This window comes from Acinonyx jubatus, unplaced genomic scaffold (assembly GCF_027475565.1).
Source record: "Acinonyx jubatus isolate Ajub_Pintada_27869175 unplaced genomic scaffold, VMU_Ajub_asm_v1.0 scaffold_20, whole genome shotgun sequence".
In the NCBI taxonomy this organism is placed as follows: Eukaryota; Metazoa; Chordata; class Mammalia; order Carnivora; family Felidae; genus Acinonyx; species Acinonyx jubatus.
In genome coordinates, this window is record NW_026463939.1 from 304,800 (window position 1) to 365,747 (window position 60,948).

The window sequence follows — 60,948 nt, forward strand, 5'->3', positions numbered from 1 at the left end:
GATTCTGCCAGGGTGGGGTAGGACGTAGTGGGTGGGGCCCAGCCTTCCAAGTAAGTGGAAGAGGAATAATTCAGGGACCCCTCCCCCCACCTGCCCTCCACCTCTGGCAACTCCATCCACGCAGCCACTCTGTGCCAAAGCCATGAGTCCCCAGCTGTGTCAAGGCCACAGCACACCCCATCCCTCCTGGAGGCAGGCAGAGTCAGGCTCCCCCTGACCCTCTGGGCACTGCCCCCCCTCCGATGAGCTAAGATGGGAAGAAAAGGTGGAAATAGATTCATGAACGCACATGTCTGTCAGAGAATAGCTCACGTAGACTATTTTCACAGATAAACTCCTAGCTGAGGGCCCTGCTCCAAGATGCAGGGGCGCCTGGGTGGCTCAGTCGGTTGGGCGTCCGACTTCAGCTCAGGTCACGATTTCACAGTTCGTGGGTTCGAGCCCCACGTCGGGCTCTGTGCTGACCGCTCGGAGCCTGGGGCCTGCTTCGGATTCTGTGTCTCCCTCTCTCTCTGCCTCTCCCCTACTTATCCTCTCTCTCTCTCTCAAAAATAAATAGAAAACACACACATATATATAAAAAGTTGCAGGGACACAGAAGTCATCCTCCTTGATTTCGGGACAAACACACACACACACATGCCCACAGTTTTGTCTCAAACCTCTGGTCCCAGCCTCATGGACAAGCTTCCCATACAGATGTGCTTAGTGAGTCAGTCCCCACCCTGCCTGCCTTTGTCTCCTGTGCTCGGGCAGGTGGAGAGCACCGACCCTGGAGACACATGTGGGGCCCGGCATGGGAGCGGCATACAGGTAGTGGGAGCCGGGCTCTGGGAAAAGCCGGCGGAGAGACCCTGGGAGAAAACCTGCAAGTGCATGTGTGTTTTCTGGCCAACCAAAGCCACAACTGTCACACGCATTAGATGCACCCCTGGGGCATCGTGGCATTAACAAAAAAGCAACCATTGATCTCAACAAACTTGTACATAGCGTGGCCAGCTGGCTGCTGGCACTGCGTCAGGAGGCTGTCCCCCCAGCGAAGCTGCTCTCCTGCCCAGGCACTTCCAGGTAGGAAGTGCCTGGGACGCTCCGTCCACGGGGGTGCTGGGGCGTCCGGAAGCCACCTCATCCACACGCACGGGGGCGTGGGAAAGACTGAGCATCGTCCTGGCTCTCATCCTCTGTCTCCAGAAACCTGCCACGTGATGGGCCTCAACAGCTGGTCAAGGGCCCTCTGGGCTTCCTGGACCCCCTCCCGCTGCTGCCCCAAGTCGGCCCCTCTTAGGCTGTTGCTTCTCCCTTCAGGGACTCCAAGCTCTGGGGGGAAACGCGGACGCCCCTGGTGCAGCGATGCTGTCACATTGGGGCCTGCGGGTGGGACCCGCCAGGAAAGGGGTGACAGCTTGAGGGGGTGGCGTATTGCCCGCTAGCAGAATACCTATTACCCAGGGCCGTCCGGGGAGTCAGGAAGCCAGGACACTGTTCCCACCATCACCCTCCTCGGAGCCAACCAGCCACCCTTGGCTGCAACCCGTCTAGCTCAGTGTGGGGTGGGGGGGTTCCTTCTGGCTAAGATCTGTTCTTCCTCACCCCCGGGCACTGGCTCCACTGGGACCAGCACCAGTGGCCTTCCATACAGACAGACGGCCCCCCTTCTGTACGCCTGCCTCCGTATTCCCTGATCCTGGACCCTGGACACTCACGTGGAGCCAGCAGGCTGGGTGCTACCGCCATCACTCCGTCTAACAGAAGAGGCACAGAGAGGCTCAGTAACTCCCCAAAGGCAACACAGCCAGCCAGCAGTCGGGAGGGGATTCCCTGAGGCTCTCTCTCTCTACATATGCAAATGCCCACGTGCAGGGCAGCTGGGGGGTGGGGGGGAGGGCTGGCTCTGCGAGCCTGCGATCTGGGGCGAATCACGGAAGCCTTCAGCTTCCTTGCTTTAAAATGGGATTAGAACGTGTAGAGCGTAGATGTTAGGTCTACCTGCTGCGTGGGGTTCCCATGGGTATCGAATGAACCCGGGGTGGGGACACAGGCAGGGGTCAGCAGCTAGAGCTGTCATTATTTTCCTGTATATTTAATACCCGATCCCCAAATAAGGAAGTGCGGGGCAGAACAATGGGCATATTCACTGGCTGCCGAGCGAGCGGCCCCCAGTGCTGCCCGAAAATCGTCAGTGCCCTGTCTCTGCCCATCATGGGGTCACACGCTTCTGAGAGCGGGGTGCATAGTCTCGTGGTGGGTCTGCGTGAATGCCGGAGGCTGTGTTCGATAAAGGAGACCTTGGTCCCAACCCAAACAGAGGAGCTCAGCAGACTCCAAGGAGTCCCCGCGGTGACGGTTTGTGCCGAGAGCCTGTGCCGGCCAGGCGCAGAGCGTTTCACGTTTGATGTGGTGTCAGAATCCAGAACTTCTGAAAGAAAACACGCAGGCGCTCTCACGCGAGGGAAGTGGTGAGCAGGCCTACGCCCCCCTCGGCTTGCGGGGCTCGTCGGTCCGCAGCCGTGGCCAGGCGAGCCTCGGCTGAGACGGGCCCCGGGGACCTGAGGACGCGGCTCTTCCGCGGGACAACCCCGTGCGCACGTCCAAGGAAAACACGCTTGTTTTCGCAAGCAGACGTAGCAGAAGCAGGAGAGATTGATTTTTGAAAATATTATTCCTGAAACCTAAACTTGTGGCTGGGGTTTGCCGGCACTGTGGCTGTTTGGGCGTCTCGGGTTCCGGACACCAGCCTTCACCCTGGGGCTATTTTCTTCCACCCCAAATCTCAAAAGCCGGCTGTGGTGGCCTCCGTGCCCGTGGCCCAGGGGGTGGCCAGAGGGGCGGGGGCAGGGCAAAGGCTCCTGTGCCTCTCACACCTTCCACACCCTGTCCTGGGCCACTAAACCGTGACTCAGACGGTGCTGGATCCCCGGTTCTTCCTCAGGATTATACTCAATAAACCTGGTAACTCCTATTTATGGAAAGAAGTCCCAGTTTGTACCCAACGTGGCTGTCTCCTTTACAGTACAATTGACCTCGGCCCAGCCTGTGACCCTGGGCGCCCCTGCTGCCCGGCCCTGGGTGGGTGCTTGAGGCCAGGCTGTGAGTTCTGTCCTGCAAGGTCTCAGGAGGGGTGAGCAAGCATGGGCTCCAGGGGCAGGTCCTCTCCAGCAGGGGGGAATGGAGGCTGGAGGGGCCCAGGGGGGCTCCAGTCGGAGCCCCCTGAAACTGGTCGGGGCCAGGAACCCCACAGCCCACTGCCCTAAGGGGTCTTCTCGATAAGGGCTCAGGATGTCTCTCCCTCGCCTCCGCCTCCTCAAGTTGGGCTTTGACAACACCGGTTGGTGTTGGCTCAAATTGCCTGGGGACATCGAGGTCCAGCATGTACAGGGCAGGGAAGGAAGGGCAGTGAGGGGCCACGGGACAGGCTGTGCGGGCATTCAGCCACATGACCCGGGGCAGACCCTGCCGCCTCTCTGTGCCTGTGTTTCCCCATCTGCACAAAGGGAGGTGCAGTCCTTGCTTTCGGCTCCCCTTCGTCCCGCTTTCACTCTCGTTTGACAGACGGGAGACTGAGGCAGAGAAAATGCACATGCCTAACCACAGTCCATAAACACCACAAAAGCCTGTGTCTTGTGAGCTGTGCAGTGAGCACCCAGCAAACCCTGGTGCCGGGACACAGCGGCTGTGCTCCCAGAGACACGGTGATGTCCCTGCGAAGGACACAGACTCACACTCACCGCCTTTGGGGACAAGCGAGTCTGCTCCCAGGTGGTTCCACAGCCCAGCGCTGCTGCCCTCTGGATGTGGGGCCCTCAAGGCCTGGAGGAGGTGTCCACGGGGAGACCCCGGAGAGGGCGCAGGGAGGGACAGCGCGCAGAAACTGTGAGAGTGGCCTCGAGGGGACGAGCAGATGTGGAGTGCCCGCGCCTGCAGAGCGTGTCTGTGCGGCCCTCGTTCGGGACGGTCCTGTGCGATACGCGCTATGGGGACGAAGGCGGACCCACTGAGCCGCCCACAGGGGCCTGGCTCGTCCCCATTCCTGCCTTCCGTGTCCTCAGGAATCCAACACACACCCCAAGAGGGTAGGATCCCTGTCAGGGCCAAGGCTGGGTCGGGGAGCCTGGAAATGAGCATTCAGATGACTAAGGACCGCCCTTCCCTCTCGCTCTGCCCCTGACCTCTGACGCTTCACTAAGGAGGCCAGAGGGCCGGTGCCTGCTCCCTGACCTCTGCTGGCCCTGTGGCCCACAGTGAAATGCCTGGGTCTTTAGGGACCAGGCGGCCCCTCTTGGGTCCTCTTCTTCCAGTGGGGATGGGCTTCTTGAGAGGGCTCATCTGTGTTCGGGTGTCTCTCTCATGTGTCTGAGCAAACAGGTCTGCTCAGGCCTGGCCCAGCACAGGATGGTCCCTCGATGGGCGTGCTGCACTTGTTAGCGGGGTAGGCCTCTGTCCCACGGCCGCCCCAGGCCTGCCCAGGGACAGGAGTCTGTAGGGGGTCTCAGAGGCCTGGAAGTCCCAGGTAGCAGCAGAGGCACAGACTGTGGGGGACAGAGGCATGCCCGGGGCTGCGGGCCCCTCCCGCCTGGGCACCGACGCGGCCCCCGCGTGGAGCCGGCCCCTGCCTAGAGGCCGGGTTTAGGGCTCTGCCAGAGCCACAGGGGCAGCAGGCACAGGGCTCTCGCGTGCAGAGCTGGGCTGATGGTGAGAGGGATTCCCCCTTTCCCAAAAACAGCAGCGGGAGCCAGGCGGAGCCGTGCTGGCACACGGTGTCCTCAAGGGTGGGAGCAAGCGGGTCCTCCTCTGCCCTTCTGACGAGGGCGGCCCAGCTTCTCTGGGGGCAGGAGGGCGCCCGGCGGTGTGTGCCGGGACCTTGACTCTGTGCCCCAGGACAGTGAGTCCCCCCCAGAAGCCGTCCCGTGCCAGCCAGGTCTTGCATGAGCGACATTCCCATCTGAAAGGCTAATTTGTGTAAATGCATGCTCTCCTAGGAATGTGCCTTCCCCACCACACACGCTCTGCACATTCCTCTCTGTGAAAACTTTCCACTGTCAGGTGAGTGCTGCTGGGCCTGGGGGGAGACCGCATGCTTACTCCCCCAGGAAGCCCCCTCCCACGCCTCTGTTCCCCATGTCTTTGGGTGTGGGTAGTACCTGAAGTAGTCAGAGTCCTTGGTGGGGAGGTCAGGGACAGAGCGGCCCTGACCACAGGACCTTGGTCGATGCTCTGAGGCTCAGCGAAGCAGCAGAGGATTGGGCTGCACTCTCACAATCAGTGGGTTTCCGAACTCAGACTCTAGCCACTGATCCTGCCTGTGAAAAGCCTCAGCTCCCACCTGAGCCCCTCTGGGGCCCTGACGTGAGCTTACTGTGAAACCCCTGAAGACAGGGCCCTACAGTGGGGAGCACATGGCATGCTTCCTAAATGGGGGGGGGGTCCCATTGGTGCCAGTGACAGGCCTCCAGGGGCAGCAGTGGTAAACCAGCCATCCTACTCCTGCACTTGCCAAGGACAGTGCTCTGGGCTATGCTGCTTGGTAACGGGGTTCTGGCTTTGGCCATCACTGTTCCTGGCAGTGCACAGTGGAAGCAAAACAGGTGGAAATGAGATTCAAATGGGGCCAACGGACACGCTGCCGCTTGCCCTGCTCCTGTCCACACCATCCTTGCCTGAGCCACGGATGGCCCCAGGGCCTGCACCCCTCAGGTGCCCTTCCCTCCCAGCAGGATCTCCAGCGGCAGGAGGGGGTGGTCAGCAGGGGGCAGGTTCAAGGCAGGGACAAGTGTCCACCTTGGCTCCTCCCCTCCACGTCCCCTGGATGTCCCCAGCACCATCTGGGGTGCTCAGACCCATGGCTCACTCTGAGACCTCCTGCCCTCCACACGCCTGGGGGCTGCCGATCAGACTTCAACCTCTGCTTTCACTGAAGAACGTGACTCGAAGGACAAATGCAGGGAAACATATAAGGGACAGTTTTCAGAGCACTGTATTTATTCCCATCAACAGCTCTAAAGTTATTCCCATCAACAGCACTGCCATTCTTTGCAGAAATCTCCCCGGATTCCTTTTAGAAGAAATGCTATCAGGAGTGAGTATGTGAACAGAAGTACGTCCATCCCCATGAATAGGGGCTCATCCCAAGAGCACCCAAGGCCTCCGGCTCAGGTGTGAGCAGCAGTCTCTCAGGAACACAATGTGCATTGTCCTTCCCCCGGCGCGCAGCACCGGGCTCCGAGGCCCTGGGAGCCTCCTAAACCCTCAGCACACACCCTATCAGCCCTTAGACAAACCCCAGATGCCCCACTCACCCCTGCCTGGCTATTGTCATCAGCCTTTCGGTGTGTGTTTGCTCTGGGCCTGTCCTGATACTCACTATTGATCTCCAGGAGAGGTGGGGCTGGGGCTGGGCAGGGAGGCCAGTGGCTCGCGGGCCCCCGGGGACCTGGCCCACCTCCAGCAGCCTCAGTGAGAGCCCTGCAGGCTTCCGGTGCTGACGTGCCAGCTGTGTGTCGCTTCCATTTGGGAGGTCCGAGGAGTAGGGAACAGGTTGGCATACCTGCCCCGGGTTACCCCCGGTTTCAGGGATCGGCATTCACTGTGACGCCAGCGGGGGGTACCGATGGGTCCAGCTTGGAGCCCCGCCCACTTGTGTGCGCCACAGTGGTGGCCACTTGGGAGAAGCTGAGGCTCCTCGATATGAATAAGACGGTGCCCAAGGCAGGCGGGGGGGTCTGGGCCAGGCGGGCCCCCAGAGCTTGCTCTCCCTGATCAGGCTTCTGATCACAAACACCTGGGGGCTTCCGGGCTCTTCTGGTTCAAGTGGAAGTAGAAGTGGGAGCATCTGAGCTAGGATGGGGTGAAAACGGCGTGGTTAATCGACTCCCTCCTCCTTCAATAATGTCTACAGAGCCACAGTGAAGGGGCCTCAGAGGGCAGACCTGATGGTGACAGGGCCCAGCTCCTGCTTCCCACAGCAAAGGGCAAGAGTGCAGGAGGGTGAACTGAGCACCAGCCTGTGTTCAGAGGGCCGTCCACTCCCGGCACGCACAGCCCTGCAACCCTGGACGCACTGTCCACACCATGCCAAAGGGCATCTACACGCAGCGAGGGTGGGCCAGTCCCCAAGGCCTGCTGCACACGGGCGGTGGGGTGAAGCGGGCTCAGTGCACGCCGGCGGCAGGGTGAAGCCCTCACTCAGCTGCCTGCTCCCGCTTATGCGCCCAGCTGCTCTGCCACCCCCTGGATGTTTCCAGGGCTCCAGAGTCCTCAGCCAGCTCTCAGCCTCGGGGTCTAGCTGCAAGGACTGCTGCGCTGTCTTTAGGGGTGAATTAGCACTCGGGAGGGTGGGCTTGCAGGACTGGAAGGGGAGCCAAGAGCAAGTCTCCTGCAAAGCGGGCAAATCCAAGGATGAGGCAAGATCCAAAGGCTCTGTATGCCGCCGCACACACCTCAGAGCCCCGGGGACCCCTGGGCTTGGGCGGGGAGCCCAAGGAGAAGACCCGGGTGATCAGTCAAGTGTGAGACGCTCCAGGGACACCAGCTGCTGAACTCTGCATGAACAATGACTTCCAACGCAATGATGCAGTGGGGTGGGCACACTTGGATCTCAGGAAGGTGGGTGAGATCCAAACTGTGAGGTCGTCTGTGTCTCCAGGCTCAAGACTCGTTTCCCGGCGTTTACACACGAGGGTCCCCTTCCCACGTGTGGACCGAGCAGTTCGAAGGCACGTCTACGCTACATGCAGAACTCAGTCCAAATAAATATTTGCTGAACGGGAGTGAATGTAAAAGGAACACTTGGGGAAACTAACAAGGCCGACGAGGGAGAAGGAAACATTGGAGGACGTGGGTACAGAGCAAGCTTACTTTTCTTCGAGCAAAGTCTGGGTAAGTGTCGACACACAGGAGTCGCGTCCCTGGCAGGAGCGTTGCACCGGCCGCGGGATAGCCGTGTGCTGCTCTGGTGGAGAGCAGCAGGCCGAGGTCTATAGGCTGCAGGCCGCATGCCGGCTAGCTCAAGGCAATAGTTAAGAAAGGACGCGTGAAGACAAACCCTGTCACACTTGATGAGAAAGCAAAAAACACACTTTCAGCAGACGAATAGATTGAAAGCAAAAGAATGGAAAATGATGCACCTGTCAGGTGCTGACCGAAAGAAAACTGGGACCACTGTATGAATGTCAGCAGACATCAGGCAAGAGTCTTTGAGATAAACAGGGACATTCCATACGACAAAGAGCCAGTGCAGCCTGAAGACACAGCCATCCTGTTCACACAGCCTAAATCACAGAGAGCAAAAGCAAATACACCCGAGACAACACAGCCACCGGCACAGATGACGATTTTAACACATCTCTTCGTTACTGAAATCAGTAAGGATGTAGAAAATTCGAAGAACGCGATGAAGCAGTTTGGCCAAGTGGGCAAATATGAAACCCCAGAGCACACGTCCTCACCACGGGCACGTGGAATAGTCCCCGTGAGAGCCCAGACTCTAGGTCGCAAAGCAGGCGTGAAAAATGCAAAAGGGTTGGAGCCATGCACGTTCCCTGGCTGTGCCGGAGCGACACGGGTCTCGATGGCAGAAAGATCACAGCAGCAACCTGCGAGCATTCCAGAGGCAAATGCTGGCACGCACAGCACTTCTGAGTGACCCACGTCAAAGGGGAAATCGCAACAGAAAGTGGAAAATATTTTGAACTGAATAAGGCAAACCCAACATATTACAACCATGGGGTGCACCAAGAAGGTTGTCAGAGGAGACTTCACAGCTTCTTGGAGAAGTCATGGATTTAAGAAACACTGAAAACCAATGACCAGGACTTCCAGTTCAGGAAGCCAGAAGAACATCGAAATTAGAGCAAAGAATGAAAGGAGGGGAAAAGGCGTCTATGACACAGAGACATACAGTAGAGAGAATCAGCAAAACCCAAACCTGGTCCTGTGAACAACAACAAAACAACCATTACCAGCGTGAGGCACAAACAGGGAAGCAGCACATTACAGACACAAAAGGATATCGTGAACTTGACAAACATGAAGTTTAGGTGAAACGGGAAAATTCCTTGAAAATAAAATTCACCAAAATGAATACAGCAAGAAACAGAAAGTCTGAACGGCCGTGCATTTAATAAGGTAAATTCATAATTGAAACTCCTTCCGCCTAGAAAAGTATTCACTGGAGACTTCTCCTGTGTCTTGAATATCTTTTGTTGGATTTCTTCCCCTATGTACTTCATATTTTTGATGCTGTGTAATAGTGTTTCTAAATTAGTTTTTATTTTCTGGAAAGTTTCTTGCAGAGTATAGAAAGAGAACTGATTTCAGACCGGTTTTGAAGCCAGTGAGCTTGCCAGCCTAACTCATGAATTCCAGTAATCCGTCCCCGAGTCGCGGGTGTCGCATGTAGGAGACAACCACACGTGCATGACTGACCCTTTCCTTCATCGTGCCCGGACGCACAGTGAGGAAGGGTCCCTGACGGAGACCCCTGCGTGGCTGGGCAGCACCTGGGGGCACTACCCATGTCCGCAGGAGTTATTTACCAGTTTGCGAAGAGACTTCCTCCTTGTGTGTGTTGTGAGTGGATTTTCAATTTTACCGAAGGCTCTTTCTGCCTCCACTGGTACATCCCTGAGCTTCCTTCTTCAGTCTGTTCACAGAGGAGCTACAGGAATGGCTTTTCCAATATCAAATCCCCCTTTCTTTCCCGATGTGCTCAGCTTGCCAAGTCCCTGTTTCCTTCCCCACACCTTTCTGGGTTCAGTTGTGAATCCTTGTGTTTACGATGGCTCCAGTCTTATGCCTGAACGGGGTGGGTTTCTCGGCCTGGCTGGCAGGGCCGGGGGGGCGGGGGGGTGGACTGGTGACCAGGCTCTGGTGGTCTGAGCCTGTGACCCCCATCTGATGGGTTTTTATGGGGCCCCAGAAAGGAGCTCAGGCGGGTGGTCTGCACTGGGTCTGTGCAGGAGGCACAGGGTCCCAGGGCCGTTTGTCGGGAGGGGGCACTGTAGTCCCAAGAGAAAGTCACAGCCTAGAGACAGCACGGGGATGTTGGGATCCCTCCCAGAATGGAGGTCTTGCTTCCAGAAAGGAGAGGGGAGCCTGAGACCCTGCAGAGTAAGAGACGGGGCCCAGAGGTCGGGGCCCCCATGAAGGGGGTCACCTGTGTCCGGGGATGCCGGGATATGGCCGGAGTCCCTGTGAGGTCAGTGGTCAGAGGGGGCAGGTGGGGAACCAGGGAGTGATCAGATGTGGTTGGGGGGAAAGGCTCCTGCAAGAACGCAATGGAGTCCCCAGAGCCACTGTCATAGAGGATCCCTGGTGTCCCCAAAGGCAGGGGAAGACAGGCCAGGCTCCCCGACTTGGCCAAGCCAGTGGTGTGGAGGGGGGTGTGGAACAGCGGTGCTGATGGGGTCTCTGATGGGGGTCAGGATCCCAAGGGAGATAGGGATCTGGGGCCCTGGGGGGGGTGGGGGGGTGGCTGGGACCTTGCAGCAGTGCCCTGCCCCCAACCTGTCACCCCAGGCCCGGGAGCCTCACCACAGCTGACCCCATGGTGCACAACCCCATCAGTGGACCGGTGTCCTGGGCGCACTGCCGAGGTGGAAATGTTGGAGCTGCTGTTTGGGACGAGATCCCAGCCTGCAGTTTCCCCCGACGCTCCTTACCTGCAAGCTGGGCTCTAGGTCACAAAGACCCGAGGCTCACTCGGGGTCTCGACAGACAGGCCACAGAAGACCGGTTCCTCCCAATCTGTGAGAAACACAATTTCAATGCAGCAATCACACAAGAAACGATGAATATGCCGTTGTGACGGTTTGGGCCGGCTCCATCTAGACGGGCCCTGGCACACAGCGGGTCCTCAGCAAACAGATGAAGAGCAGTCCCCGCAGAATTACCGGCTTGGAAGGCGGTTGCACGGTGTTCCTGACCCTCTTTGGGAAGAGCTGCCGTGTGACCACTTGGGGCTGGAAAATAAGCTTTGGGGGATGAGGGGTGTGTGTGAAGCTTTGCAGTGCTTCGCCTCGTGTGTGTCGTTGGCAAAAGCATAAACAGACCCTAAGCCTTGGTTTCTTTGTGCACAAGATGTTTTCAGAAATCATACGAACGAAATGCACAACCTGAAATTACTGTGATGGGCTAGATGGGACGTTTCTCACTTCTAATTTCTTAATTTCGAAGCTCGTGTGCTCCAGAAGCTTAGGTAGAATGCAGGTGGTTTGGGGCTGGCTACTTGCATTATTTTAATTGTTTCGAGCATGTTGTGTGGCCATGGCCCTTCCGTGGGTGCCATGGACTGAACTGTGTCCCCCCCCCCCAAATTCATAAGTTAAAGCACCCACTGTGATGGTATTTGGAGATGGGTCTTCGGGAGGTAATAGGGTTAAATGAAGTCATACGGGTGGGGCCTAATCAAATAGGGTTGGTGGCCTTATAAGAAGAGGATGAGAGAGACCTTCCCCTCTCTCCCTCCCCTCCTGTGCTCTGGGGAAAGACCTGTGAGGACACAGCCCTCCGCAAGCCAGGAAGAGGCTGTCACCAGAACTGGAACTCGGGCAGAACCTTGTTCTTGGACTTACAGCCTCCGGAAGTGTGAGAAAAATAGATTCCTGTTGTTTAAGGTCCCCGTTCCGCGGCGCTCTGTCCTGGCGGCCCAAGCAAACGAAGACAGTGCAGGTGCGGGCAAGCCCGCAGGGGACCCAGGCCGCCGGGAGGGTGGGGGCAGGGCGGCCACCGCACGCAGGCCTGCCCCGTGGCCATGGTGCGTAAGGTGGCTATCAGAACGTCAGACGCAGGCAAGTTCCTGAGGACACTGCCCCAGACACCTTGCCACTCCCCGCGACCCAGGGCCCCAGGCTCATTCGGCCTTGCTGTTGTGTGCGTTGTGCACGGCACAACTCTGACAGGCGCACTCACGATTCTGCCCGCTGTGGGTGGCAGCCTAGCGTGCCGCAGCCCCGTCTGACACCACACCTCAGTCAGAGGCAGAGAGGTCGTGGGGGCACCTGAGGGGGGGCACCGATGGACACGTGGTGTCCTCACCATCCTCAGGCACAGGCACCGCTGCCCCAGAGCCTTTTGGGAAACTGAAGCACAGGTCTGTTCACCCTCTAGCACCCACAGATCCCGCCACGCAGCCCTGTCAGGTCGCACCATTTCCGGGGCTTGCTTCCTTCTGACCGGGCCTCTCCTGCCCTTGTCCTTGGGCATCCTGTGGCCACCTCTGCAGCATACCATCTGAGGGACAGTCCCCAGCGCCGGCACTCACACCGGACCCATGAGTCCACACGATAATGCTCAGCTACCCTGCCCTTTGAAGCGCTTCCTGGATCTCAGAAGCAGCACCCTCCCCCCGCCACCCCACCCCAGGAGAATTGCCTTGAGCTCTTAGGACAGGCTCTCGGTGAAAACCCCGGAGGGTGGAGTGGCCAGAGGGTCATCAGGCATCATAGCACATGCTGTTCTGGTGGGAATTTGGCCTTCCTGTGGAATGCAAGGGCACCATCTTCAAAGAGGACATTCTCCCTAAGGGTTTCGCTCAAGAACCAGGAGAAAAGAACAGGGAAGGGTGTCTGGGCTAGGGGTGGCCCCAATCTTGTCCAGCTGGCACTATCTCTGGGACAGGAGGCTTGGGACTCCTGGGGAGAGAAACAGACACGGGTGAGCTGGGAACAGCTCTCCAGCTCTCCTCAGCCCCCTGCACAAGGCCACCCTAGCAGCTAGTCACGTGCTCCCATCACAGATGAAGTGCTCAGCTCCGTCGGTTCCCCCTGCCCCTTGACCCTGGCCCTCCTCCCCTACCAAGGGTCCCTGGGCTACTGCAGAGGACCTTACAGCTGGAAAGTCTTCAAAGGACACCCAGTGAAGACCGAAGCCCTCTGCTGTATCTTCCCAAACAGTCACCCACCCATTTTGTGCTCAGCAGTCCAGCCAATTCACCCTGTTGGGCAGGATTTGAATGCACTTTCTCTCTACCACACTACTGATGACCACTCCCATCAGCCAGAAACCGGGGAGAGGACCCAAGGAATAAAGCCACCCAGCTCAGCACTGTCCAGCTCAAGCCTCCGGGCACCCGGACATATATTCTGGTATTAGAAGATGCATGCATCTGTCCATCTGCCTATCAGCCCACCCATCTGTCCACCCACCCACCCGACTTCTCCTGAGTGCTCCTGTATGACAGGTACTATTTCAGGAAGGGGGGTTGCAGCCATGAGCCTTGTGGGCTTTGTGGAGCCCCTCACCCATGGAACAGACACTCCACGGATGGGCAATCAGCAAACAGACTGAGTGGATGATGTCGGAAGGCATAGAGGAACACGACCGGGAGGGAGGGGAGTTGGGATGTCACAACCGTGAGCTGAGAGATCAGCTATGGGAAAAGGAGAAGGTGACATTGCAGCAAAGACGTTGGGAAGCAGAGGGGGTGTGCCAGGGGAGGTGCCCAAGAGGGCAGCTTGGAGGTCAGAGAGAGGCCTGAGTCCTGGGAGGACTGGGCCTTCCCGCTTAACTGCAGGCTCCAAAGGAGAGCAGGACAGAGCAAGTGGGGGGGGGGGGCGCACAGGCAAGCGTGGGGGGGTGCAGGAAATTGGGGGGGCGCAGGTAAGTGGCAGGGTGAAGGCAAGTGGGGGGCACAGGCAAGTGGCAGGGTGAAGGCAAGTGGGGGTGCAGGCAAGTGGGGGGGTGCAGGCAGGTGGAGGGCACAGGCAAGTGGGGGGATGCAGGCAGGTGGGGGGTGCAGGCACGTGGGGGGGCACAGGCAGGTGGGGGGGTGCAGGCAAGTGGCGGGGTGAAGGCAAGTGGGGGGCGCAGGCAAGTGGCGGGGTGAAGGCAAGTGGGGGTGCAGGCAGGTGGGGGGGTGCAGGCAAGAGGAGGGGGTGCAGGCAAGAGGAGGGTGCACAGGCAAGAGGCCTTTGCAGCAGCCGGGTAGCGGCTGGACCTGCTTGCTGAGCAGTGGCTGGGCTTCCTTTGTATTTTGAAGGCAGGGCCCACAGGTGTACTGAGAGACTGAAGGAGTCAGGCCTGCGTCCTGGGTCTGGGGCAGGACAGCAGGAAGAAGGGGCCGCCCAGCGCTGAGGCCGCAGGGTGGGCTGGGGAAGGGAAGAAGGGGAGCATTCGCCTGGTCAAGTCTGAGGTGCCCATATAAGCCATCACGGATTACTGCTCAGGCGGGGGGGGGGGGGGGGGCTGTGGCTAGTTGCCACTGGAGGCCAAGCCCTCAGGTAGAAAGGGCATTGGGGTCTGAGCCTCCCAGCTGGGCTCTGAGGGCCGGGGTGGAGGGTCCCTCGGGGAAGGAACAGGGCCACCATGCAGGGGGCAGGGCAGAACCACTTGGATCGGGCACCACCCCAGGTTTGGTGGGAGAGGACCTGATTTCGGACGACTTGTTCCAACTGTTAGGAAATGCAGGTGCATATTGAAGACATAGCTCAAGGCTTGTGCCTGGCCCCCTTCTGGACCCTGGGGCCTCCAGTGGGGTCCACAAGCCCCAGGCCCTGCATCTCTGGATAAGCTTGGGGCCAATGTGCCCGCAGCTGCCCCAGGCAACTCGGGAGCGGAGCTAACGCCACTGAGGGGCGCCCGAGACACCTGGAGCCCACCAATCCCCCGGCCAAGCCCGCAGGGACCGGTCGCTGCCGCGATCCCCACCTCACCCCGCTCCGGGGAGGCGGCTGCTCCGAGTCGCGCGCCTGGACCTCCCGGCCCGCGCCCTCCAGCCCCTGGACAGGGACAGGGTGGAACGGGGAGGCGCGCGGGCCATAGAGGAGGGAAATAGAGGGGCCCCGCGCGCGGGAGTTCGGAGAGGAGGTTAGGGAGACCAGTCGGCCCCGGGTGGGCGTGTGCAGGCTGGGCTGGCGTGCCAGGAGCGTGCGACGGTGTCCGCGCTCGCGTGCGCGCAGCGGGGGCGGGAAGGCCCCGCCCCGGGGCGGGAGGGGGCTGCTGGATTAAAGGCCACCGTGGCGGGCGGGGACCGGGACAGGAGCCCGCACCCGGCGAGCGCTTGGCTCCGCGCCGCCCTGAGAGAGTCCCTGGAGGGGGCGGGAGGCGCGCCCCGCACGTCCACCCGCCCGGGAGCAGCAGGACCCACACGACATGCGCGTCCGGAACGGGCGCTGAACGGTGGCGGCGATGTCGGGGCGCGGGGTTCCAGGCCCCAGGTGCGGGCTGCTGCTGGCTCTGCTGCTGGCGCTGGGCGCGCTGCCGCGGGTGCGGGGCGTCGAGGAGCAGTCTGGGGGCGCGAGCCAAGGCTTTCAGGTGGTCAGCTTCAAGTGGCACCACGTCAAGGACCCGTACATCATCGCGCTGTGGATCCTCGTGGCCAGCCTGGCCAAGATCGGTAAGAAGCCGGGGGTCCCCGGCCCCGCCGCGACTTCCTCCCGCGCTTGTCCCCGCAGGGTCGCGGGGTGGGGCGGGGCGGGGGGCTGTCTAGGCGACCCCGCCCGCGAGTACAGAGCTGTGCTCCCGCGTTCGCGCTCCTGCGCCGGCTCCGCAGTCTCCCTGGCCCAGCGGCAGCCACCCCGCGGTCGGGCCTGGGGAGCGCCCCGTCGGCCCCACGTAGGCAGGCCCGCGGGTCAGGCGGGGCGAGGCGGGGACCGCGAGCCTGGCCGGGCCCGCAGCGGCCACGCTGGTCGCCGAGAGCGACCTGATCCCCGCCAGGCGCGCGCAGCCCCGGGTCCTGGGGTCTCGCGGTCGGGGCTCCCTTGTGCCGCACCCCGGCCTGGATCCGCGAGCTCCCTCGGCCAGGGGTTGTGTGTGTCGGGCTCGTCCAGCTGTTTCGTGCGGGGAGGCAGCGCGAGCTCTTGCCATCGAGCCCTGGGGTGATAGGCGGCTCCCAGGGCCAAGGAAAGTGGGGCCGCTCGAGATTCAACCCGGCAAAATCCTATTTGCAGGAGCGATTTTTCCGTTGACAGTGCTTCTCCTCCCAAACCCCTGGTCTGTGGGATTTCTCATAACTCGCTTCAGTGAGCCAGCAGAGGGGGGGCTGCTGGTCGCTCCCGGCCAAGGTGACAGGAAGGTCAGCTTCTTAAAAGCTCATGGGGACCAAAGTTTCAACGCATTGGGCACCGGCAGGGAGGGTCTGGGGAGGCGGTGGACGCGCCGCAGGTAACTGACTGGGCGGAGTCAGGGGAGAGGACACCGCCCCAGGGATCAGCGGGAGGCTGGGATTTGGGAGTGGGGAGGGGCAGGAGAGGGGAGAGGGCTCTCCAGGGCCTTGGGCTCTGACCTTTTCAGCCAGCTGGAGCGTCATGGGCTCTGGGGACAGCCTGCGACAGAATTTGAACCTGGGGTTTGGATGCCTGGCGGGCGGGCAGCACTGGGTTACCCGGGTGCCCACCCACCGGCCGGCCGCCTCCCTGCCCTTCCCTGTCTGCTTTCTGCTTCTTGAGGGCCCTGTCCATCCCTCTGCCTCCTCCTGTTTTCTCAGGCATCTCTTCTCTGGCCCTGGCTGCCTGGTCTGGTGCTCACTCTGTCCCACGCTGGGCTTTCTGGGATACCGGAGTAAACCTGAGCGCCAAGGTCTCATCCGTGTGTCTCCTCCGGACACCCCTGCTGGGGGCAAAGGACGCTGGCCGCTTTCTACCGGTCATCTACTGGACAGGTCCAGTCCCGGGCCGGGGCTCTGAGAGCCCTGTCCTGACTGACACTCACACTGCCTGCACCACCACCGCCCACCCCTCCCCCCCAGGAACTGACCGTTTCTGGGGCTGAGTGGGGGCTCTTGTCCTCTGCCACCTTTTCTCTTCTGCGAAACCACCACCATAAAGATGACAATGTGCACGGGGTGAACCCGTGACAGTCTGGGGAGCCACACAGGGACATGGAACACCCTTGTTTCCTGAAGCAAATGCTTTCTTTGCAAAGCTGGGGCTTCCCCGAGTGCAGCCGTGGCATCTGACATTCCAGTGACAGCCGCCCGCCCAAGCTGCCGGTGGCCCTGAGGGGAGGCTGCCGGGAAAGGTCTCACTGACCAGAGTATTGGCCCCAGGACTTCGTCACTCACCTGGGAAGAGCTGTGGACCTGTGAGTCTCCAGCGCGGCCGGACTTGTCCTGAGGGGGGCCTCTCCAGGGCAGGGTGGCCACCCGCTCCAGCCAGTTCGGTTCCACAGTCAGAGCAAAGCCCAGCGTTCGTTTTCCTGCCCACACTCACTTAAAAGGGCTTGCTGTGCGAGCACCACATGCTCGTTCCATTGTTGTCTGGGATTGCTGACCCCCCTTGAAGGGGGAACAGTCAAGCCCGGAGACCAGGGGTTCTAAGGACAACATGGAAAGGACCCCAAGGGAAGGCCCGTGGCGCTGACCCAGCCTCCCCCCTTCAGGGCCGTCCTGCTCTGGGCCAAGCCATGCCCCGGCCCTGCCCACACCATCTGTCCCTCGGGCTCAACCCCTTAGTCCTGTACCCTGGAATCTGCTGCACTGACCCTGCCCAGGTCCCCAAGGTCCTCCTGGTGGCTCAGGATGGTCCTCGGGTGGCCCCCACCTCGGCCCTTTCCTTTGCAGTCCCCCAAGCCCCTCTAGTCTGTCCCTTTGCCCATAGTCCCTCAGACATCATCTCTCCATCCACCTTGGGACCCCACCCCCTGCTGCCTCTGGCCTTCCAGGGCTCAACATCCAAACCAAATCTTAGCAAACAAGCCGGCCCTACAAAGCAAGATCTACATCAAAGAAAGCGGCCACCTCACCTCAGTGGCCTGCACTCAGTCTTGACCAGATCCACTGAGCTCCAGCTCCACCTCCTCCCCGGTCAGGACCCCCACCCACCCCACCCCCATGATCCATTGTTCTCTGCAGAGAGAAGCAGAGACCTAACCTGGTCCATGGTTATACCCCAGGGGTTCCCCAACGACTGGCCCACCTCCCTGCCCTGTGGCATCCCCCACTTCCCGACCCACATACCTGGCCCCAGATCAGGACGTCGCCCAGGCCCCTCCCAGTGCAGCCAGCACCTGCGCACAAGCCCCACAGAGCACTCCTAGCCACGCCTTCATATGCATCCAGGTTGGGACCCGAGGCCGAGGCCGTGTGGTGGTGTGTCCAGCGTGTGCACAGATGAGGGCAAGCTTTGGGTCCCAGCGTCCTCCCTTCTTGACTCCGCAGTCCAGGGCTCATGTTCATGAGACTCTCAGGCCCCTTTGGTCATTGGAAACGGTCAGGCTATTTCGATCTCAAGGTGCAGGAGCAGGAGAAGAGAGGGGTTTCTACTGATTTCCAAGCATTTGCCAAATGTCTTACCAATGGTTCCAGGTGTTTATTTTGGTTTCGGTCAGATTTCTTCCAGCCACGGGTGGTCAGGGCAACAGGGCGAGGGGGCCTGGTCAGGGCAACAGGGTGAGGGGGCCTGGAACAGACAGGACAACTAGGTGTGGGGACCTGGGACAGACAGGACAATTAGGTGCGGGGACGAGGGACAAAGCAATAATTCATGCCGATGTTTTGAGGCAGCTGCTCCCCTCAAGCAGCTTTGGCCAGAGGGCAGGGTCATGGCCACCAGAAAGCTGGCCCAGGAATCTGTGGGCCAGGAGTCTGTGGGCCCAGGAGTCTGTGGCTGCTGAGGTCACGGACCCACAACCTCTAAGACCCCATGTCTGGGGCTCAGCAAAGGACTTACTGTTTGCATCTGGACCTCCAGGGGCCCCCTGCCCATAGCTGCATCTTTAGGAAATTCAGAAGGGGAGTAGGGTGCCACTGAGGCCAGGGAGCCCACGCACAGGTGAGGCCTGCAGGGCCAGAGAGGTTGAGGGACCCACTGCAGCGGGACAGTGTCTGCCCCTGGGTGGGGGGTGATTCCCTCCTCTGGACCCCTGGTGGGGGGGGGGGGCTGAGCCTGCAAAGGCCCAGGGTCTTGGGCCTTGGACCAGGCTGGGCCTTTTCCCCTTAATTGCATTCTCTCTCCTCAGACCTTCCTTGGAGGCCAAAGGCTGGGCCAGCACGAGGCCCACATTGGCCATGCATAGGTCGTGAGGCAGCAGAGCATGGGGTAGAGGGCCCGCTTGGGTGGTGGGGATCCAGGTGGCTTCGGGAGACAGAGCTCTGGAGTTGCCACCAGGAAAGGTGCCTTCTGGAGGAAGAGGCAGGTTAGAATGTTGGAGGCCAGAGGGGAGACCAGAGGGAGGCAGAGGGGAGGCTGGAGGAGGCCAGACCAGCACAACCAGACCCTGGAGAACTTTGATCTCTACCCGGGTGGCACAAAGAGGAGGGAATTGAACAGACCTGGGCTCTCAGATTATTGCCTTGGTTGCAGGTCAGAGAATGGACATTGGCGAGGGGGGGGGGGGCGGGCACCAGAGGAGATTCTGGGGAAGGGGCAGTTGTAGGTTGACTGGGTCCATGTATTCCCAAGCATTAGGTAGGGGCTATTTCAGTGGACAGATGTGGCTCAGGTATCCAGCTGACAGCTGGGTGGGTCCAGGGCAAAAGGTGGGCAGTGAGTCAGGTCAGGGAGGAGCCTCCTGAGGGGGTCGGGACCCTGCCAGTGAGGAGGCAGGCCTGAGCCATGAGACCCCTGGACAGGACGGGCTACGCTTGTAGCGGCCGAGATGAGGGGCAGTGTTGGTGTGGGTGGGCCAGTGAGAAACCCAGTTTGAGGCCCCTGAAAGTGCAGTTCGCGGTGTGCAGGGGCCGGAGGCCAGGGGCCCCTGACTCTGGCTGGCTGGGAAGTGGTGGCCTCACCCTCTGAGCCTGAGAATCTGTGCTGTCTACACCATGGCCTCTCCTGGGAAAGGGGGCGGCCTGGGCTCACATCCCACCCACTCAAACCTGGCAGAAACACCCCCAGGAGGACCCCAGTGGCCGATGGGACCGTCTGGCTTCGAGGGCTGGAGGCTCAGGGGTGGTGGCAAGTCGTCTCTCCTGGTCCCTGTACCTCCAGCACCCTTGAGGCTTTGCAAGCCCTCCCCTCGATGTGATGCCTCCCTCTTCACTCCTGGTCTTGGGGGAAGAGACCCCGGGGGGGTCTTTCATAACCAGTGCGAAGACCAGGGCCTGCTGTACAGCATCCACAGCCTCTGACCCATGTTGAGCCTCCACAGGAAGTTCTTCTTCCCAGTTATGCTCCAGCTGGAGCGCAGCCCTGGGATCATGCCTTCCGATACGCTAGCTGCTGGCTCATCGATCCAGTTTCTTGGGCCTCAGGGCCCCGTGTTCCTGGCCCCAATTCTCGTTGCTTCCGAAGTGCTTTTCCTACCGTTGTGATTTCACCCTTGAGTGGGGGCACTTACGCCGCAGGCCTGGGACGTCCCTGGGTATCCACCCACATACTCCGTTGTCTTGCCCAGGCACCTGGGGAGCCGGGGCCACTGGCCCTGACACCCTGCTTGATCCACTGTTTCTCTGAGGTACAGCCACAGGGGCTGGGCCTCTGCCCCAGGCACATGCCCAGGCTGTGGGGGAAGCCAGGGGGTGGTATTTACCTCCTGGGGTTAAAACCAGAAGCTTATGGGTTTTACTTCATGTGCTCTGGTCCTAGGACCAGGAGCCCCTGGGGCTGAGCCTCACCCTTGTCCTACTCTCTCCTGTGGGTTCCTGGGCGCTCTCCATCATGCTCTCCTGCCTGCCTCCACTGAATTTGCCTTGCTCCTCTCGGAGGAATGCATGAGGGGATCTGGAAAAGGAGGAAGGGCAGGGCAGGTGCCATCCTCCCAGCGGTAGATGAGCCAGTGGGCCCTAGTGGACCCCAGTCCTGGCAGGACCCAGTAAGTGGGCCTGGAGTCGAGACCCATCATCCAAAGCCTGGAACCAAGGGCCCTCCCAAGAGCCTCAACCAGATGGAGGGGTAGAGTCTCACTTTTCAGGAACTGCCCATGGGGGAATTAGCCCCAGGCTGTAAAGCAATCCTGGGCATTTGGAGCTAAGGTATAACACTGAAATATTCCAAGGAAAGAGGGGCAAAGGTTGGGAAGTGCTGATAGCATCCAGTCCTGCTCGCTCATGGAAGGGACTCCCCAGAAAGGCTCTGCCTGGGCCAACTTCCTGTAAGCAGAGAGGTTCTTGGCCTTATTCCCAAGGCACCAAGCCCCTTTGCGGGGGTCTGGACCGTGGTCAGGGGAGTGCACGGTGCTCTGTGATCTAGTCGCAGACCTGTCTCTGTGCCCTCCTGACCGGTCCCTCACTCAGCCTTGCACTTGGTTTCTCCGCACATGTGTCAGGACACCCCCCTCCCCAGTTCTTGGCCCTCGAGGATGGGGCTGCGGGTTCCTCTATGTCCGCATGGGTTGGAGGAGAGTTTTCCTGTCACACAGGCCAGGCTCCTGAGCCAGGGGCTGAAGCTTGCGTTCCCACCCACGCCCACGCACCGTCCCCCAGTGTCCGAAGCCCTGCTGATATCGAGTTTTACCTGGAAGGGTGGCCAGGGGGCGGGCGAGGGACGGGGCTCTGCTCTCTCTGCCACCTGCCCTGCCTTGGCACCTGCTCATGGCTGCCTTCAGAGAAGGCCCCTTTGGCTCTTCCTGGCTGGGTCCTGGGACAGGCCTGTTCCCAGGAGCACAGGGCCCATGGCTCTGGCCACTGTCAGGCATCGGGTCTGAGTCTCCAGGTATTGGGTGCTTGGCTAGGTTTGAACAGAGCCTGCTCAACCAGCCTCTCCACCCTGGAGCCCAGACCGGGTGGTTTCCTGCCTGGGCCGTGGGCAGCACAGTTGGGGTCCCTGTCCCCGGCACCTTCCCTGGGCGGGTCTCTGCTCCCACCCTGTGCCCGCGCCTTCCCTCCTATCCTGCCTCCCAGCCCTCCCTCCTGACCTTCCCTGCCTCTCCTTTCCCATCTTCTGTCTTCTCTCTCTGCTCAGGCCAGGGAAGAAGGGGTGCTGAGTGAACCCAGGTGCTGCGGGGGCCCCTCCCCACCCCGGCCCTGCCTGCAGAGCCTGTGGGACTGGAGGATGACAAGCTCAGGGGCCCCTGGGCTGGGGGGCAGGTATCCCACTAGTGAAGGCAGAGGGGCTGGTGGGGCCACAGAGGCCCCAAGAGCGGTTGGGACAGGAGTGGGATGGCCTGATGGGTGTGTAGTGGCTTCCATCCTGGCTGTGGCCCTGGCATGTGTGGCTCCCCTAGATTCCAGTGAAAACCCAGACTCCACCTGGTCACGCAAGCTACCTGGCACCTGTCCTGCCTTCCAGCTCACCCCCGCGCCTGAAGCCCCCACCCAGTTCTTTGGTTCAGCCAGGTCAGCGCTGTGAAGGCAGGCACTGTGTCCGGCTCGTGCCGCGTTCTCAGTGCCCGGCACCCCGCCTGCCCATCTGCGTGGCTGAGAGAAGGAACGCGGCCCTGAAGGCCGGTTTCCCGTTTGTAAGTTTTGTCCAGACCATCCAGGCTCTGGGCCTGGGAAGAGACTCCTTACCTGAATTCCTCCCCCGAGTTGCCACACAGCCTCTGAGAACACCACGCCCGTGGAGGCGGGCAGACCGTGGACAAGCACTGCCAGCGTCTGCTCAGGGCACGGAGGGCGCGTCGGGGCTCAGGGTGGGGAGCTTCTCGGCCCACACGGTGCTCACCTGGGCAGGCCGGGTCCCCAGAGGAGGTTGCACCCCGCCTGCACTAACACACACTCCCCCACCAGCTGACAGCTGCTGCCAGTTCACCCCCAGTCACGCCTTCCGGAACAGGACAGAGCAAATCCGCTGGGTCATGATGCGCGGGCTCCAGGGACACAGGCATCTGCGTGGGTGCCAGCGCCCTCACGCTCCTGCGCTGAGCCTGGGACTTGGGTCCCGAGCGGGTCAATTCCATCAGCACGGCAACAACTTTTGGGGGACATAACTGGTCTGATTTCCTTTATTGATGCAATCTTGAAATCCTTGATTTTTAGCAGCTGCAGCCCTGGCTGCCGGACGAGGCCCCCTCAGTTTAGTGCTCACTTGACAAACGTCAGGATGTGGTACCAACAGAGCAGCCCCAGACCCCCCAACAAGTGCAGGTTCCTGTGGGGGACAGACGGATGACATCATGGCACAGGATAAATGGCATCATGTGCTATAGTGAAAAACGAATGAGGAGAGGCGGACAGTGCAGGCAGAGGAGAACCAGCCCCGTAACGAAAGCATTTTCAGGAGTGGATCAACCAGTGCAAAGGCCCTGAGGTGGGCATGTGTAGGTGTGTCTGAAGAGCAGCAGGGGGCGGGCGGGGGGAAGCCAGCCAGTGGGGTGTGGACAGTGAGCTCAGAGGGGCCAGCAAGGCAGCCAGTCACAAGCGTCACAGGGAAGAGGGGCCGCCGAGGCTTCTGAGCAGAGTTGTGCTTGGCTCCACTGAGAGCGACAAGGCTGCAGGGAGGGAGGGGTGGCAGCAGCTCAGAATTGTCACCTCATGAGCTGGGCCTTCCCTGGGGCATTTGTAATGCTGGCACAACCCCTCTCATTTTATAAGGCTCTTCCCATAAACATGTGCAGAATAAACGAGTCAGAAACCATCCATATGTGCTCGGGTCTGATCAGAGGTTAAGGTCACAGCCTGCACCTGTGAGGGTCCGTGATGTCTTGGGCACTGAAGGGCCCTGGCCAGGCCATTCTGCTTTGGCCCCAGTGCCTCCAGTGTCCCAGAGGGCACAGGACTGGCGGGCGGGTCAGGTGCAAGGAGGCTGAGGGTGCGTGATGCTGCCCCACCTGACCCCCAACGCCCATTGCCCGCCAGGGCCCTGTGTCCTTATGGCAATGACGGGTGGTGTCTGCACAGGCGAGGGCCATGCTGGCCACCCTCCAGGTCGTGCAAGGTGCCCCAGCTGGGCCAGGGACCTGGGGCTTAGCCTCACACGGGCCTTACCTCGGAGCTCACTGTGTCTCAAGTCCACATCTACAAGCCAAGCTTTCATCCATCCGCTCTGGAAAGAAGTGAGAGCCCCGTGCTTCGCTGGACACATAGGGTCAGAGTCCGGGCTATAGACTTCCCATCTGAGGGGCAGTGGGGATGAGCTATGCAGGAAGGGAGGGGGGCCAGCTGGAGTGAGCGGGGTTGGGAGCAAGTGGTCCAGGTGAAGGCAGCAGCCCAGGGGGCCCAGGTGGGGGTCGAGGCCACGGGGCTAACGATGGAGTCTGGGGGTCTGTGGACGGATGTGGCCTTGGCAAGCAGATCGGCTCTGGGAGGCATCCTGTGAGCCCCTCGCTGGGACTTCCAGCCTCTGGGGGCAGGGTCAGCCCTGTGCTCAGGAGGAAGGGTGCAGGACTGTGGGGGAAGGGCCGAGTTCTGTTTCTTCCTTTCCTGGGTATATCAGGAAGCCTCTGAATTCACCACCCGCAGAGCTATCATGCTAAAGTCCAACCGTGGGGCGCTCTCAGCTGGGGAAGGGTTTCTTGCAAAGGCAAAATAGGAAGTTGCAAATGCCTGTTTCTGGCAGCTTGTAGAACAACATAAAGGGTGGAAAACCACCAGCTCCTGGGGGTTCCATTTCTTCTTGGGTTTAACAAGCCCCGGAGCTTGGGGTACAGTGGACGCGGGCCTCCCACCCCGCCACCTACTTTCCCTTAGAACGCAGCCCTCACACGCTGGGTGCTCAGTGCAGCTCACCTTTGGCCCGCCAGCTAGACGTGGACCCGAACAGGGCAGCCCCACAGGAAGACCACACGTGTGCACTCGCTTGGTGTCCATATGCGTGTGTGCACTGCTCCTGTGTGCTGGCTCGTACAAGGTGGAGGGTGGCAGCCTGTGGCTGACGATCGTGTTCCCCAAGAGGCGGTGGGCTCGAGGCTGCTTGCTCCTGGGGTTCTGTGGTACCACGTACACCTCTGTAGCATCCACACTCCCTGTGGGGGCTCGGGGAGGAGTGGGCAGACATGGCAGGTGCTCAGGGGGTATTTGGTGAATGATCAAGTTATTGTCACCACCCCCCATGTCCGAGGGAGTGTCCCCATATGGACTGTCGAACGCTGGACAGAGTCCCAAGGGAGGCTCCTTGCCCAAACCCAACAGAAGCAGCTGGGCTTCCAGGGGGTGGGCTGGGGAAGATCCTGGGGTAGAGGAGGGGGCCGAAGCCGCCTCTTGGCCACCCCAGCGGAAGCGGCCCCCCCAAGAGCTGTGTCTTGGGGCCACAGAGGCCTTTGCAGCAGGCCCCTGGAGCAGGCCTGGGAACAGGTGTGGTCAACACCAGGGCTAGGGCAGCCACAGCCCCCCTCCCATACTTCACAAAGGCCAATTCAGAGGCCAGACTCCCCAGAAGTCAGCTAGTGTCACCCTGTGTGCTCAGTGACAGCAGAAACTGCATAAGCGGGCAGGGTGCAGTGGTGAAGTGGGCCGTGCCTCCGCGTGGGGTGCTGCCGTCCTTCCCGCGTCCTGTGGCGGCACAGCCTTCATTCTGGTCCTTTAGCGGAGGATCGGGAAGGGGACCAGCTGCCTGTGTGACCCAGGCTGGGCCAGCCTCAGGCCTCGGTCTCTCACAGGCGGCTGAGGAGCTCGGAGGGATCAGTGAGCTCGGTCCAGCTCGGTCCCCCAGGGCTGGCTCCAAACAGCTCGAACCAGGGCCTCCGGGGGCTGGGCTGCGGCCAGGATCCAAGCTCAAGGGTGTCCAGGGTGGAAGCAGGGGGGAGGCGACGGTCACCATTCCCGCACAGCCGCTGCCCAGCCAGGCTCCTGGCGGCTGGCCACGTCACACATCCGTGGGCAACCCCACGGGACTCCAGGGCCCTCCAGGGCCTCCCGACCCCTGCCTGGTCGGTTGCTGCATCTGGGGGATGCCTGCGGCCTTGCAGTGGGCTAGCTGCCCTCCTCTCCAGCAACCTGGCCTCCTCAGCAGGGACGTGGCTGACCACATTTCCCTCAGATGTGGCTGGAGAGCGGAGGTTAGCAGGTGCGGCGCGCAGATGCACGGAGGGTCCTGCAAAGGTGCCTGGGGGATGTTCTGTGGCCTGGGCGGTCCCAGCAGGGGGCCCGGCCATAATAACAGGCCCACTGACACCAGCTGCGTGAAAGCGAAAATGCAAAGACAGCCACACGGCAGCTACAGACGCCTGGGTCCAAGACGGCAGGTGAGAGCCAGGACCCAGCTCTGGGGGCCCGTGTCCTCCCACAAGCGGCAAGCATGGGACTCAGCAGTCCTGCCCCTGCCTGCAGGCTCCTGGTGCCGCCCTGTCCCTGGAGTGGGAATGATTTTGTGGCTTCATCCTGGCGGGTGCTGGCTTGTACCCACAAAGTCTGGCTGGAGAGGGTGTTCTGTGGATTCGGCCAGGCCTGCGAGGGAAGCCTGTGTCGGCCCCTCACCCGTGTGCCTTTTCTTCCTCCTCCTTTTCCCCTCCCCCAGTGCAGTGTGGCTAGGATTGGGGTGGGGGTCACCTGACCGCCATTTACAAAATACAGTTACTGACCAGAGCAGGGGCCGGGGGTCCAGGTGTGGGCAGGTCTCAGCACAGCCCTTCCCGTGCACCTTCCCCCCCAGAGCTTGCGTTTCTGGGGGTGAACCGGAGAAGGAAGGCGGTTGGAAGTTTCTGAGAAGGCCCCCAGTGTCGAGGGTACAGCCTCTGTTGTCAAAATCCTTTACTCATTAACTCAAAAACGCCGAGAACATTCCGACGGCTGGGGTGCCTTCAGCCCCGGGCCGGCGTGAGCCTTGGCCTGTGCCCTGCATTTTGGGACCCCAAAGCCTGGAGGAGCATGTCTTTGCCCAACACTCGCTCTGGCTCACCTGAGGTGCCCCACGAGAGGCATTGGCAGATGTGGGATGGGCGCGTGTGGCTGGCCGCCCAGGGACAAGGATGGGCCCTTCCCACCCCCTGCCCCCTGACCATAGTGTCCAGGGCCGGGAAAGCTGACCCCCGTGCCTAGCGCTCCGGGACCCTCTTCCCACCCCCCATCCCACCACAGAGTCCTCCAGTGGCACAGCGGGTGGAGACTACCGGGATTTGCCTCTGCACCTCCCCCTCCCCAGGCCCCCACCTTGCCCTCAGGGCACCGGGCCCTGAGGCCCCTGCAGCTGGCTTTCAGTGTAGAATCCTGGTTTTCTTGTGGCCTGAAGATTAGTTCGAGTGTCACGAGCTGCGTGAAGCTGGGGAAGCGTTATCTGTCCCTGAAGAACAATGGTGCCTTCCCAAGCCAGGGGCTGGCGGGCCACTCCTCAGACCATGGCCGGGAGCCAGCACGGAGCCCAGCGGAATCTCGGAAGTAGACTGGACACAGCGTGGTGGTGTCTGCTCCCAGGAGAGGAGCAGGAAGGAGGTTCTGTCCTGGGGTGGCTGAGGGCAGGCAGCCTGTGAGCTGAGCGGGGCCAGCACATTCCGCCCCGGCCTCCTGCACCAGCCCACAGGGCCACGCTGTGCTGTGTTCAGCCTAAATCCACATGCCGGGCCCCAGCGCCTATCTGTGGGAAGCGGGGGTGAGTTCTCTGCTTTCCCAGAAACAAGGTCTTCCTCCCTCGCGTCCTGTGCCTTCATCAAGGGGAGCAGGGGAGGGTCTGTGGTCCTCAGGCAGCCTGGCAGGAGCTGACTGTCCCGCCCACCAGGGCTGCAAGGGGAGGCCACACGGGGCCCACGGAGGGTGTTTGTGGGTGCCGTGATGGAGGTGTGAGTGCGCCCTGGTGAGGACACGCGGGCCACAGCACCCTCAGAAACCTTGGAACCGTCCCCTCCCGTGGAGCTCCTGTCCTGGGAGGGCCACACGTCAGGCTGTTTCCGGGAGCCTCTGTCCCAGCAGGGAGGGGACGGGGGCGGGGCGTGCAGGGGCCAGGCGGGCCATGTGGCTGCGTGGCCGTGTGGCCCCAGGCAAACCTTCCCCTCAGAGAGGCTCTCCCTGACCCGTCACGAGGAGCGTGCAGCTGTCCGCTGAGGCCAGCTTCAAGGTAGACCTGAAGCCCCAGCCGCGCCACACTGCACGGGCGTCACATGGGCCTGGCTCTGCCACGAGCTTTGCCACGTCACGTGGTTCCTGGGGGGGTGCTTCTCCCGCCCACCTGCCCGCACTTGCTCACACAGCTCACACCCACGTGTGCTCACACCTGCACCCTGCACACCCACTCGTGCCCTCTCCTGGCACCTGGCCTCCTCGCTGCTCCTGCCTCACACACTAGGAAAGCTCCGGGCACCGTGGCGCCCTCCACCCTGTGCCACCCTGGCAGCCAGAACCCCACTCCGCACCACCCCAGTCTGGAGCTGCCCCTTCCCCGTGGGTGGCAATAAACCCTTTTCGGTGAAACTGAACAAACTTGGTTTTGTTCAGACGAAACCTGGCAGCATGCGAGCGCAGTAGAGCCACGACAGACCGCTCCCCGGCCGGCACAAAACTGCAGGCCGCTCACCCCCGGTTGTCCCTCGGGGCAGGAGCAAGGGTGTTTCCTGGCCTACCCACCTCCCTCCCTCATCCCTAAAACACCGTCACATCACCTCCGTCCCGGGCCTGGCCTCCCAAGCCTACCTCACAGTGCAAAGGCATCCCCCACACCTCAGCAATGCTGATTTTCAAAAATTAATAGACCTAATTTTTTAGTGAAGGTGAAAATGTACGCAATAATTGAACAGGTGGCACAGAGAGTTCCCCATACCCACCGGCTCCCCCTCCCCCCTTGCCCCACCCCCCAGTGTCCCTATTGTTGACATCTTGCATTGCTGTGATATATTTGTTGCAGTTAATGAGCCAATATTGATGTATCCTTATTAACTGAAGCCCATGGTTTACATCGCGGTTTGCTCTTGTGTTATGTATCTTACAGGTTTGAACAACTGTGTCATGACGTGTATCTATCATTATAGGATCATACAGAGTATTTTCAGTGCCCTAAAAATCCTCTGTGCTCCACCTATCCCTCCCTTCCCCCATCACCTGGCCACCACTGATCTTTTTACTGCCTCCGAAGTCTCTGCCTTTTCCAGAATGTCGTAGAGTTGGAATGCTGCTGTATGAGGATTCCAGGACGTAGCCTTTTCAGATGGATTTCTTCCCCTTAGTAACGTGCATCGAAGATTCATCCACGGATTTTCCTATCTCGATGGCTCGTTTATTTTAGCGCTGAATGATACTCCACTGTGTATGTAGCACGGCTTTGTTATCCATCCAGCTACTGAAGAACAATCTGGCAAGTACCAGTAAAGCTGCTGTAAACATCCATTTTCAGGCTCTTGTATGGACATAAGGCTTCAACTCCTCTGTGTAAACACCAAGGAGATGATTGTTGGGTCGTATGGTGAAGGTATGTTTAGTTTTGCAAGAAACCGCCAAACTGTCTTCCAAAGTGGCTGCACCGTTTTGCATTCTCACCAGCGAGAATCTCCAGTCGTCTGTGTTGTGGATTTTAATAATTCTAATAGATGTCTAGTGGTACCTTGTTGTTTTAATCTGCGATCCCCTAATGATGTATGATATTGAGCTACGTTTCCACGTGCGTATCTTCTTTGGTGAGGTGTCTCTTTAGGTTTTTGGCCCATTTTTAAATTGGATTGTTTGTTTTCTTACTGAGATTTGAGTTCTTCGTGTGTGTGGGACACAAATCCTTTATCAGGTACATGTTTTGCAAATATTTTCTCCCCACTGTGCCTTGTTTTCTCGCTCTCTTGACGTGGTCTTTCTCAGGCAGTTCGTTCATTTCAGTGAGGTCGGGCTTCCCTCTTTCAGGGATCGTGCTGGATCTAAGAAGTCATCACCAAACCCAGCTAGGTTTTCTGTCCCACGATCTTCTAGGAGACGTATAGTTCTGCATTTTACTTGTAGGTCTCTATCCGTTGAGAGTTCATTGTTGTGAAGGCTGTAAGGTCTGTGTCCGGACTCATTTTTCTTCACGGGGACGTCCCGCCGTCCCGGCAGTTGCCGAGGGGACCGCTTTTGTTCGACCGTGTTACCCGTGCCCCTTCGTCAAAGACCGGTGACTGTGATCACATGGGTCTGTTTCTGGGCCCTCTGTTCCGTTGCACTGATCCGCTCGTCTGTCCTTTCAGCGATCACCGTGGTCTCACCTGAGTCTTGAAGTCGGGAAGTGTCAGTCTTCGAATGTTCTTCAAGGTCGTGCTGGCTGCTCTGGGTTTTTTGCCTCCGTATGATAAAGTAACAGGCTGGAATTTTTTATTGGGATCGCATTGTGTCCATGGATCGTGCCAGGAAGAACTCGCCGCGTGACCGTGCTGAGTCTTGCCATTCGTGCATGTGGACTATCTCTCTCCATTTATATGGGTTTTCTTTGATTTCTTCGTCCAAGTTTGCAATTTTTCATGGAGGTTCTGTACATATTTTGTTAGATTTCTACCTAAGATTTTTTTTTTTGGTTTTTTGTTTATTTTTCTTTTTTTGGTGTTGATGTAAATGGTCTTATGGTTTACATTTCGAATTCCATACCTTTATTGCTGGTTTATGGGAAAGTGATGGACTTTGTATACCCTGAAGTCTTCCATCACTTTCTGGGATTTTCTGCACAGACATCGTCTAGGACTCGTTCTGCCCCTGCCCCTGCCCCTCCCTGCCCAGGGGGCCAGCCGCCTTGCCTTGTGTGCCTGGCTTTGCTAGCACATGTTGGGCATGTTAGGCTATCTTGGCCAGGACCATTCATGTGGGTGCACAAGGCGGGAAGGGGTTGTGATATGACTCACCAGCTGTGGGTCTCTGGCCAGGGGAGTTAGCACAGAAAGCCTGCCCCACCCCCACATGCTTGCTCTCTAAGTTCTGGTGTTTTCCACCAAAATTTCGGTGCTGAACGTTGTGACTACACAAACTGTCTTCATAGCCATGAGATAGCATGGGACCATTTTTCCATTTCCAGGACATCCTTTTGTTTTACCCGAAGTCATTGACTAATCTGTTGTTGTTGGCACAGTTTTCTATGGATTTAAGTGGTTCGGCCCCAAAATCCCAGAAGGCTGCTGCACGTGGCAATGTGCTCTGGGCCCCTCCCCTCTGCGGGCACAACACCAGCTCCCCCACACTGGGCACCCCATCTCCTGAATCTCGTGCCTTCTTGTCTTGAGGAGAACCTCCGTTTGGTGGGTTCATTCTCCACCAAATGTGGTTTCTCCCTCTGTTACTTCTGGGGACTGGCTGTGCAGCAAGCTGAGCCTTGACAAGCAAGCATCAGGAGCAGACTGACCCCTCTGGGTGAAGCCTGGAAGTCAACTCCCTGCCCAGGAAGGAGGCATCACTCCAGGCCCCTCCAGAGTTGGTGTCTTGCCCCTGGCCCAGTGCCTCGTGTGAGGTCTCCTCCCTCTCCTCCCCCAGCCTCCTTCCTCGTGTGGGGTCTCCTCCCTCTCCCCTCCCAGCCTCCTCCTTCTCCCCCCCAGCCTCCTCCCTCTCCTCCCCCAGCCTCCTCCTTCATGTGGGGTCTCCTCCCTCTCCCCCCCAGCCTCCTCCCTCTCCTCCCCCAGCCTCCTCCCTCATGTGGGGTCTCCTCCCTCTTCCTCCCCAACCTCCTCCCTCGTGTGGGGTCTCCTCCCTCTCCCCCCCAGCCTCCTCCCTCGTGTGTGGTCTCCTCCCTCTCCCCCCCAACCTCCTCCCTCGCGTGGGGTCTCCTTCTCCCCCCCCAGCCTCCTCCCTCGTGTGTGGTCTCCTCCCTCTCCCCCCCAGTCCTCCTCCCTCGTGTGGGGTCTCCTCCCTCTCCCCCCAGCCTCCTCCCTCCCCCCCCAGCCTCCTCCCTCTCCCCCCTGCCTCCTCCCTCAGGTGGGGTCTCCTCCCTCTCCCCTCCCAGCCTCCTCCCTCGTGTGGGGTGTCCTCCCTCTCCCCCCCCCAGCCTCCTCCCTCCCCCCCAGCCTCCTCCCTCTCCCCCCAGCCTCCTCCCTCTCCCCCCCAGCCTCCTCCCTCGTGTGGGGTCTCCTTCTCCCCCCCCAGCCTCCTCCCTCGTGTGTGGTCTCCTCCCTCTCCCCCCCAGTCCTCCTCCCTCGTGTGGGGTCTCCTCCCTCTCCCCCCCAGCCTCCTCCCTCCCCCCCCAGCCTCCTCCTTCTCCCCCCTGCCTCCTCCCTCAGGTGGGGTCTCCTCCCTCTCCCCTCCCAGCCTCCTCCCTCGTGTGGGGTGTCCTCCCTCTCCCCCCCAGCCTCCTCCCTCCCCCCCCAGCCTCCTCCCTCTCCCCCCAGCCTCCTCCCTCGTGTGTGGTCTCCTCCCTGTCCCCCCCAGCCTCCTCCCTTGTGTGGGGTCTCCTCCGTCTCCCTGCCAACCTCCTCCTTCGTGTGTGGTCTCCTCCCTCTCCCCCCCAGCCTCCTCCCTCGTGTGGAGTCTCCTACTTCTCCCCCACCCCAGCCTCCTCCCTCGTGTGTGGTCTCCTCCCTCTCCCCCCCAATCCTCCTCCCTCGTGTGGGGTCTCCTCCCTCTCCTCCCGACTTTGGGGGTGGGATCCAACTGGCCATCATGCTGAGTCCCTGGAGACAGAGTCCCTGGAGCCCTGTGCGCCCGGGGTGTTTGTGGCTGTCGGGTCAGTGCCCGTCTCCTCTGCTCTCGTCTCTCGATCGTCCCTTGTTCTTCCCCTTTTAGGTTTCCTCTCCTGTGTTTTGTGTCCTTGTCTTTTCCCTCTATCTCTGTCCCCTCAACTCTTCTGTCAAGTACTTCTGCTCTCATATTTGAAAAGAGGTTTGAAATCTCTGGATGTACTTTCTTATCAAGGGTGCGACCCTCCTTTCATCAGTGTGGATAGCGATGGTGATATTCGAACTTTTCCTCACTCGCTTGACTGTGCTTCCTGTGATTCAGCTGTAGGTTTTGTGCCCAAGACACCCCCAGTAGCCGACCTGGGCCAGGCCCATGTATGTGGGAGTGTGGGCTGAGGTGGATGAGACACAGGGTGCCAGTGTCTTCGTATCTCTCCTTCCTTTTGGCCAAAAAATGAAAAATAAAGACAATGAGTGACACCCACCCTCCCCCCTTTTCCCCTTTTGTTTTCATCAGGCTTGGGGAAGACGCACTCAGTCCACCTTCCTTGTGAGAATCTGATTTTCATCGTCCAACTTCCCAGAAGGGTCTAGACTGTCATCTGACTTTGAGGAAATCGAGTCTGGAGGGATAAGATAATCATAGCTCGAGAAGTGGCAGGACAGGTCCCTCGGAACAGAAAGCCCTCACACATGCAGACACCGTGGAGGCACTGCTCCGTGGGGAACCGGGCACGAGGGGTCCGCAGGGGCAGCACCTGGCCAGGCCACTCAGCAGGCTGTGCCTGTCCTCTTGAAGGATGTCTCCACGGCTCCATGTGCCTCCGGGAACAGCTGGCATGTGTCAGTGCTGCTCTCCTCAGCGGGGCCCTCCCGGCCGGCAGCTGCCCCGTGGCCTTCCCACCTTGGGGAGCCCTTCACCCTCCTGCAGCACCATGTCCATATCAAGAGTCAATAGTCCCCACCATTTCCTGCTGCTCTGTGTCCGGGCAGCGGCCCATGACAAAGTCCCAGCCTCAGGGGACGGAGCTAGGAACGCCCTGATAGTGGTGACCGTGGCGACACAGCAGCCACGTGAGTGGGCACAGGCTCGGTTTACGACACCTTGGGACGCTGCCCACACATTATCTGCACCAAAGATGTCCTCAGAGAAAATAGCCTCGCTGGAATTTTCACACGAAGGGGTAAAAGGTCAATGAGACCTACACCTGCTCCCCCACAGAGAACCCATTCATAAAATCCTTGGAGCCTTTCGAGGGCCCCTCACGGCCCCCCAGCCCCACCCCAGAGTGAAGCATCTTTGTATCTTTGTCTGGTGGATTTTACAACGAGTGTGACCATCATGGTCAATCTCCGAGCCTCCAGGCAACCACCAGGTCAAGACTAACTTTCCATGTCCTTGAAGCGGAAAGCTCTGAGGAACAACGCCTTTCTGGTCTGTGAAGCCTCCGGGGCCACAGGTCCTGTGGAGGCGGAGGCACCAGGTACACGGGGCCCGGTGGCCCGTCACACCCTGAGCAGAGCTGGGGGTCCGTCCGTGGTGCCGGCGTGGGGATCTGTGTGGCTCTGATGTGGACCCTTTCTTCCTCCTGCCGTTGCAGCTGCAGTTCCGCGAGCCATTTTGTTAAACAGGGTCTCCGTGACCGGGCCACCAGCTTCCTGCAGCAATCACGCCCTGTGTGCCATCGGATCGGTACCACCAGCTTGATCCGTGGGGCTCTACGCAGCCCAGGCTGGGGCGGCCCCCCGCCCTTCCTCTGCTGAGGTCCTCTCCTGGCCCCAGCCCCGTCCCCAGCCCTCCCCAAACCCCAGGTGCCCATCTCATGTCCTCCAGGTGCCCCACCACCCCCACTGCTTCTCCCTGGACCCTCAGCCTTTCTCACACTTATTCCAACTTCACTTGAAGACCGATCGATAGAAATAGAAATCAGATAGAAATCCAATCTGAGCGACTTCTCAGATCTGCAAATTTATGTCTTTCGCCAGATGGGCGACATTTGGGGCCATTCTCTTTTCAGATTTTCCCCACCCCCTCCTCTGTCTCCTGGCCTTCCAGGACTCCATTTACACATGTATTGGACCTTCCGACACTGTCCCACTGGCGGCTGATGCTCTGTTCCCGTTTTTATCTTTCTCATCTTTGTTCTTTATGCTGGACAGTGTCCACTCATCTAACTTTGAGTTCACTGTCTCTCCTCTCTCTGTCTGCTGTCAGGTCTGTCTATTGAATCTCTTATTTCGGATATTGAATTCTTCGATTCTGGAACTTCCATTTGGTTCTTTTAGGTTTCTTTTATGTCAGGGGTCAGCAGACTATGTCCCGTGGGCTGGCCACCTGGTTTTGTAAATCAAGTTTTCTTGGAGCACAGCTGTTCGTGGGTGTTATGGCTGTTTTTGTGATGCAGCGGCCAAGCTGACTAACTGCCGAACAGACCACAGAACCTACACGCCTAAGCAATTTGCTATCTGGCTCTTATTGAAAACAAATCGCCAACTCCTTTTCTCTATTGAGATTTACTAGTTTTTTATTCATTACAAGTATATCTTCCTTTACACCCTTAAGCATAGTTACAGTAGTTTTTTTTAAACCCTCGTCTGCTAATTACAATGTCTGGATCACCTTGAGATCCCCAGTGATGTCTGGGTCCCATTCTCCTGTGTCTTCATGAGTCTGGTAATTTGGGATTGTTTCCAGGACTATAGCTCATATGTTGTAGAGACTCTGTATTCCGCTGTGCTCCTCTGGAGAGCCTTGATTTCTGTGGTGGTGGTTGGTGCTGTGCTGTCATTTGACCAGGAATGGACTGAGACTCCAAAGAGGTCTCCCTGTGGTGACAGAAAGTTGGTACCTGCCTCTCTCGTGTGTAATTCAAGGATCAGCCAGGAATTTGGGAAGAGTTCACACATAGAATGTTGGCCTCTCACCGCCCAGCTGCCGTGGTCACCGTCATCTCTGCCCTCCGCTTTCTCAAACCAGTAAGGCTACAGTGTTAACTGCTCTGGACAACCCCAGCTGGGGTCTGCTCTCTGGAAAAAGCCATAAAAAACAGGGAAGTCAGGAAAACGAAACAAAAAAGAAAACAGGGAACTCGCCCATTGCCGCCCTTTCCCTCAAGGTTTGGAGCCCGCCAGTGTCTGCCTTCTCTCCGTCTCTCCTCAGTGCCTAAGTTGCCATTTGACATGTTTCTTCCAGAGTTCGTGGTTGTTCCCTAGGGACAGTTGGTACAATGGTGCTACCCCACCAGTGCCCGGCCCCGAAGGTATAATTGTCACAGATCCTGCTCCCAAACTTTTATTGAATTTAGAGCCAGTCATAAAACCATAAGAAAGCAAAGCTTAAGCATGGCATCCTTTAATGTGGACTACCACAGGAGCAGCCTGGCCCAGGAGGGCTGAGAAGGAGGGGGTTGCTCGGGGAGAAGGACGCTGCTGTGAACGTCGTCCTGGTGCTCGCTGGGCTCCGGCTCCAGCCCCTGTCCCCGCACGCCTTCAGCTCGGACATGCACGCTTGGGCTCAGTGCTTGAAGCTGGCTGGGGCCCAGCCTTCCTTCTGTCCTCACTTCTGTTCACGATGGCTCCAAATGAAAGAATCTGATGCTTTCCTAGGAAGCTATTAACAATTTTCGTTTTTTAATTTAAAAATTGACAAAGTTTGCTTGAGTTTTGTAGGCACGCAATGTCTAAAGTGTCTCGTGGCTTGTGAGCAGAAGGGCCAATCCTGAAAGGCCTCCTTTGCTCTCGAAGCTCTACTCAGGGTCCCGGAAACAGACCCTCCCTGGGGAGAGGCCAGGCCTGTCTGACAACAACTCTGAGCACTCATCTGGAACATCCTTGCAGGCGGGAGGTGTGGGGTCAGCTAGGTAATATTTGAGGACACTATAAATATCTTCAGCTCCTGCCCTGGGCTTGGCAGCTGACACATTTGCTGTAACTAACTCATACCTTGGTGCCTCTTGAGGTAGCATGGAGGTCAGAGAGGGGGGTCTGTTCCTCTCCCCGTGGGTGGTGGGGAGGGGCTCAGAGCCAGTCCCGTCCTAGGAAAGCGCGGGAGGAACCTCACGCTCGTCTGTGGAGTGAGTGCTGGGGAAGTCACGTGCGGGGTGTGTGTGTGTGTGTGTGTGTGTGTGCATGTGTGTGTCTGTGTGTGCCCATCTGTGTCTCTGAGCACCTGTGTGTGGACCCGACTGTGTGATATTTCAGGCCCAACCCCTACACACCTGCCCCCCAGGTGAAGTGGGTCCCCTGTGTACTCCCAGTGCTTCTCATTCTGGGAATGTTTCCACTGCTTGGTCTGGTTATTTTGTCAGGCAGCGTTTAATTGACCAAGGCTCGTGCGCGTTAAAGTAAAACCAAAGGATTTACTGTGCTGTTGCATTTGCGTGGACTCAGCTGAATCTTGCTGAGAGATCCTTGGAGGCTGTGGCCACATAGGGCCTGACCCCAGGCCCTGGGTACCCAGCTGCATCCCGAGGGGGCGTGACACACGTCAGCGATGACCTTCCTGGGGGCCTCGGCACCCACTCTGTCCAGGGCCTGCTCCAGAAATGGCTGGCTGGCAGGCCGGCGCCTCCTGACCTTTAACATCAGTCAGAGGGTTTGTAATTAGAATGAAAAGTGTGTGTCCCCTGTGGTTACCACCCTGCAGCCAGGCCGTTCGTGCTTAATTAGCTGTAACTCTCCCGGCCTCGGCAATCAGTTACCTGTGGGTTTGGGAGTCGCTTCATTAACGTTCCCTTGTCGGAAGGGACCGGCCTCGGCAGGGGAGCTCCGGACCCGGCCTCACTCAGCTCCCCGTAGTCTGTGCATCTTGGTGCACTTTGATTTTGTCCTCTACTGTTCTTGTCACTCTGTCTTGTCAGTCCTAGGAGTATGCACCACGTGCCCTGCCTGCATTAGCAGCTCAAATATTTGCCGAGCTGGGGTTTACGCTGCTAAGCTGCTGCTTCTCCAGGGTTCGAGGCATGTGGGGAGCCGCTTTCTGCAAAGCTTTTCTGCCCGTGGCTGTGCCCGGGGTCAGCACAGCATGGCTGGTGCACATCCTGAATCGCTGTCTGCCCTCTCCCTCGGCAGGGCACATGGGAAAGCCAGCTCTGTGGGCTCCTCAAAGGCTCAGACGTTCCCTGCCTGTCCAGCCTATGAGGTTTGGCTTTTCCCCAGAAAATGCCGTGGGATTTTGAGGCGGAAGTTTGCACCACCTAATCGTTTCCCAAGGTCACAGCCACCCTGTTGGCACATGGCCTTAGGACGCAGGGCCTTTCTCCATGGTCATGGCTCAGGCTCTGGGCCAGGCCAGATGTGGAGGCCCCGAGCTGTGGGTCCTGAGGAGGTCGTTGGGTCACTGCTCAGATTTGCCTTTGCTGGATCCTTCTCTAACGAGGTGTAGCAAACAAGGGTTGAGAGGGAATCGGGTCTTTCCACCTGCCACTGGAGTCTTGGTGGCCAAGCCCACTTGAGCACGCCGGGTGCTGGGTTTTCTGGTGGCCCTGGTGAGGCATGTGCCTCTCAGTTCCTGCTCCCCCTCCCTCTCTCCCTCCCCACTTCCCAGAGGCCCAGCCCCCCCCTCCCCCTGTGGGGTTGCAGCAGAGGCCATGGCTGTGCCTTGAGCGTCCACCCTAGAGTCAGGGATTTTTCACAGTGACCTGATGCGGGAAGAAGGGGTCTGCCTGTGGTGACTCAGCCTGACTGGGAGCCACATCCCTGACTGCGTCCCTGCAGTTCGGGCCAGTGACCACAGGGCATTTTCCCCACAGGAACTCGGTTTACTGGCTCCTAAAATGCCCATTATATGCTTAATAGCTGAACCACCAGCAAATTGCCACTTAAGAGTCAATCAAGTCTTCCGTTTAATTAGCTCGTTACAGTGCAGCTGCCTTCTGGAAGGGGTCACAGGCGTGGGGAGAGCCCGCCTGCAGGGCTGGCCTCTCTCACCAAGAATTCCCCACAACCAGAGGCCTTGGCTGGTTGAAACTGTCACCCTCCCTCGTGCCTGGGCTGGGTGGCCGGAAGTGCAGAAGCCCAGAAGGCCTGGCCCTGGCTGCCAACATGATGCCAGCTGAGAGCATGGAACGAGGGTCCCAGGAGGGCGCCCAGACCACAGGACAAGGACAGCAACATCCCGCCCCAAACTCTAGCTCACGTGAGCCCATATGAGGCAGAAGCCGGAATCAGAAAGTTGCCCTGCGCCGTGAGTGCGTATAAAGTGAGGTCAGGCACGAATAGGGCGAAGAAGCAGCTGGCGGCCATACGATGTTGTAGGAAAGAGAAGGGGGAGGACACCTGGGGTAAAATGTGACCCAAGAAATGGAAGGGAAGTCCCCACAGAGCTCAACCTCCCAGAAAAGGGCCAACACAATCTCAGTAAGACGGGCGCTCCAGCGAGGACGGCAAAACGGGGAAATTGTAAAGGGGATTTTCATGGGTCAACACCCATTGTTAGACCTGAGAGATCATTGACCAAGGGTAGGAGACCTTAGAGCGAGAGGCTGGTGGAACCAGAAGGTCTGAGAGGTTTCCACAGACTCGGGGGGAGAGGGGAGGGGACACGGACAGCAGAGAGGTGGTGCCTGGGGTGGACAGAGTGGCACGGTCCAGGGGCAGCGGAAGCCCGGATGGGGGGCTTCACTGGCCGGGCAGCTGCTGCCACCTGGAACACATCCTAGGAATTCTTCTAACCTTTTCTCTGAGTCTTAAAATAGAACAAACACAATAGAAGGAGAAAAGGGCCCTGGGAGGTCTGTGAGCCTGCCTCACTCAGAGTACAGGCCTCTGCACCCTAAGGTCTTTGCAAGGGTGATGGGCCAAGGGGCCCAGGCAGCCGGCTGTCAGCAGGGGGACCTCCGGAGCCCCCCCGAGTCCCACCAGGGCAGGTTAAAAGGCAGCCGCACTTCAGGCTCCAGCACCTTGAGACAAGCTGGGTGAGGCAGCATGGAGGGATGAGGGGATGGGCCACGCGGGGCCTGGGATGAGGGTGCCCTGGGCTCAGGAGCCGCCCCCTGCAGCCTGACTGTCATGGGAGTCTCTGTCTGCCCCAGACCCACCCCTCAAAGGCAAGGAGACCCTGAGGAGGGTGTCCCAGGGGCCAGGTCCCGAGGGGACAGCAGTCGACAGTGGACTGGCAGGGCCTCCTGGCCACATGAGTGGGGCCGGAGGGAAGCGTCCACAGATGCAGACGTGGAGCCTCACTTCCCAGGCCCGTGTCTGTCCTGTGGGCTGGGACAGCCCCTCCCAGGAGGCCAGCCTGTCCACAGAGCCACCAGGCAGCCCCCACTCCCAGGCGCGAACAGGGAGAGCTGCTTCTGGTCTCCATCAGCCCCAGAGCCTACTGCGCTTCCAGAATGAAATCTGCCCGTGTGGGAGGGGCCCGCTGTGGCCCTGGACCAGAGGCTTCGCTCGGAGGGGTCCCGGCGCCCCTGACGGCCCCCTCCCCCGCAGGCTTCCACCTGTCACACAAGGTCACCAGCGTCGTCCCCGAGAGTGCACTGCTCATCGTGCTGGGCCTGGTGCTGGGCGGCATCGTCTGGGCGGCCGACCACATCGCCTCCTTCACACTCACCCCCACTGTCTTCTTCTTCTACCTGCTGCCCCCCATCGTGCTGGACGCCGGCTACTTCATGCCCAACCGGCTCTTCTTTGGCAACCTGGGCACCATCCTCCTGTACGCTGTCGTGGGCACCGTGTGGAATGCGGCCACCACCGGGCTGTCCCTCTACGGCGTCTTCCTCAGCGGCCTGATGGGTGAGTGGGCATGCCGTCTGCAGGGGGGTCCTCGGGGTGGGGTCCCCGGTGCGGGGTCCTTGGGCTGGGCTCTGCGGGAGCAGGCTCTGGGCACTCCACTTAACAACGCTCAGTACAGAACATAGACCCAAAAAGGAGATGAGTGGTTGGGGTGACAGATGTCACCGGTGGGTCCACTTAACCCGCTTGGCATGTTTACAGTAAGGTTTAATGAATGAACAAGAGCCTGTCCAGGCAACCCCAGGCTGAGGTTCGTGTCCTGCCTGGGAATGACACCCTGTCCAACCAGGCTGGCGGGTGGGTGGGGTGGGTGAGTCGGCCAAGCTGCTGTCCCTCCCCCTCAGCAAGGAGGTGGGGATGGGTCTCACTCACCTGCCAGCAAGCCTCCAGGGAGAGGGAGGAGAAGGCCCCTTGGGCAGAGGCCGGTTGTGGAGCCTGGTAGACACCCACCTGAGCAGCGGCGGCCCGGGCGCCCCCACCCAACCTGCAAGAAAAGCCTCGCCAGCTTCTGCACAGTCACCGGTGCCCCTCCTGCCCCTGCCAGTGTCTCCTGCAGTTTGGGTTACTTAATTCAGCCCTGGCATATGGCCGAGGTGCGCCCCACCCACCCAGGAGCTGGCCATTATCTACCTGGGAAACTGGAACAGGTGAGGCCAGGGGCTCAGCTGAGGCCTTGCGCAGATGTGCACGCAGCCCTAGACGCTGCCCGTTCCAGGGCTGCTGTGGCTGGCCACTTGCATCATGGGTCTACAGGGTTAGCTTCCGGCATTGGGGGCGACCGATGAGAAGTGGGTGCTGGCACCACAGGCCCCAAACACCACCACCTGCTGAACCAGACTCCCAGGGACGGGCCCGGATCGGTGGTTTCCGTCCGGCTGAAGGAACAGCCTTGCACAGCATTCCTTGTGTGGATCAAGGCCTCAAAACCTTGATGACAAAGGACATGCATTGAGAAAGAGAGGCCAAAGGTCCCCTGACAGGAATAGTCACCTCACCTGTCCCATTTGTCACCTTGGGACTTTGTCCTCACCCCATGGGGAGCACGTATGCTTCCTGGAGCCCCCACTGCCATCTGGCACCGCCTCCAGGCTCAGCCCAGAGAAACCCCCTAAGGTTGACATGGGGCCAAACACGTCTGGCCGGGCCTTGGAGGTGAGTAAGCCCCGGGTGCATTTACTGGTGATGCCTCTAGGTGGTTGGGTACATCTAGGGTGGCAGGGCCATCTCCAGCCACTGGACACAGGGGAGAGTCTCGGGGTTTAGAGCAGGAGTCCCTAAGGGGACTTGTGTTCAGTCCTCAGGATGCAGCTGGTCAAGGCTAGGCATCAGCCAAAGTCACAGATCCGAACAGCACCCAGGGACCAATGAGCCTATCCTGTCCCTAGACACCCGGAGCAAGGCATCTGAGGAGTTGGGGAGGCAGGGACCAATCGGTCTCTGCAGTCCAATGGCCGGGGCACCCCTCTGAGGAAAAGTCACCCTAGGCCAGGCCATAGGTAGGGCTGGCAGTGGGTATCTTGGATGGGTGTCTGGACGGGCCAGCCGGGGGTAGGCCCAGCAGAGGCTTCAGGCAGTCAGAGAGGGCCAGTGGGTGGTAGACTGTTGCCCCAGGGAGGAGAGCAGGCTGGCCCCGGACACTTCCTGCTTGGAGTGGCTGGCTTCCAGAATGTACCACCGGGTCTGTCTGGGCCCTTAGACAGTGAGAGACCCACGAGCCAGGAGGCGTTTAAAGACGGGACAGCCCCAAAATGTGGAATGTTCGTGTGGAGTCCCCGTGTCTGAAGCCAGGAGGGACTGTGTTCTCACCTCTGCCTCACCAACAGTGCCTGGAGGTAGAAAAGCAAACCCTACGATTCCCATTTCAAAAGGCACATTTTAAACCCTTTGGAAGCTGGTTCTAACACCTGCCACTTCTTCGGGACACAGACTCTGGAGCCAGGCTCCCGGGTTTTCAGAGCTCACGGGGAGCTCCCTCCAGGGCCACGTCTCTCCAAGGAGACAACCTTCCAGGGGGCCCTGCGTGGCCCTAAGGGAGAGCTGGGCTCCTGCGAAAGCCCTGTCCTAGACCTGGAGAGGGCCCAAGTGCCTGGAGGGGTAGCGGTCCAGCCCACGCATGGCCTCTGTGTCTCCCCACCCACGTGGGCCTCCCCAGTACCCTCCAGGCCTGAGGTCTGGTTCAGTGCATTCAGGCCGGGAAGGCGGCTCAGTGCCAGGAAGGCTCCCGGACAAGGCCTTCCTTGGAGCAGCCCAGCTGAGAGCAGGTGTGAGTCCTGGACAGAGCCGGGATGAGGCAACCGTCCTCGGGTCCCAGAGGTTGTGTGTCCGGTGCAGACTGCCGTGCGGCTGTGAGTGCAGCCTGGTGCCGCTTTGGAGACTGAGATGTTGGAATGTTGGAAAGTGCATCTCAGCACGACCCTCGCCCCCAAGGGCACCAGGAACCCACTGGGCCATTTCAAGAAGCAGAGTTGAGCTCACTCTGAGGACCTGCTCCTCCAAGGTCCCTTCCTACCCCTCCCCCCGCCCCCGCCCCCGCCCCACTCTGAGCCCTCGTCTCCCTTCTTGTCCCTCAAACCTCCCTGGTGGCCCCTCCTACTGGAGTCCCCCAGGATTTCCCCAGGCCAGTTGTGGCCCCCAGGACCCTGTGAGGCCTGCCCCTCCCCTGCTCCCTTCCATCACTTCCCCCCAGGCTGGGTCCTGGTGGCTCTCATCTGGGCGGAGACATCACTTTCCAGGGAAGCCTTTCTCCCATGCCTGTTGAGCCTCTGACCCCCTTTCCAGCCCTAACCCTGGACCGCAGACGGCCCAGGGCAGGGGTCTGATCCCATGCTGTGCATGGCCGAGCCCCCCAGGTCCTTCATCTGCTCACAGCAGCCTCCCGGTGGGCCCCCCAGGAGGGAGTAAGCAGGCCCCAGGGTGGATGAAGGGAAGAACGAGGGGCAGTCAGTCCCCAATGGGTGTGAGACCAGCCTTTCCTGAAGGCTGTGGGAGCCCATGGGAGGAAGGCAGGCAGCTCTGACCCAGGTTCCACAACCAGCCAGCCCCAGGCCCAAGAGGGAGTCCCATCTGAGAGGCTTCTAAGCTGGCAGTCAGGAGGACGGAAGCCTGAAGAAGCCCCCGAGAAGGCCAGGGGAGTCGGTGTGCGGGGCTCAGAGGTCCTCGCCCAGCTGGGCCCCGAAGGGCTCTCCTTGACGGCCCTGCCTGTCCTGCAGGAGACCTGAAGGTCGGGCTGCTGGATTTCCTCCTGTTCGGGAGCCTGATAGCCGCCGTGGACCCAGTGGCCGTCCTGGCTGTGTTCGAGGAGGTGCACGTCAACGAGGTCCTATTCATCATCGTCTTTGGGGAGTCACTGCTGAACGACGCCGTCACTGTGGTGAGCGGGTGCTGGGCGGCCCCAGGGCCTCGGTGCTGTGGGCGGAGAAATCAGCCTTGAGGAGGTGCCGCGAGAAGCCTGAGATGGGTGTGGGGGGTGCTCTCCCTCTGCCCCCCGCCCCCCACCGCTCTGACTGGAGGAGGTTTCCCCCGCAGCCCCATCGCATGCTGTCCCCTCTCTCACTTCCTCCCAACTCCGAATGACTGCCTGTTCAATCGGTTCTTCGAACACTCTTCTCCAGTCTTGATAACACCTCACTGCCAAACCCACCATCAGTTGCCAGAGCGGGATGCCTCTAACTCCGGGTCCAGAGTCGATGCCCCCGGCCCTGATTTCCCTAAGGGAGCCACTAAAGAGACAAACAGTGAGATCTCGCCAGAACCTAGGAGGGAAGACAATCGAGCGCTGACCGTACCCATGAAGCACCTCCGTCTCCAGGAAGGAGGCGGAGCCCGGGAGCTCGGCGGGGCCGGGGTGGGTGGGCAGGGGCGGGAGGACTCTCGGTCAGGGTGTGAGGCCACAACAGATGTAAAGTGAACAGAAGGTTCATGAAATGTGGGAGCACTGTCTCAGCATCACAGTGGCCAGCACGGAGTTGTCGAAACCCAGCCCGAAACTGGGCCGCTACCTCTGTGCAAGTGCGTTACAGGTAAGGTGGAGGCATGCACAGAGCACCTTCCCTGCACAGGTCAGCCGCGTGCTGCATCTCCGAGCACCTGCTCTGGGCCAGCCCCACCAGCCTGTCGCCTCTCCCCAAGGGCTTTGCAGACACAGCAGGACGTGAAGGTCCCTCTTGCTCTAAAAGTACCTGTGGCTTAAGAAATTCTCCCTCTTCGTGTTCCTTCAGGGTTCAGGAGAGTGACAGACCCTAAGCTTGTGCTGCACCAGATTTCTTCTGTAGCAGATAAGACGTTCTCGGGGGAATTTGAGAATTAATTTCAAACTTAAATATAAGACACAGCTCCTTCGAGGCTGGGCTGCTCTGTGCCGTGGCTCCGTTTCTCTGGAGAAGCTCTAACTCATGCCTGAGCCACGGAGCTCTCCGCTTACAGCTGGCTTGAGCCTCATCTCCCCTCCCACCTGCGTTTCCATGGAGGCACTCAGGCTGTGGTCCAGCCCCCAGCACCCTTGGTGGCTGTGTGCCCACACTCTGCCCAGCACCCGAGAGTCATCAGGCCTGTTGTGCACCTCCTGTTGTAGAAACAGCTCCACACCCCGCCTTTTGGGGTCCTCTGTCCCCTTGAGCAGACCTGGAGAGTTCAGGCTTGGGGCTCAGAGATCAGCTGTTTCCCCAGGAACCTGCGTCCTACCCTCGGCCCCTGGGTGTGGAGGGCTCAGCATAGGACACACAGCACAGCCTCCACAGCTGTGGCCTCGCATGCCCTTCCTGAGCCTTTCATCTGCAACATCTTGGTGGAATGAGGTTTAAACGTCAACATGCAAAGACACCAAGGGGTGTGATCCTATAATCGGGAGTTAACGCAACAGCAAAGTCACTAAAAATGAAACTCTGGCTTCATCTTGGAACATGAAACAGAATTAAATGTAGCGGGTTAAATTTGTGGTCACCCCTGCTTTGCTGATAGTAGGAAAGGACGACGTTTGCTCGTAAAGGTTCTAGTTCCCTCTAGAATGTTTTCTGCCTCTCGTATCCCACCCGCTGGCTCGTCTTTGGCCTTCATCTTCTTTTCTGTGATGCTCTGTGATGATTTCCTCCCGGCGATTTTTTGTTTCCTGAACAGGCCACCAGGGCCTGCTTGACCCAGACCAAGTCCTCAAGGCCCGAGGCCTGAGATCAGGTGAGCACTGGCCGAGGTCCGCCCGATGTCATGCTTGCCTCTCTGTCCCCCCAGGTCCTCTACAATGTGTTCGAATCTTTCGTGACGCTGGGTGGTGACAAGGTGACTGGCGTGGATTGCGTGAAAGGCATAGGTGTGTGGCTGGTGGGTCCGCACACCTGGGGAATGTGGGGGCCACGTCTCTTCTCCAGCATGTGGACCACCTCCAGGCTTTGACACCAGGCCTGCCCATGGGACCCACAGCCTGTGTGGGAAAAGTCTCGGTGGCCATCCCTCCTGTCCCCAATGTGTTTTATGAAAACAATTTTGTTGGGTCCCGCCACCCTGGGGAGGCAAGGGCTGCAGCCCCGTTAGGCCCACCAGAATGTCTGGTTGGAGGACATGGGCCCTGGTGTCCTGGGTGGTTCTGGACAAACGTTCCTCTGGGCAGGGACAATGACAGCCTGGCTGTATCAGGGGTGCAGGGACAGCCCTGCCCAAGGCCCCCTTGTCGGGCTTTCTCCATGATGGGGGAGGGGAGCCAGGCCTCCCAGCTCTCCACGTGCCTGGTGGCCTCTCAGGGGGAGAATTGGACGCTTGTTTGCTGAGTTATTGGCGCCTCTGTGGGGGTTACCAGGCAACCCACGATGAAAGGAATGGTCTGGAAGGACAGCCGGTCAGCCATGCCCACACGCAGGGGCCAGCCACGCCCGGCCACAAAGGGCCTTTCAGGCGGCTCAGCCAGTGTCCTCGGCCCCGCAGTGTCCTTCTTCGTGGTGAGCCTGGGGGGCACGCTTGTGGGGGTCGTCTTCGCCTTCCTGCTGTCGCTGGTGACCCGCTTCACCAAGCACGTGCGCATCATCGAGCCTGGCTTCGTCTTCGTCATCTCCTACCTGTCCTACCTCACCTCCGAGATGCTGTCACTGTCGGCCATCCTGGCGTGAGTCCCCCTCGCTCCCACGGCCCAGAGCGCCAGAGCCACACAGCTTGTGGGCCGCGGGCCGTGCTGGTGTGCAGGGGTAGGGCAGGGCCCACCCACAGCACGGCCAAGCAGCTGTGCCTGGGAGGGGGAGGGGGGGTGACGGGTGGAGGGAGAGGGGCCCCTCCCTCCTGGGGCACAACCTTGTGGGTCTCTTCCCAGCCCCCATCCGCCTGGCCCGCTTCCCTCTAAGGGGTGAGAAGCCACTGTGGGGGTGAAGAATCTGGTCTATTCAGGTTTTAAATAAGGAGTTGGTGTTTTCACAGAATTGTCCGTGAGCTCTGCCTACACCCAGCCCCTTCCGGATGCTCTGGGCGGGAGGCTGGCTGGCACCCCCATGACCCGAATCTGCCCTGGCGCCTCCCCCCAGAGCCAGCCACCGCCGGGCTGAGGACAGACGCTGAGGCAGCCCACTGGGTGGCTCAGGGTTCAGATCTTGGGGTGTCGGGGGCCGGGACTGCACCCGGTCCTAAGCAGAGCCGAGCACGCCGACCAGTAGGGTGGGCATGTGCCCAGACACAGGCCAGAGTCTCAGCCCCCCAGCCTCACTGTGTGCCCGTCCCGCCTCCAGCATCACCTTCTGCGGCATCTGCTGTCAGAAGTACGTGAAGGCCAACATCTCGGAACAGTCAGCCACCACCGTGCGCTACACCATGAAGATGCTGGCCAGTGGGGCAGAGACCATCATCTTCATGTTCCTGGGCATCTCAGCCGTGAACCCCCGCATCTGGAAGTGGAACACGGCCTTTGTGCTCCTGACACTGGTCTTCATCTCCGTGTACCGGGCCATTGGTGAGGACGCTGGGGGATGGTGGGGACGAGGGAGGGGGGAGGGGGTGGGGGGCAATGACAGGGATGCGGGGGAGATGGGGGGTGGGAATATGGGGGCGGGAGCACATGGGGGGCAGGGGGGATGACTGAGGGACGCTGGGCACAGTGGGGGCAGGCGCTGGGGCCCGGCTGTGGAAACCAGGCACGTGGTGTTCGAGCACAGCCCTCTTGCCCGGTGAGCGGCGGGTCTGGGAGCTGCTGGGGAGCCTCACCACGGCCAGGCCGTGGGTTATCTTCATCGAAACTCCAGGCTTTGTCACGGCTTCGGCACCTTGAGATGGAGTTAGAATAGCTGGGGGTCAGGGTGGAAGGTTCTAGAACCTAGAGGAATCCATCTGGTTTCCTGAGGACTCATTGCGGATGCAGTCACTGATGAGCAGATTGAGGCTCATGTGAGGCAGGAGCCCCCCTGCCTGCTCCGGCCCTGGTTGCCACTCCCTGGTGTGCGGTGCCGGGGCGAGGCCACCACCCACTCTGCCTGAGCTCACCAGGGCCTGAGGGCTCCAGGGAGCGGCTGACAGAGCAGAGCAGGGTCCTGGTCCTGGAGGCAAGAGCACAAGGCCTCAGTGTTGCAGCCCGGTCACAGGGACACCTGCGAATTCCCAGAGCTGCGGGGAGCAGCTTCCAGCCACAAATGCGGGGTGCGGAGTATCCCCAGCGGCAGGTTGGACCTGTGGCCAGGAGAGAGCACTGGTGTGGACAAGAGGGTTTGGGGAGAGTAGGGCTACAGCGTGCAGTTTCCGTGACCCCTTGCCCGGGACGGAACCTGTCACCGTCACTGCCCTTGGAGGGGAGTCCCACAGGTTGTGCCCCCAGGGCGGTGGCTGCCACTGGCCTGAGGCCCTCGAGGAGCCTGGAGCTCAGTGCGCTCCCCGTCCGCAGGTGTGGTCCTGCAGACCTGGGTCCTGAACCGGTACCGGATGGTGCAGCTGGAAATCATAGACCAGGTGGTCATGTCCTACGGCGGCCTGCGAGGGGCCGTGGCCTTCGCTCTGGTCGTCCTTCTGGACGAGCAGAAGGTGAAGGAGCGGAACCTCTTCGTCAGCACCACCATCATCGTGGTCTTCTTCACGGTCGTCTTCCAGGTAGGGTGGAGGGCACACGGCCGCCGCGCCCCCGACCTCTCCACGCCAGCGGGGCGCTCTGTTTCTAGCCTCTCCAGCCTCCAGGCCCTAATTGGTTTTTGTAATTTTAGTAACTAGGAGACGTTTTGTAGGTTTTCATGTGGCCCCACAGGGGACGCAGCACGATTTGGCCTGAAAATGTTCTTCCTGTGCTGCCGTTGGTTAACGAAGCCCCAGTTAGGGTTTTATTGACCAGACACGCCCAGAAGGTGTCCCACTTCTCCTTGCTTTTGGGAAGTCTAAGGAGCTGATCAGGGGACCCTCCGAGCAGGTCAGGTCTGTGGATAAGGGCGGCCCATTTCACCCTGTGTGCCTATGGAGGGGGTGCAAGTACGGGTTCACACACTGGGGGTGCCGTGGGCCAGGGTGGGCCCTGGGCGGGAGCCTGCCCGCCGTCTGGGTCAGTACCTGTCTTCCAGGGCCTGACCATCAAGCCCCTGGTGCAGTGGCTGAAGGTGAAAAGGAGCCAGCACCGGGAGCCCAAACTCAATGAGAAGCTGCATGGCCGGGTAGGGGACTGGGGTGGGGGAGGGGGGGCAGGGGCGAGGCAGGGCAAGGCAGGGGTAGCCCTCCGAGTGATGCCAGCCCACTTCTCTTTCCTCTGAAAGGCTTTCGACCACATCCTCTCTGCCATCGAGGACATATCAGGGCAAATTGGACACAACTATCTCAGAGATAAGTAAGTGGCTTTAGGTGCCCCTGGTTGGACTGAAATGGGGAAATTTGGAGGCACATTCGTCTCTGCCCTCAGTTTTAACTGGAGGACCCACAGGGTAGAAAGGGCGGCTGGCATTCCCCATAAACCAACCTCACAAAGCACTGGCTGACTGAAGAACAAGGATACTTGCCAAATTGTCTGAGACCCCCTTCTCCTGGGACTCCTGTTTCCCAGGAACCCCACCCCCTTGACCCCCGACTGCCCTAGGACTCCTCCTCCCCCTGAAACCCCTCTCCCTCTGGGATCCTTCTCCCCCAGGACCCCTCCTCCTGCAGCGCCCTCCCCTTGGGACCCCCCCCCCCCCCGCCCAGACCTCTCCTCCTCGGGCAACCCCTCCCCCTCAATGTCTAGCTCAAGGCCCACTGGACCTTAGCTAGATGTTCCTCTGCAATTCTGGCCTGGCCACACCCTCTTCTGCCCCAGACCACTGGCCAGTATTCTAACTGTGCTGGATTTAAAGCCTCCTTCTGGCCAGCCTGGTTCTAAGTGTGGGAGCTCAGAGGTTCCTCCTGCTCTAGCCAGTCCCTCTGCAGGTAAAACATGTCCCTCTCACTGTAGCCAGGGCCCCAGGGCCCTGTCCTCAGCCTGCCCTACCCTTTCCAGAGTGTTAGGTAACCGTCAGGTGGAAAACGTTGCAATATTGTATCGAATGAGAGAACAAAATTCAGAATTCTATGTTCTGACAGGAAGAACACTGATGGGGAAATCGAGCCCCTGAGGGTTATTCCTCTTATTTTAAATCTCACCCTCAAGGTTGTTACCGTAAATAAATTTCAGAGGGGAGGGGCGGGAATCTCCCGGGTCTCAGCTCCTGGGAGACCACGTCCATTACAGGTCTGGGAGTGGGAGAGGGGGCCCGCTGCTCCCTGCCCCCACATGCTGCCAGGGTCCCACGATCCTCCCAAGTGTTAACATCTGTGTTGATTTGACCCCCCAGGTGGTCCAATTTCGATAGGAAATTCCTTAGCAAAATCCTTATGAGAAGGTCGGCACAGAAGTCACGAGATCGGATTCTGAATGTTTTCCACGAACTCAACTTGAAAGATGCCATTAGCTATGTGGCTGAGGTACCAGAACATTCTGTCTGTTCTCTTTGTTGGGTTGGGGGCTAAAACAACACGCAGCCATGGGATGTGGCCAGCCATGGGGTCTAGGGCAGTGGGCCTGCACCTCACATGCACGTCCCTGAGGCCCAGGCAGCCCCGTGCGGGGGTTGACATGTTCATGGCGCAAAGCCCTGAGAATGGCTGTGGGAGCTGGGGCACAGAGCCCTCTCCCACAGCTCCCTGCAGGACGCCTGGTGGGTCTGAGGTCTGAGGCCAGGTAGGGCATTATGGAGTCGTGACTCCCCCCACCCCCACATAGTGCACACAGACATGCACATGCGTGCCTACACACGCTCATCCACGTACGGGCATGTGCACAAAGGGGAATGCAGCAAGGAGGTCTTGAGTCCTGTGGGGTCAACATGGGACATGCCTGGTAACAGGCTGTGGTTCTGAGGTGGCCTCCACATCCCCCGGCCCTGCAGGTAAGCAGCACCCTCCTGCAGCCACAGAACCCCTGCCTTCCGCAGGCAAATGAGTCCGCTCCCGTGTCCCTGAGGCTGATGGGCCAGGGAAAGCTCCCCACCAACCAGTGGCTGGTGGGTGCGTCCAGGGTGTGGGGAAAATGAGCGGGCTCGGGAGCATGTGGGGGGTTAGGTACTAGCCCTGCTGCACGGTGACGCTCTGGATCTTGCTGTTTCTGATGCCACATGCCCTGTGCCAACTCACAGCCACTTGGTCAGTACAGGATGTGTCCAAGTGACTCGGTCATGGCAGGGCTCAGGTCAAATCCCACTCCTCCCGCCCCCCCTCCCCAGTGGCCACATGCCTCCAGGCAGTGCTTCCTGGCTTCTCAGTGCACACATGTGACCATCTCTTGGCCATTGCGTTGATCACCCAGCTGCCTTTGCCCCATGTGTGTCTGCACACATGGCCCTTAGGCCCTGAGGTCACGGGCATCTCATCAGCTCAGGCCTACACAGAGCCTGGTGAGCTAGGGGTCTGCATTTTCATCTGGAGGGACGGGGCCACCTTGGCAAACCCCACGGACCTCACACAGAGGGCACAGCCAGAGCCCTGGAAGCACCTGTCCCTTCAGAGCGGAAAGTGAGTCCTCCAGTGGGCTTGTCCACCCCAAATATATAGCCTGACACCCCAGCACAGCCTGGGGTCACCACAAGGCAGAGGGGGGCAGGGACACAGGGAGATGAGGAAAAGGAAGGGCCTCTACACCGCCCACTGGGCTAGTGCCGACCTTGGTCCCCCCGAAATCCCAACCCAGAAGCTCCAGGCACCAGCAGGGACAAGGCCATCGTCTGTCTGCGCCTCTGACCCTGGGCTGGGAAAGTTAAGAGCACGAACCTCTGCCTGGTGAGACTGGCAGGAGGGACTGTCCCTCTCTGCTGGCCAAGTCCTATGTCCCTTGGACACTCCAAGGCCCCCAGCCCCCACATGGGATGTGCAGGCTGCTGTCAGGGCCCCTGCTGCCCAGCACACTGAGTGCCCCTGGCCCGTGACATGGGCTCCTCCCTGGTCAGGCCTGGCTCTGCCGGCCCAGGTCACAGCAGGGGTGATGTGTCCTCCTGGGCTGTGCCTCTGAGTCTCCTGCACGGCCACGTCAGCCCCTCACTCTGGTGCCCTCACAGCCCCATGCCCTCCCCTAAGGGGCCCTTGCTTTCTCTCTGTGGCCCCCTTGGCACATGGCCCCACACTTCCACCCCAGGAGAGTGGCTGTTTTTGACTTTCCTTCATGTAGGGTTCTGCTGTACGTAGTTTTGATCTGATTCAATTCTGGACAGAGGCCTGGGGGTTCCCTTCTGGGGTAACTGAGGGCAGCTGGTTGGGACCCCCAGTGGGGACAAGGGACACATCCCCAGTCCTGTGGGGAGCCGCGGCGTTCCCTGGTGTGCCGTGCCCGCTGAGGGGCTGGGTTCTTCACATTTGCTTCTGTCTTTAGTTTTTCATGCCACCAGCCACCAACCACTCGGCTCAAGCGAGGCCTTACCTGCGGCCTGAGCTCTCCAGAGGCTGGTGGTTGTCTGGCCTCCAGGCACTCCACGGTGTGGGCTGGCACAGTCTGCCTCCTCCCCGCAGGGAGAACGCCGTGGGTCCCTGGCCTTCATCCGCTCCCCCAGCACTGACAACATGGTCAACGTGGACTTCAGCACACCGCGGCCCTCAACTGTGGAGGCCTCTGTCTCCTATCTCCTGTACGTGCCCACAGTTACACGGGCTTCTTCCAGAAGCCACCCCTCACCTGGGCACCTCCCGCCACCACCCTGGAGGCTGCCGTGGGCGGGGATCTCCCCTGACCTGCACTTCCCAGGCTCTCCTAGTCACAGGCAGCAGGGCCCCTCTGGGCACACACTGGCCAGTGGGCATCTTGAGGCAACTGACAGCGTAAATGGGATGTGCACTGGACCCCAGGGAGGGGCGCAGAGAGGAGCGCAGGGTGTGGACACGGGTGCCACGAGTTTCCCCTGCACAGATACACTTGCAGTAAGGTTAGTGTCTGCCCTGGTGTGAGACTAAGAGAAGAGGAAGCCGGCAGGGCAGAGGTTTGGGGCTGAAGCCCCATCCCTGGTCGCCCCCACACTGGTCCTGGACTTAGGACCTCCCTCCTGTGCTGGGCTATGCTGCTTGGCTGGGGCTTCGTCAGCTGGTGTGCAGGTGCTGGGCTGGGCTGACTTAGGGGGTCAGGGAGCCCCGGGGGAGGGTGGGGAGTCCTCTTGGGGTCTGGCTGAAACCCTGAGGGAGAAGACTCCCAGGACAGGCCTTCCAGGAGGCTGGAGGTGTCCGGGCTTATGGGGTGAGGGGCCGGAAGGGCGGGCGATCACTGTGACCCCCGTGTAGGAGGGAGAACGTCAGTGCCGTGTGCCTGGATATGCAGTCCCTAGAGCAGAGAAGGAGGAGCATCCGTGACACAGAGGACATGGCCACTCACCACACGCTGCAGCAGTACCTGTACAAGCCCCGGCAAGAGGTGGGTGTGCCGAGCCCGGGGTGGGGTCCTCACCCTGGCACGGGGGTCCTTGTCCTGAGCGCAGAGAACACTCAGGCCCAGATAGCTGGCAGGAGGTGGGGGGGGGGGGGCTCAGCCTGGGCCCTCACGTCCCCAGTTCTGTCTGGCTGGCTTTGCAGAGGGGACCCAGCCATGCAAGATGTCCCCACTGTGACCGCCCGGCTGCCCCTCCCCCAGTACAAGCATCTCTACAGTCGGCACGAGCTAACTCCGAACGAAGACGAGAAGCAGGACAAGGAGATCTTCCACAGGACCATGAGGAAGCGCCTGGAATCCTTCAAGTCGGCCAAGCTTGGGATCAATCAGAACAAGAAGGCAGCGAAGCTGTACAAGAGGGAACGTGCCCAGAAGCGGGTGAGGGCGGCAGGCACGGGTTGGCAGAGGGACCATGGGCTCACACCAGGGCATCCCCCAGGGACAAGCCTGGGCAGAGACTGCACCACTCACCTCTGTAGCCCCCTCACAGAGCAGGAGTGGCCCTGGACGGCTCCAGGCGGCCCCAGCGGGGCCTCGCCCCGGAACGGCTGGGGCAGTCAGGGTCCTGGTGTCGCTGTGCCCACACCTGCTAACAGTTTTCCTTTTGTTTCTCAGAGAAATAGCAGCATTCCCAATGGGAAACTGCCCATGGAGAGCCCCGTGCACAATTTCACCATTAAGGAGAAAGGTACTGGCTGGGGCCACAGCAGAGCGCTCACCAGCGGGGACACAGGGGCGTGTGATGGGGCAGGAGAGGAGGTATACGGAGCACCGTCCTGCCAGGGGGACCCTTCCCTGCCCGCAGGGTCCTGCCTGTCCTGCCTCGGGTAAGGAGCTGCTGTTAGGGCCCCAGCCACTCCGCTGGGCGGCGCCCTTCAGGTGGGCTCCACATCCCCTGTCCCAGTCTCCACTCATGTTGTAGCCACAAGAAGTTAGTGCCCCCCCCCTGCCCCCGAGTAGGCCCCCTTCTCCAGGGTGCTCCGTCCTCCAAAAGGCCAGGCTGGCTGGGGAGGAGGGGCCGGGGCAGAAGGGTGGCACTCACCTCGGCCCCTGTGTAGGAGGGAAAACCTCCTGGTGTGGTTTTGCTTTGTACAGCCCTGTGCTGGCTTGGCCACCTGGGCACTGCCACCCAGCAAGCTACCCAGAGGAGGTGGCTAATGACAACGCTCGGGGCACTCTGCAAGCTGGTCAGGGTGTCAGTCAAGGGCACTAAATGGGGGCGTCTGTGCACCCAGCCCACTTCCCTCATGCTGTCTTCCCTTGCCACCAGATTTGGAACTTTCAGACCCAGAGGAGGCCCCGGACTACGGTGCTGAAATGGGTGGAGGGATCGAGTTCCTGGCAAACGTCACACAGGACACCACGGCGACAGACTCCCCCTCAGGTGAGGGGCAGGCGGGCTGGCCCTCCTCAGGTCCCAGAAGTGAGCATGATCACTGGTCACTGGATGGGGACTTCTGGGCCCATGTGGGGTGTGAGTGGCAGGCGGGGTTCTCTGCTCCAGAGAAGGGAGCCGGGACTTGCCCTGCCTGCCACGTGTAGAGGGACGGCATGGGATGCAGAGCATAGAACCCGAGACCTTCCAGGTAACCTTCCAGGTGCTGGCTGCAGGACGCGCTGGTGTGTGACCCCAGGGTGGCACCCCCCCTCCCTGCTGCCCCGGCTTCACCTGGGGAGCTGACCAGCTGCTGCCCTTTCTCCTAGGGATTGACAACCCCGTGTTCTCCCCGGATGAGGACCTGAGCACCCTCTCCAGGGTGCCACCCTGGCTGTCACCAGGGGAGACTGTGGTGCCCTCCCAGAGGGCCCGTGTGCAGATACCCTGCTCGCCGGGCAACTTCCACCGCCTGGCACCCTTCCGCCTCAGCAGCAAGTCCGTGGACTCCTTTCTGCAGGCCGATGCCCCCGAGGAGCAGCCCCGCACGACCCTCCCTGAGTCCACGCACATGTAACTCCCCCCCACCCCCCCTGACGCCTGCTCTTTCCTCAGCTCCTCTCCCTCAGCCGGCCACCTCTCTTGCTCTGAACCTGAACGTCTGCAGACTCTCCAGAAGCTTTCTTCCTCCTTCTAAGCCTCTTTTCCAGCCGCATGTTTCTTAGGAGATCGTCTGAGTCTCAGCTCCTCCAACTGAGATGTCAGGATCCAGAGCTGTTTCAAGATCTCTTTAACCCATGTGCTCAGCCCACGAATCTAAGTCATGATCTCAGAGGGGCCTAAGCATGGGGTGGGGGGGGAGGGGGGAGGAGGCAGGGCGGGGGTCCCGTGGGAAGGGGAACACACTTTTGTCCCTAAAGGCCCCAGGGCTTTGCTTAAAGCCCATGCGACAGAAGTGAGTGGAGGAGAGCAACAGACCCCCTTCAGCATCTCAAGAACTCAGGGAAAGGGCACAGGCAGCGGAGGGGCCGGCCACACAGCCGGTGAGCCCACCGACCAGACCAGCAGCTCTCCCGGGAGAGGAGGGCAGAGAAGGCAGGGGCAGGGGTGAAGACGGGGCGTGAGGGGGCAAGGCAAGGGTGGTAGGCAGGTGCAGCTAAGTGCAGGTGTTCCGGCTTCCTTGCTGGGTGCCTAGAAGGTGCTGTCCTCGCTCTACTGTCCACAGGGAAGGGGATTCAGCCCCTCTGCAGGGTTCAGGCTCATTCCACATTTCCTTCTGGTGTCTGGTGGCCACCTGGGAGGAGACAGGAAACAGGACCTGGTACCCGAGGGGCTCTCACTCAGGAGGGCAGGAAAGTCCTGTTTCTGTCTCCTGTGGACACGTGGACAGGGGCGTCTACCAGTCCGGCGGGGGAGCGGCAGTCCACCCCTCACTGTAGAGTGTTCTAGCCAATCCCTGCCTGGTGCAGTATTTGCTTTACGCACAAGCTGAGATTTCTTCAGGGACGTATGCCACTGGGGACTCCAAGTGAGCTTGTGGGAGAGGCCACGTGGGCAGAGTCCCTGCTTTTTCCTGGCTTCTGCCTCTGAACCTCCTAACCTTCCCCTCTCTCTTCCTTGAGCCCTGCTTGTCCCTGGAGCAGGACACCGGCGTCCGGAGAAGCCACGTGGCTAGGACCACTTCCTGGGCAGGGTAGCTGTGTCTGGGGTGGGCTTTACACTGAGCACCTTCCTGCAGAACAGGCACCTGCCGTGGGGCTGCAGGGTCAGGTCCTCAGCCGACACTGTCACTGTGGACCGTGCTGGCTACACAGCCAGGGCGTGGCCTGAAAGTGCCCCGGAACCTCTCAGGTAGTGGGGGTGGGGGTCGGGCTGGGTCTGTTGGGGACCCTCCTGGCTGCACAGCCATCCTGGAAGATTAGAGGGAAGGTTCCACGGCGTGGGCTTGAGGGTCCCTGTGATTCACGTGCCCGTTGAGGGGACGTGGCAGCCTCCAGGTGTGGGGGCGCCAGCAGTCAACTCGGAGGGTTGGCGATGGCCCCCTACCCGCAGTTTGTGCCAAAGGCCTGACGGTCTGGGATGGGGCGGGGAACCCGCCCAGCGCAGCCTCCCGGGTCTCCCCTTCCCACCCCGTGCCCCCGTTCCTCCCCGAGGGCCCCTGCCAGGTGCCCTCTGCGCTCACGCCGTCTCCTCCCGCAGGTGACACGGGCTCCGACGTGCCGCTGACCGGACGCTCGTCCCCTCCCGCCGCCGAGAAGCCCCCGCTCCCCGCGCGGTCCCAGTGGCCGCACGCCCCGAGCCCCGCCCCTCCCGCCGAGGGCCCGCCCACCGAGGGCCCGCCCGCCGAGGCCCCGCCCGCCGAGGCCCCGCCCACAGCGCCCCCCGACCGCGAGCCGGGGGCGGGGCCGGAGCGCCGTGGACTGCCGGGCGCGCACGCGCGCTCGGCGGCGGCGCGCCGCGTGCACAGCCGGCGCTCGTTCCAGCGGCCCCGCGCGCGCCGCCGCCCCGCGCTGCTCAAGCTCTCGTCCCTGCCGCCTTCGTGCCACGCGCCGCCGCACGCGCTGGAGCAGGAGGAGACGCCGCTGTGACGGCCCCGCCCTAAGGTCTCCCGCATCCGGAGTCTAGGTGCTGGGATAGGGCCGCCAGCCGGACTCTGTGGGCTAGAATGGGTCCCAGGGGACCAGATGTGCCCCCGAGGCCTGACCCTGGGAATTCCTCGGAGCCACCTGCAGAGAGGCCCCCGCGGGCTAGAAGTGGACCTGGACCCAGGCAGGGCGTCCTCCAGCTTCTGGGAGGTCTGGGCTGGCGCCCTTGCCAGGAGACTCTGTTGTGGGTCCTTGTGCCCACCTGCCCTGGTTGTGAACTGACCTGGCGCTCGCGAGTTACTGTTTCCACCCTCACCCCTGAGTCGGGAAGGGCCCTGCGCCCCCAGAAGCCTGCCTCTGTGTTTGAGTTCTTGCCACTTTGTGTCCATTCTCTCATCAGCACTGCCAGGGAAACTGAGACCCAGACGAAGTGGGATTTGCCCATCCTGATGCCAGCCCATGATTCTGGGCCCAGGCAGGGCTCTCACCCCCAGGGAGACCAGGGGCCCTGGTTCCAGGAGCAATTTGCAGGGGTTGTGGATGTGGGCAGCCTAGGCCCTGTGTGATGTCTTCATGTCCACTTACCAGATCTTTGAACTACCTGTCACCTTAGGACTGTAGGTACGATTGCAGAAACATCTTTTGTTTGCTTATCCTTTTTGTGTCGCGACCCGTCTGGCCCTGGCCCAGGTGTCAGTGTGGCAGCTCCTGGGCTCCAGGTGTGGCCCCACCCCCACCCCCACACACCTGGTCTCTGGCCTGAGCTGTCCCACCTGACCCTGTGAGACGCCCCCGCTGAGTTACAAGTTGCAGTGGCCACGTGGGCTCGCCCAGCTCCTGCCAAGGAGAATGGGGCCTTCATGGCAGCTTAATGGGGCCCAGACCTTCACAGGATCCCTGGGCCTGCCCTGAGGGTGCTGTGGCACAGACCCCCTCCACCCTTCCAGGGTCTCAGGGACATGGCCTTGGACAGAGTCCCTCCTCCCCCAACCCCCACCGCTGTCCAGTCCTCTGGAGGGAGACCACTGTCTGGCCGTCCTTGGGGGGAGTGGTCGAGAGCGTAGGGTTGAGGAGTCTGCCACAGGGAGCCGGAAGGTGGGGGGCCTCCTTTGCCCTTGCCTGTTCCTCAGACAGGGTTTTGTATGAGAAAGAGGTGTTTAAGGACCTCAGGGGCCTCAGGACTCTCCTAGAAGCTTTTCTAAAGAGGCCAGGCTCAGCCTGTTCAGGAAAGGAGACTGTGCTGTGCTGCGACCAAGTTCTCATGCTGTAGATTCTCACAACCACCACGGGCCAGGTCTGCCAGCAGTTTGTAGTGTTGCAGTAGTGCACACGGAGTCCCTGATGGAAAAAGTCTGTATATAACCTGCTGTTCATGGCTTTGTGTTGAGAAAAACCAGGAAGAGTCCCCGTAGCATCTCTTCACCGACACAAAGCCCATCGAGATCTGCGTTCCGTAAATCACACACACAGGATGGCGCGTGGTTTCTCTACACGGTGCGACTGCTTTGACCAACCCTGTGAGCACGAAATTCACCCATTATCTGCCCATTAGTGAGCCCAACAGACTGCTCCCAGCCCAGCCTCACTGCTCAGCCACAGCCATCGATCACATCCCCAGGAAGGCACACACTCTGTCCACTCCCCGCGGAGAGTTCGTCTAGAGCAGGATGGGTCCTGGCGCACCGGGGCCCCAGGGGCCACAGCCCAGCTGGTCCGGCATCTCTAGCTGCCTTAACAACTCACCTGGACCGCTGGACCCGGATCCGATTCCCAGCTGCGGAGCCAGAGGCTGAGTCAGGGAAAGTGACTCAGGGGCACCCCACTCAACACCAGAGACAGTAAACCGCCTGGTGATGCATCTGTTTGACAAATGTCTCATGGCTCAGCTGTTGGCTGGTGTTTTCTGTGGTGGGCAGGCAGTTTGTTGAACAGCACAGGGCCAACCACAGCCATAAGGGAACCGAAGTTCCAGGTCGGAAACCTCCCTGGCAGAATCTCACGCGGCAGCGCTCGAGAGAGGTCTGCTGTCTCCTCTGTGGACACGGTGTTATAAACCCTCGTGCTGTGGATACATTTCATAAATGAGAATCCTAGCTGTCCTTGTCATTGTAAAACAGAATGTAAACAAAGTCTTATGAATGTATTTCCTTAGGAAAACTGTTGTAAAATTTTTTATTAGAAAAGAATTCCTATTTATTTAATACTGAACCTTGGCCTACTTTATGGTAGACGAAGGAACATGACTGTAGGAGTCGCTATTTCTCACTTCTGTATTTTCTTGAAAATAATTTGGTTACAGTGCTTCTATACCGTGTACTAGTGGTCTTCTATTGTGAAAGGAGATTTAAAGAATTTCTTTGAAGCTGGAAATGTATGTTAATTAGGAGTGGTGAAAATTGTGTATGTTAATTTTGTGAATGTAAATTAAGTCGAATTTTGTGTAACCCTGATCACAGAACGATGTGCCTTACAGCGAGCGCTGCCCCGGACGTGTTGGGCAGGGGCCCCATCACAGACCCTGTCAAGCCTGCATGATCAAGTCTATTAAAAATGTTTCAAGGCACTTTGGGCACAAACTTTGTTCATAAATGAGAAATCATATCGAGGAGAATTTAAGGAGCAGTTTCTGCAGGCAAACACTGCTCTGGCACTAAAATGAACGTCGACAACAGTTGCGTGCGGGCGCGTGCCCGTGGGTCAGAGGCAGCCCCTCTGGCTGGTGCAAGGAGGTTGTTGGACAACGCGAATTCTGGCCCACCCAGGCCTCTGAGAACTGGTTCTTCCCAGAGACACGGAGACACCACCGCTCACTTGCTTACTCAAACTCGTCACTGCACACGGGGCAGGTGCCCAGAAAGGGCAGAACAGTACCCACCCAGCCAGAGTCGGGGGAGGAAGCACCTGAGACATTAAAGAAGAGGGGTGGCCCAGGGCTGAAAAGAGGTGAGCAGGGACAGCAGGGTCCAGAGCCTGGAGGCAAGGAGGGTCTCTGAAGGGTCACCATGAGGCTGATGGCGGCGGCAGAAGTGCAGGGAGACCCATGAGATGGAGCTGTGCACCTGTCCCTGAATGTCCTGGGGAATCCTGTCCCCGCCCCCCAGGTGGATCTCACCCTCTCAGGTGGCTCCTGCCTCGCCCTCCACCAGGTGGAGCCCCTCCCCGGTGGATTTCATCCCCCCAGGTGGATCTCACCCCCCCAGGTGGCTCCTGCCTCGTCCCCCACCAGGTGGGGCCCCTCCCAGATGGCTCTTGCCTCCCCCTCCACCAGGGGGAGCCCCTCCCAGGTGGATCTCACCCACCCAGGTGGCTCCTGCCTCCCCCCACCAGGTGGGGCCCCTCTCAGGTGGCTCTTGCCTCCCCCTCCACCAGGGGGAGCCCCCCTCCCAGGTGGATCTCACCCCCCCCAGGTGCATCCTGCCTCCCCCCACCACCAGGTTGAGCCCCTCCCAGGCAGATCCTGCCTCCCCCTCCACTAGGTGGAGGCCCTCCCAGGTGGATCTCATCCCCCCAGGTGGCTCCTGCCTCGCCCCCAACCAGGTGGAGCCCCTCCCAGGTGGCTCCTGCCTCTTCTCCCCCACCAGGTGGATGGAGCCCCTCCCAGGTGGATCTCACCCACCCAGGTGGCTCCTGCCTCCCCCTCCTACCAGGTGAAGCCCCCACCCCCCAGGTGGCTCCTGCCTCACCCCCCACCAGGTGGAGCCCTCCCAGGTGGATCCTGCCTCCCCCTCCACCAGGTGGAGCCCCTCCCAGGCAGATCCTGCCTCCCCCTCCACTAGGTGGAGGCCCTCCCAGGTGGATCTCACCCCCCCAGGTGGATCCTACTTCACCCCCACCAGGTAGAGTCCCTCCCAGGTGGATCTCACCCCCCCCAGATGGCTCCTGCCTTGCCCCCCACCAGGTGGAGCCCCTCCCAGGTGGATCTCACCCACCCAGGTGGCTCCTGCCTCCCCCCACCAGGTGGGACCCCTCCCAGGTGGCTCTTGCCTCCCCCTCCTACCAGGTGAAGCCCCCCCAGGTGGCTCCTGCCTCGCCCCCCCACCAGGTGGAGCCCCCCTCCCAGGTGGATCTCACTGCCCCTGGTGGCTCCTGCCTCCCCCTCCACTAGGTGGAGCCCCTCCCAGGTGGATCTCACCCCCCCCAGGTGGATCCTACCTCACCCCCACCAGGTAGAGTCCCTCCCAGGTGGATCT

The 60,948-nt window shown here is 60.1% G+C and overlaps 1 protein-coding gene and 1 long non-coding RNA gene across 4 annotated transcripts; both read left to right on the forward strand.

Moving 5' to 3' along the window:
* The first annotated feature begins 14,951 nt into the window (after positions 1-14,951).
* SLC9A3 (solute carrier family 9 member A3) lies at positions 14,952-56,510 on the forward strand. Of its 3 annotated transcripts, XM_053213907.1 has the most exons (18): positions 15,209-15,328; positions 32,738-33,411; positions 39,652-39,954; positions 43,164-43,324; positions 45,178-45,256; positions 45,865-46,042; positions 46,653-46,873; positions 47,795-47,997; positions 48,456-48,545; positions 48,645-48,715; positions 49,692-49,821; positions 51,895-52,010; positions 52,654-52,783; positions 53,000-53,176; positions 53,414-53,486; positions 54,069-54,182; positions 54,503-54,746; positions 56,373-56,510. In XM_053213907.1, exons 2-18 carry the CDS (start codon positions 33,021-33,023, stop codon positions 56,374-56,376), a joined length of 2,685 nt encoding a protein of 894 aa, XP_053069882.1. In that variant the 5' UTR covers positions 15,209-15,328; positions 32,738-33,020; the 3' UTR covers positions 56,377-56,510. The 3 variants fall into 3 exon arrangements, with proteins under 3 accessions (XP_026929085.1, XP_026929090.1, XP_053069882.1); XM_027073284.2 differs by lacking the exon at positions 32,738-33,411 and having other exon boundaries at positions 14,952-15,328; XM_027073289.2 differs by lacking the exons at positions 32,738-33,411; positions 56,373-56,510 and having other exon boundaries at positions 14,952-15,328; positions 54,503-54,750.
* Positions 56,511-56,763: 253 nt separating this feature from the next.
* Positions 56,764-60,679, forward strand: LOC128313732 (uncharacterized). Its single transcript, XR_008294785.1, has 3 exons — positions 56,764-60,101; positions 60,360-60,550; positions 60,611-60,679. It is a non-coding gene; the product is annotated as an uncharacterized LOC128313732 (long non-coding RNA).
* Positions 60,680-60,948: the final 269 nt, after the last annotated feature.

Excerpts from the sequence above, each read along its gene's own strand:
- SLC9A3 (XM_053213907.1), top strand. The coding sequence starts at position 33,021 with ATGTCTCCACGGCTCCATGTGCCTCCGGGAACAGCTGGCATGTGTCAG. Across the intron at positions 45,257-45,864 it reads GGATTGCGTGAAAGGCATAG|TGTCCTTCTTCGTGGTGAGC; the intron begins GTGTGTGGCTGG and ends TCGGCCCCGCAG. Across the intron at positions 54,183-54,502 it reads GGCGACAGACTCCCCCTCAG|GGATTGACAACCCCGTGTTC; the intron begins GTGAGGGGCAGG and ends CCTTTCTCCTAG.